The sequence below is a fragment of the Cupressus sempervirens genome, chromosome 6 (assembly GCF_028749045.1).
Source record: "Cupressus sempervirens isolate cs-2001-9-10 chromosome 6, ASM2874904v1, whole genome shotgun sequence".
NCBI lineage: Eukaryota > Viridiplantae > Streptophyta > Pinopsida > Cupressales > Cupressaceae > Cupressus > Cupressus sempervirens.
Window position 1 is genome coordinate 68,862,752 of NC_143123.1, and position 72,089 is coordinate 68,934,840.

Here is a 72,089-nt window from a genome sequence, read left to right on the forward strand (position 1 = left end):
TAAAAAGAAGAATCATAATATCATGACGATTGACATTGCATATGCTCTTAGTTATGTTGAATTTGATGAGGTAAAAGATTGCAAAATTGCTTTTGAAATGTGGAACAAACTAAAAGATATCTATGGAGTAGATGACAATGTAAGAAGAGCCAAAGCAGAAAGCCTTAGAGGACAATTTGATCAAATCAGAATGAGAGAAGATGAAAACATTGAAAAATATGTGGAAAGGATCAAGGCCAGTGTAAGTGCAATCAAAGCATTTGGAAGAGACATCAAGGAGGAAATCGTTGTAAGTAAAGTGCTCAAAACTCTTCTTCCTATTTATGCAATTAGAGTATCTTCTATTCAAGAAATGAGATGTGATCCAACTACTAAAATAGGCTTGGATGCTCTAGTTGGAAGATTAATAGCTTTTTAATTAGACAATTATGATAACTATGTTCCTGCTTCAAAGAATATTCAATCTGCATTTAAAGCTAAGCTTTCACTCAAAGAAAAAGGTAAAAAGTCAAAATCCATTCAATCAAGAAGTGAAGAAGATGGATCATCAGAAGAAAGTTCAGACAATGATCTTGAAGTTGTTGAAGCCCTACTTGTAAGGAATTACTCCAAAGGTAGAGGAAAGTACAAAGGTAAAGTTCCTCTGATTTGCTTTTCTTGTGAAGAAATTGGTCACATTGCTGCTAGGTGTCCAAACAAGGAAATAAAGGATGAGAAGAAAAGTAACAAGCATAAAGGCAAGAAGGACTCCAAGAACTACAAGAGCTTCAAGGAGAAAGGTAAGAAATCTTGTTTTATAGCTAAAGATTCTGATAACAGTGAAGATGAAATGGTATATATAGCTATGAAAGATGAATATGATGATGAAGGAGAAAAGATGGCACTTAACTCTCATGTTAGCAAAAATGATATATGGATTATTGACAGTGGTTGCTCACATCATATGACTGGTGACAAAACAAAATTTGAGCATATGGAGTATTATGATGGAGGTAGTTTAAGATTTGGGAATAATGAACCTTGTAATATAAAAGGAAAAGGATGTATATTGTTGACTAAAGAACTTGTATGTGACAATGCCTATTGGGTTGAAGGACTAAAGAATAATCTACTGAGTGTGACATAGCTCAATAACATTGGATTCAAGGTAGAATTCATGAATGGACAGGCCAAACTGCTGGATGGGAAAGAAAATTTGGTTGGATCTGTCAAGCAAACAAAAGGTAATCTATTTTATCTTGATCTCAGTGATTGTTCATGTTTTATTTCTCAAATAGAGAAAAGCTTGTTATGGCACAAAAGGCTATGTCATGTGAATTTTGATAATTTGGTTAAGATAAGCAAACATAGAAGAGTAAGAGGTATTCCTAGTTTGAAGAAGCTTGACATGGGTCTATGCAAGAATTGCCAAATTGGTAAGATGGGAAATACTAGCTTCAAGAGCAAAGACTATCAGTCAAAAGAAGTCTCGATGACAGAAAAAGCACTAGTGGTGGAGCATTCTTTCTTAGTAAAAGACTAGTATCTTGGACAAGCAAGAAGAAAAATTGTACATCTCAATTCATAGTAGAGGTAGAATATGTAGCAATAGCAGTCAATTGCTCTAACATTGTTTGGTTCAAACAACTATTGGAAGGAATGAAGGTAGAAATCAAAGATCTAGTTGTCATATATTGTGATAACACTAGTGCAATCAATATATCAAAGAATCTAGTAATGCACTTCAAAACAAAGAATATTGCTATTAAGTATCACTTCTTAAGAGAGTTAGTGCAAGATAATGAAGTCAGATTGGAATATGTGAATACAAAGGAACAAATTGCAGACATATTCACCAAGCCATTACCTAAGGGTGCATTTCTATATCCAAGAGGTAGGCTAGAGGTCATTCCCCCTATTTGGAATTCACTAAATAAATTTTAGTGAATGCATCAACTAGAACCTATTGAAGATCAATCAGTTGGTGCAGAATTGGCAAGGGCATATTGCAGAAGAATCATTACTTAAGGTACATTGGTATTTATAGAGTTATTGTCTTTGACATGTGTTGTTAAAGAGGGGGAAGTTTATTGTCATATCTTTGAGAAATTTTTCAAACCAAAATAAAGTTAGAAATCAGAGAGGGGGAAGTCTTCACAAGAAAAAGTATGTTGAAAGAGGGAGAATATTTTGAATGAACTTGGTAATAGCTATTGAAGATAGAATCCAGTGAAAGGAAGAGCTCATACTGATAGAGGGAGTTCTCAAGTCTAAAATCCAAAATTTCATTGTGCTATGACATGTTGTGTTGCCATCAATGCCAAAGAGGGAGATTGTTGGTTATAATTGATTAATCGTGTTTTGTCTTTGATGTTACACAGATGTCATATCATTATCAGTCAGTATATGTCGAGCTCACTCGAGTAGTGAAGACAATTCTTAGTGTCTACCAAGTTCACTCGGGCATCAAAGGCAAAGTTGCAGAAATCGAGTGTTAACTAAGCTCACTCGGGTTATGAAGGAAAGTTGGATGGATCTAGTGCTAACCGAGCTCACTCGATTACCAAAGGATTTTTTGTGAGTTTGTAGTGTTAACCGAGCTTTTGTTGGTTAACAAAGGAAATCATTTCAGAGTTAGTTTCTATTGAGCTGGGTTGGCTAACAAAGAATTTTCTTATTTTTTTGTATTAAGCTTAACTGATTTATCTATGGATTCCAGTCAACTAAGGTGATGAATATTGATTATGCTAAATTGTATTTGAGCTAACTTGAAAAAGTGAAAGATATAAGTATAAGGTCAAGTTGTGATTTCAAAGTGTGAGTAAAAGTGCAAGTAAGTGTGCAAATTATGATGATGTGATTAACGATCTATTGATGAGAAGAGGAAGTGAATTTGAAGGATAATCAGAATATCCTTATGGAGCAGTAAATCCATATTCGATCAGGAAGGATCAAGTACAAGCCAGAACTAAGATCTGAAATCAGAAATTCAGTTGCATTTAAATTAGGTCATCTCATTGTTACTCTCTAACTATTGTAGCAGTGATCTAAATCTCCTAACAAAGTTGGCTTAACAGCTATTTGCAAATCCTCTAACAAGGTGGCAATTCCATTGAATTATTCTCAAGACCTCTAACAAGGCCACTCCTAATAGGGTGATTAAATCATTTAACAAGTTCACACCTAACAGTGTGTTTTGTAACCTTTAATAGGGTTGGCTCCTAATAGGGCTCACTTTAGAAGAGTGAAAATCAGTAACTAGTTGCTATTGGTGGTTTTTCCTAAATTGGGTTTCCACATTAAATCTTGGTGTCAAATGTGTTCATGCTATTTTCTTTTATGTGTTTTCAACTAAGTTAAAGCAATGGTAATCATAGATAACATATAATGATCTATGTGTTAATCTTTTATTGAGCTAATCCAGTTATTATCGAGTTACAACATTCTATGTGTTTACCAAGCATCAACAATATTCAGTTATCTATTTGCATTTTGTACTGACATCTAAGGGATTTGGGAAATATTTTTGTAGTAACCAATTCACCCCTCCCCTCTTAGTTACTCCTCTTATATTTCCAACAGTAAAGTATATTGTATATACATGTATGGGGGAGTGACATCATATTATATACATGTATTGGTATTCAGAGAAACATCTTTTACAAAAGCAATTTTGAAAAATCTCAAAAATAGAGTATGCTACCGAGTTGAAGATACAATGTGAAGAATAAAAATTGTTTTGAACTTTTTGAGTATTCAGTTTTGACTGATAAGTGTTTTTGTCACTAATGCCAAAGGGGGAGATTGTTGACATTACAGTCAGGTTTTTTATTAGTGACACACACTTATTCAGATTGTATTTACTAAGCGTATACTTAACAGAGTTAACCAAGCATTTCAGACTCTACCGAGTTCTATAGTTTCTATCAAGTTCAAGGGACAATATTCAATTTGCACCGAGTAGTTTCTACCATGATGGTGATGAGCAATAGAAACTGAGCTACATAAGGTTTACCGAGTTCCTCAATGCAAACCAAGTTGTGTAGTGCTTATCGAGTTCACAATTATAGTGATGTGAATCTAGTGTTGATCGAGCCACTTAGTGTTAACCAAGTGATTCAGTTTATAGCAAGTTTGTTGCGATAGCATTGATTGAGCTATGTAGTGTGAATCAAGTGATTGGGTTTATATGCTAAGTTTCACAGTATTCACTAAGTCACCAGTATAGATCGAGTTCAAACTACTTAGAAATGATCAGTATGGACCAAGCTTATATGTCTACCAAATGCATGACGATGTCGAGCATTGACAGTAGATGTTGAGTATCAGAACCTCATCGAGCTAGTCTTTAGAACCCAAGTGCTCACAGTTGAGCCAACTTTATGCATTTTTGTGTAAACTTGTATTGTAGTTGACTTTGTTGATTTGTAAATTGGATTGGTACATATGTAATGCAATATATCACATCCAAGAAGAAATATGTATGAAATAAAACTAGTAGAGAAAAGCAGAAGTGTGAAATTCAAAGGCTACAGTAGTATAAGGAGCAACAAAGATTTATCTATCATAGGAAGGTGATCACTACACTAAAAGAACTCTCATTCAGCAAACCAAGTTGCAGATCAGAAATAAGCCACTATTTCATCCTAATAGGTGGATCAGTTAAATTCTTTCACAAGGTAGACTTAACAGTCTTTTGTAAATCTCTTTACTGAGTGCATACTTCACTATATGTTTGTAAATCCTTTTGCAAGGTGGATCTAGCAGTCCTTATTGCACCTAACAAGGTAGATCATTGTAAGCCTTAAAGGGCCAACTTTATATTGCAGTACTAAGGCTTGTGGGTATTATCCCCACCCTAGTTTTACTTTCTATTTGGAAGGTTTTTGGGTCACCATATTGTGCATCAAAGTTTTATGAATATTTTACTGCTTTCAATTTTTTATGCATGATCATAATTCACGAGAAGGATTAATTGGTAAATAAAGATTAAGTTTTATTAGTTACTGATTCACCCCTCCCCTCTCAGTAACTTAGCCTATCATACATATTTCCAACAAAAATAAGATGCAAAAGAAAGTCTCGTGGTTCAACGCATAGCTAAATTTATGTCTAGCCTTTTGGAAGTGATTTGGGGCAGACCAATTTGATGAGAGAGACCCAAAAGAGAGGAAGAGAAATAGATCCTTCTTTAATTGGTGGTATTTTGGTTTATGTAGTGGTTTATTTGTATTGGTTCTTGTGATCGTGTACATTCAAGAAAATGTTGAGTGGGGTTTGGGTTTTTCTCTCCTAGTTGCGGCCATGGCTATTGCTCTTACTCTATTCCTCTTCAAAACAAAGATGTACCAACATAAAATACCTTGTACCAGCCCAGTAACTTAGATTGTCCAAGTTTTTGTTGCAAAAATTTGCAAGTAGAATGCATATGGTCATTCTCAAGAAGGCTTTTTATATGGTATTCAAGGATTAAAGGATGAAAAGAGAAGACTTCTACCCTCTAATCAATTCAGGAAAATCTCATATATACATGTTCTTGCAATTTGGAAGAGTTCATTCATAATTTCATAAGTAGTTACATTTTTTTTTAGTTTTAGGTTTGATCAACTCTACTTATTTTTAAAATGCATTTCACAAGCTTAGGAAAATGATCCTAAGGACAAGTGGTGTTGTTTTGTAGATTTCTTGACAAAGCTACAATTGCAACAGTTTGGGATCATGAGAACAAGACAAATATTGATTGGAGGGTATGTACAACTGCACAAGTTGAAGAGGTCAAACTTGTTCTAAGATTGATGCCTATTTGGATGACTTGTTTGATATATGGTGTTATTTGTGCACAAACATCAACATTTTTAACAAAATAGGGGAGCACAATGGATAGAAGGATCATTGGAGACTTTAATATACTCGCAAAAAACTTGCAGATGATCAACCTGACTATTGTTGTGATTGTAGCTATGTATGATCAAATCTTTGTCCCACTGACTAGAAGCATAAGTTGAAATGAACGTGGTATAACTCTTCTATAGAGAATAGGGTTTGGTTTGTTTATTTATTCCATTTCTATGATTGTTGCAGTAATGACAGAAATGAAAAGGCTTCAAGCAACAAGAGAATATGGAATGACAATTCCACTAAGTATTTTGTGGTTGCTTCCTCAATACATCCTATTTGGTATTTTGGATGTGTTCACCTATTTAGGCTTGCAATAGTTCTTTTATGATCAGATGCCTGACTCAATGAGAAGCCTTGGGATGACCCTCTATTTGAGCATTTTTGGAGTTGGCAGCTTCCTCAGTAGCATTCTCATTTCTATTATTGAGGAACTTAGTAGTAGAATTATGGGACTAAACCGATTTACAGACAACTTAAACAGAGCTCATTTGAACTACTTCTACTAGCTTCTAGTTGTATTCAACGCACTCTTCTTGTGTATCTATATCTCTTTTGCCAGGAACTTCATTTACAAGCAAGAAGAAAGAAATGTTTGGAAAGATGAAGAGATATCCTGATCATTAAACATCACTCACAAAAATATTCTATGACGGTCTCTTCAACTTTGTCAGATATTGGTATATAAGTACATAAAGACTCCATACTTCAAGAAATGAAGAGGAAACTCTACCTTCATTTCAAATCCCCATTCTATGAATTTTTGTATAGAACATAAGTTTTCTAGCCCTTGTTCAGAACTATGTGTATAGAACATATATACACCATCCTTCAAGAAATGAAGAAGAAACTCTACTTTCATTTCGAAACCTCATTTTGAAAACTTTTGTATTGTATGCAACAACAAAAGAAAGCATAAAAGTTTAGACCTGTATATTATCAACTAGCTACATAGAAGATGGATGAATTAGGTCTGTAAATACCTATCATTCCCTGACTTTGAATTAGTTGACATTAAATTCAACTAATGTAGCACAAGATGACCAATTGTAATTATGATACAACTCAAATAAAACTAAGGACTTTTTGACAAAGTGTATCGAACACAATTTTTTGTTCCCATGAAAATGGGTGGGTCAGAATTCCTTAAGCATTATTGCAAGGAAGATCGGGATAGCTAAATGAGTATCATGGATTGATCTTTTTATGTTAAGAGCTTCTTAAGGCTAAGTAAATTAGTACATTGAAAATCCTTTGCCTTTACTTTCTATTCTCCTTACAAGAATCTTGTAACTAATATATTAATTTTTTTGTGGGCAGAATGAAACATGTTGTATGTAGAGAGTTCTGTTGGCATGGATTGGGATTCTCATATTCCAATACTACTGAAGGCAATAATTCTAATGATACACAATTAGGTATGGGTGATGTGCCACTTGCTATTATACTACCTTAAATTACAACCTTGTAACGCTCTATTTAAAAAGAAATTTAAAATTTAAAATCATAAACCTTACTTTTGGGCTCTTCTATATTGTTCTTGAATCTGATATACTCATTTGAGATTGTGCCCATTATTATAAAGATTCACTCTTTATTCTCATTCAAACATGTTCAGTAAGAAACTGAGAGTGGACATGGATGATTCATCCATGGCTTAGTAGCTGCCGCTTCATGACCATAGCAGAGAAATTATTTGTTGATTGCATAAGCTCCATTATCAAACTTTAAACTTGTATAAAAGCTCCTCTGAAGTCATATAAAAATTGCTTCAAATTTTGTTTCATGGTAGCTGACCCAAATCCTCAAAATCACTCCTTTGTAGATCACAATTTCTATGGCAGATAAGAAGGCCGAGATTTAATCAAAAATATGGAAATTGGGGTAATTTGGGAAAACCTTCAGTGTTTTGACAAAATTGTGAAAAGTGTGTTAAAATTGTCGATGGAGGATGAGAATAGCAAGAAAAGATCCCTAAAGGCGGTTGTAGAGGTGGAATTAAGCTATCAAAATCTCTTCCTTATTTCTTCCAAACCCTAATACATTTTAAATTTATTATACTATTTGATCAAAGCAATATTATTCATAATTTTAAATTTATAATTCTTGCCCTCCAACATTTTGACAAAATGACATCAACAAATAACTCATAGCACAAAACTCACCATCGCACAATAAATGCTTGACCAAAACTCAAATATGGCCACCACGATGTAAATAGAAAAGGAAAACCCTAAACCCTAAAGCCTTACCTTTAAATGCTAATGTAATTTAACCCTTACCTTTAAATGCTTATGTAATTTAACCCTTACGTTTAAACACCACTGTAAAACTCTTCCTCAAGCCTCCCTTGCTCTTGCGCACCCGCACTTTGCCACATAAACAAACAAAGTTTCACTTCTTTTTTATATCCCAACGATGTCAAAATTTTGATGCCAAACCTAACTTTCATCAAAATTTCAACGTTATCAGGATCATTTTTAAAAATAAATAAATTTGACAAGCCAAATTGGCTTGTCGTAAAAAATTTAGGTAAAAAATGACCCCCAAATGTACTAGTGATATTCTTGACCTCCTCTCCTTTTAGTATTGGAGATGGCATATTTATTAGAAGACTCATCCTTATATGAAGGCATATATCTTTAGATAAAGGTCTCTTCCTCCTCCTTTGATAGTTATATATCCTAGATTACGAATATTTTTTCTTGTATTTAGTATGTTCATTTTACAACCATATCTTCCTTAATAAAGATTTGTATCCTTTCTATGGATCTTCTTTCTACTTGGAATGCATTTTGTTGAGAGCGTCTTCTTGACGTTGAATGTGTTTGTCCTTGATGTGTATCTCTATCTTCTTGAATATATTAACATGATAATAAGTTGACATCTTAAATGGGAGGCATATGATGTTGGCTCATAGTTAGTAGTTATTCATTGTTGCATGGGCTCTCTAGTGATGGTGTTGTGTTACATAATTCCCATTAAATCCTATTTGACGATATATCTATGTAAAATTTCATGGCATTTAACCGTTTGATCATCTAGTGTAGCAGAGATTACTAGTATGGTCTTTCAAATTAAATGATGATATATAGATCTCCTAGCATAATACAACTTGCTAGACCTATTTGGAAACCATATATATTATCCTAATATTCAAGCATAACACAAATTTCTTTTTTGATCCCTTAGTGAAACATGATCACACTCACAAAGTGTTCATTAGCTAGTATAGAAAGGCTTGCTAATTTGATTATTGTTAAAACTTTTCACTCCCTGAGAATTGGTCATCTAATGGAGCATAGCTTGTTAGTATTATCATTATTATCTTAACAAAGCTTGATAATCAAGTTGTTTGTTTTACTACACAAATCACACAACATAATGCAACATGTTGGCCAACTGAACATTTACCTCTTCACATGGATCAACTAGCATAATACAACTTGCTAGCAAGTATGTTTAAATCTACATCTCTGACAAGAATCTCCCAATATAACACACCTTGTTAGAAATTTGAATTCATGATTGTTCCCATGGGCTCCTAACATAACATATCTTGCAATTTTTTGGACCATGGATTCTTGTCTCATCAATTGATGTGTTCTCTTATTCTTTTTTAGAAGTCCATTTCTGCTCTTCATTGAGAAATTTTGATAATCAAGATCTCTTCACCTGGTGGACTTGGAACCTTTATTTTTTTGTATGAATCCATTTGTTTGTATCTTTTTGTTTACCTTTTTTCCTTTTTTTTTCCATTTTCTTTCATTTTTTCTTATGTTTCACGAATCCTTATAATTATTTTGATGTAGTGTGAATTAATACCCTAACCTTGGGGGCTTGCTTCTCTTTAACTTAGTGACATCTTATCTCTTTTTGTTCTTGTGGATTTTTTATCTCTCTACTTTACAACGAGTATAAACATTAATTCATACTCTTTCTAAAGTGGAGGCTAAATTGTGTGTCATAAATTGTATCCCTTTTACAAATTTACACTACTTTTTGGGCCCTTTCTCAGTATGCTTTTTTGTAGCTCAATTTAACATTATTATGACCATAACACATCAAAATTGTTCTTGTATGTTAATGTTGTGATTTGACCCTATGATAGGGTACAAATACTCTTCAACTACCTTTATTTAATCTTTTTCTAAGTGAGATTATGCGCCTAACACCATTGTGCTAGTGGACTAGGACAATAATACCATAATCTTAGTGGAATGGTACACCTAGTGCCATAGTACCTCCAAAAGTGGCCTAAGTTTAAATGTGTGTCTCAATTCCTATCATTTGTGATCAAACCCCAATATTTTCACTTCACCTTTAGAAACCAACCTAAAGTAGGAAATACCGCATAAACTCTAGTATATAAAGAAATATTTTTCCATTTATAAACAATAGGTTATAGTAAACATCACACCCTTTATTATCAAGCAAGTACTTGTGGATTTACTAGCTTAACATTATGAAAAATCAAGATAGAATGACAACCTACATACAAGTACACATTCTCATGATTGACTTTGTAATGTCTTCTCATGTCAAGATATTCTATAGACACTTAACTTTAGGGCTTGCATAAAGAGAATATCACCACGACCATTATTGATTGGAAGACAATAATAATTAAAATTAGATTTAGCCTCTGCCATACCAAGGGTAAGCTCTCTTTTTAATCATCATTATTGTTGTGGAGGTGAGAACACTAACACATATGTTTGACTTATGCAAGGCCCTATATAACAAAACATATCTCCCCTTCTATGTGTGTATATTGCATATCCATATCCACCAATCAAAAGCTACAAATCATGTAGAGACACTTGTGACAAGCTTTCTTAGACTTTTAATAGGCATAAGCACTTGAACATTATATTTTAGCTCTAGTGCTCAACACTTTTTGTTGAATTTCAATAAGATGAATATGCATACCCTTCTGATCCAAAATATAGAACTTTTAGGTGATGAAGACACTTTTAGGACCTTACTCGGTGCAAGTTCAATTCAAGTGTCAAACACTTTTTGCCCCATATTTTAGTTACAAGTTCATTTATGTATCTTATTTATAAATAAGTTCTATTATGTTTCTTTCTTATGTTGTATCTTACTATTTATGTATAAAAAGAATCAGTTCCTATCACATTAACTAGATTTTTTTTGTTTCATATTGAATCAAGACAAATAAAACTTAACAACAATGTATAGTTTTCCTTGAGGATTGATATTAGACCTAATTAATTCTTCTTCCAATAACAAGTAGAAACAATGAATAAATGAGTTCTTAGTTTATATTCCTAGACTAGACTCACATTTCCAGTATTTCAATTTTTTCACATACTAGTGGGTGTCTTTATTTAAATTGGGCCAATACTAACTTGTGCCCAAGATATTTTTAGCTAAGGATGTATTGTTAGTATGAGCACCATGAAAACCAATGTGAACCTCTTTGATTATGAGGGAAACCTCTTTCAAGTTAAGAAATCTAAGTAGATAACCATCAAATATTATACGATATATGGTTTCATCTCGAATAGTGAAGCAAAAAGAGCATTAAATAAAATATTTATGTTGAGTGTAGGATATGTTGGATGTAAGGATGTTTTCATGATGGGATTGTTACAAGTGCAATTTTCATTGCACCAAAAGATCAACCTTTCAATGTTTGATACAACCACTAGACTTATAGTATCTAGATGAGGTGGTTAGTCCTTTGTCATGAATCTTGAGGGGATTACTAATTATTTTTCTAACAAGTATGTATGCATGTGATGGTACAAAGAGTCATTAGAACCAACAATTTTGTAAATGAATTTTTTATTAAGGACATCAACTGAGGGCCAATACATTTTCAACCAAGGATTTATAATGAGGACTATCTTGTGACATATTTGATAGATATTTGATATTGGTCATGAAATTAGTTTTTTTATGATTAATTTGGTACTGACTCAATTTAGATAAAGATGAAGTACTTGAAACTATAATTTACCATTCACATACATGTATATGATTATCTTCTTAGTTTTTGTCCGATAGTCATTACTTACTTAGATTATGGTTAGTTGAGAGTCTTTGTAAAATAAAAGGTGTATGAGTTTCCCTTAAACTATTTCATAAAACTACTATTTTGAGAGCAATGATGTAGGATTTGTTACAAGCTAGAGTTGTCATTACACCAAAATATTGACCTATCAATACCTGCTACAACCACTAGACATATAGAGCACATGAAGTGGTTAATCCATGTCACAAATCTTGTAGAAGAACATTGGTAGTTAGTCCAATAGTTCCCCCTCAACATTACCTGAGGAGATTCAAACTTGTGACCAAGATTTGATACCATATGTTACAAACTAGAGTTGTCGTTGCACCAGAAGATTCATGTATCGATGCCAGATACAACCACTTGACTTATAGAACATGGGAGGTGATTAAGACATGTCACAAATCCCAAAGCAGAATGTTGGCAGATCGTAGTTAGTCCAATGTGATTTATTTTTATACAATCATTAATGCAGGGGAAAGCTAATTAAAAAGACTTAGGAATAAAATCAGCTCGAGGAGTGACAAAAATTATCCCTTCCATGTGTATGAAATTCTTATTGTGTGCATGCACCATCAAAATAAAATTTCAAAGAGTTTATATCATCAATGTAAAATATAAATTCATAAAGAAAATCCATAAGAAGAGGATTTTGATCTATAAGAGGTACTTTTTCTAGTTGATTTTTTCATTGATCATCCTTTTATTTCTCTTATGTCAACAAATTCTATATCAAATTCAATAAGCAACATAATTCATTTCTCCTTGCATCTTGTTGGAGTTTGATATGAAAGAAGATACCTAAATGGGCTAGTTCCATAAATAAATTATATTATTTTTTAATGATGGTATGTTAGAGTTTAGATCAATTAATTTCAAGATCAATATTTATGCATTTGGATGTAATATGTGTGATGAATTTTTTTGGAATTATTGATAGAAACCAAAAGATTAAAATTTAATGTTGTTATAAAAACCAAAACAATTGATTCCCAAAAATATTTTAGAGTCACAAGCACATGTAAAAAAAATGAACATTAGACCTCATTAAGATCTGTATTAGGTTGAATATTACCATTTGTTTTCATCTTTGTTTTACTTATTCAATCCCTTGTGTTATTTTTTTAAGTTAATATCATATGAGATTGTAGTGTCTATTTAGGAGGATCTCTCTCTCTCTCTCTCTCTCTCTCACACACACACACACACACACACACACACACACACACACACACACACACACACACACAAACACACACACACACACACACACACTTGGGAGAGGGGGCAATAATACCACTTTCTCATGTCATATGTGGCCCTCCTCATTATAAAATAAGGAGTTGTTTATTATATATTTATATATTGTCTCTAACCAAAAAAAATACATTATTCACATATATACTTCATCATATGAGGAATTGAATTAGATACTACAATGATCCTTTCTATCTCCAATTTGAAAGGGAAACATAAAGTTTTTTTGGACTTTTCCATGTTGTGTAAAATGTCTCACTATTATAATAGTAGAGAACATGAAAAAACTTTGATTTTAGAGCATCCTTAAAGAAAGTAAAGCAATCTCGTAATACCAAAATTTACTTTGATTGTATAAATAATCAACCAATCAATTATATAATATGTCCTCTAGTGTTGTTAAATTGCACCCTATGTAATTTACTATTATATGATGCACCTATCTTAGCCAAAAAATGAAATTCTACACAAGCTCCTACATCCCTTTGTTTTCCTTGTTTAATTAATTATATATTGTTTACCACATGTCTTGGTTGACACAGGTTGCATGCATGTCATAGAGATGTCTATGTGGCACACATTCATCCCACAATTCTACAAACATGTAGTGAGTCATTTAGATGTTAAAACTACCAACCTTGTAATGTAATTTCACTGACCCCTACCTAGAAATGTCTAAAATTTATTCACTACCTTAAAACTCTATTCCTTGGCTTCATTTCATCTCCTTCTACACACTTTAGATCTCATCTAAAAATATTCAACTCTTTCTTAGCATTTTTTATAGCCTCTTCATGGTTTGAGTGTCTACTACTCACTCTCATAGTATCTACAATCATTGTAGCTTCATTATCTCATCCCTTTGTTTTCACTCCATTAATCTCTAAAATTGTGGCTTTGAAGGGGAGTATCTCACTTCATTCAATTTCATTTTTCTTAGAATATTAGAGTTTCTATATCATAGTCTTATAATATTATTACCTTTATTATATCATATTAAGTTTTTTTATCTCTCAACTATGCATGACAATATTTTTTCTATCTATGTCTATTTTGGAAATTAAAAACACCAAAACAAGGACTTAAGTGAGGCAAGTCTCCAAATTGCCTCAATGCTTTTCTCTTGTTTTTTGTATGTGTATTTTCAATAAGGAGTAAGAGGAGGAGCTCTTGATATTCTTCTATCTCCTTTTTTCACATGCCTTTTTTACCCCTTTTCACCTTTATTTCATTATTTTCATAGCTCATAATCATACTTCTTATTTCTTGTTATTAGTATAGTTCTATTTTCTACTATATAAGGTAGTGTTTTGTTTCTTTGTCTTTTCCTCTATGCTTTGTATGCATGGGACACCCATGCACTACATATTCATCTTGTATCTATAGTTCACCCTAGTTCATGGAGAAGGGAGTTCAAGACCCTTGAGATTGACAAAACCCTAAGGAGAAAATTGATCCTTGTACTACCTCACTTCTAGTAGTTCTTTGTAAGATATAGTGATCAAGAAAACTTAATTAAAATAAAGTGTATTTTAACAAAACCAAAATAATATCAGAAGAGGTATTTGTGGTTGGATAGCCACTACCGGCCCCTACTCATAGGTTGTAGCCTATGGGATCTATTAAGATGGTGATAATCACTCCTATATGGCCACCTAGTCAAATGACACTTAACATAGACATAATGTTAAATATTATCAATACCCCTTATGGTGAATCATGTTCTTGTTTATATATCCCAGTGTAGGTCAATGTGACCTCTATTAGAAGTGTGATGGTTTTCCCTATGTGTCAAGTAAATATCATCATGAAGGAGATACTATTTATCAATTAACTATATCATGCATAGTATGATGAGTTCTTGGATACCACTAGAATTCATGAAAAGCTATCACTTCCCCCTTTAGAGTGAACTACTTTCATGATCATAGTGAGACCTAAGGCTATTATCCCTGAGTTAAGCCTCTTTTAGGTCAAGCTACTCATCTCCTCGCTCATCTTCATGGGAGATGTCCCCTTAATAGTGCATAAGTGCCTTAAAATATCCAATTAGGTTATTATGTATATCATCTAGGTTTTTCGAGATTGACCCATGGTATCTTGTGAGGGCTCCATCATTGACCACTTCTGGCCTATTTTGTATGATACTTTCATCTCTAAAAAAAAATCTCATTTCATACTTGAATAAATATAAATCCAAGGAACTATCTTTCAAATATAGAGAATCTATAACCCATCTTACATTTATTCCTTCATTTTGGTCATCCCCTATAACTCTACATGCTTCTTCAATCTTCATCCTTATAAAGTACATAAAGAAAGTGTTTGTCTTAGGAGAAGTCTTCACACTCTCCAATGACTTCATAGTCTCTGGTGTCATATTTTACTCCTACATCTACACCTAAAATGGATAAAGGAAAAGAACCCATGTTGCACAAGTCTAAGGTCATCCTCCCTTAAGGATTTTGATTCTAGCAAATATCCCTCATCTTATTATTTGTGGTAAGGAAAAGAGGTCACTATAGACTTTCTTGTCTCATTTAGAACTGTTCTATCAACCTTTAAGGGTGCCCTTGATTTCCCCTACTGATGGAAAGGAAGCAAGAGGAAGTGATCATGATTGATCTTATCATTGTCTCATTCATGGCACCTTATATTACATCAATTAAGTCCCCTTTCTTATTGATCACAACATTAAAATTTTCTCTAACAAAGTAGGATTTCATTGAGCTTTCACATACCTCTCATCTTGTTTCAAATCATCATCACAACCATCTTGCATGTAATCATACACATTATCAATAGTATAGGGTCCTAGACTATGAGGTCATTCCAAATATAGACACTGAGTCACTTGTTACAATGTTCATTGCTCTTGTTTCATCTCCCATCTTAGTTTCTATATAATTCTCACTCATTAATCCCTTTTCTAGTTGCATCATCTATCTCACTTCTTTTTTCTCTAGAAGTGACTATTGAGATTCTCTCCAAGCTAGTCCAAGTCTCAATTCTCCTCCCAAGGACCTTCATTGATCACCTCTTTGCCTACTATTTTACCATTCACTAAACTTGCAAACATATTTCACACATTAAGTATGGATATATCTACTCGTCATGTAACTTTCTTTGGGTGCTTATTCCAAATATAGTGGATCAAAGGGTTTTCTCTCCATCCTTCAAAATAAATTTTGAGAAGGGCATCATGTTTGAGTTTTTCCATTGTAAGTTTTCTCAAGTGGACCCTCTTGTCATATTTGTGCTTGTAGTGAATAATGATCTAACTTATCTTGAGTTCATCACTACCCCTTTCACAAAGGTTGGAAATTTGTATTCCTCATGTTTTCCTCAAATTGGGTTGGTTATATTCTATGATGCATGTATATTTAACTTCCTTGAGGAGATTTAAAACAATATTCTGAAAAATCTATTGCATTCACCTCAATTGAGTTATTGGGTGAGGACATCAAAGTGACTTAATCTTTGGACTTGGTTGTAGGTGGATCACCTAGGAATTCCATAGTGGTTGTATCATTATACTCTTCACCTCCCTCTCCATATGATCAAGAGTAGGAGGATGATTAGGCAATAGTTGTTTTTGCATCTATTGATTAGAGTGTGCCTATGTCCATTGTGCTTGTATTTATATGTTTTCCACCTTTGTAAAACCCTTGTACTTTGTGATGCTTAAGATAGAGTGTTATATTTCATGAACTTCTATTTTTCATCATGTTCTTCTATTTATTGTCTCTTGACTTTAGACATTTGGTGACAATGAAAAGTGTTAGGGGTGTTTAGGCCATCCTTCCATGTTGACAATGATTTTATTTATTTATTTATCTTCATATGCTATTTTTCAAATTCAAACATGTGCACACTAATGAAAATTCCACATGCAATCACATATAATAAATATGGTCACTCTTATAGGTTGCAACACCAAATAATTGAGTCTATGTGTCTCTTCTTTTGTATAGATGTTTTGGATATCATGTGCCCATGTTGTAGGGTGTTATTCCATGGAAAAAAATTGTATATTGACGTGCCATAGCATATCTTTTTCTCTCCTTGGATTTTTTTTTAAAAATTCCCATTTGAGAAATATAATCCATTCTAGGGGGTTATTATGTCTTATTTATTTAATTATCTCTATATCACTAATTTTTCTATAAAATATTTATAAAAAAAAAATTATTTGTCTACCATTATGTGTCATATCTATTAGATCTTGTCTCCATGTCATGTAACCATATAGCTTTTCTACATATGATGACATATCTTTTCCCCTATCATATGGCTATCTATCGCTGCTACCCATACCAACATTGTCATAATTCCTTACTATAACATACAATTATCTAACCATTTCTCCTCATACTAGAATTATCAAAGTTACTGTATAATACAAATATCTGTCTTTTTTTTACTTGTTTCTATGCATGTCTCAAGTCGCCCTATCATAAGACTTATTATCTTATGCTACTCATATCGACGTACTCAAAATCACTCCATTATATGATTATCTAGTATAACATAACTTTATACCCACATCAATGCACTATTAATGGTCTATTTCATTTCTTATCATTATATTGCTTTCATATAGTATACGTGTCTACAACTTGCACGTTGGATGCAATCTCATGAAAATTCATGGCTTTCCCTTATGGGAAACCCATGTACACCAATGACCCTAAGGTAAGTTTTCTCTAATTTATCTATCATATTTGATTATGATATCCTTTCTAAATTTTGGAAAAATGTAGCATCGTAAAAAGGACCTTGTATATAATTTACCAATAGACGATGCTCCTATCTTATCCAAGAAATAAATTCCTCATAATCCTCTATGCACCTTAGTTTTCCTTTTTATCAATCCATATTCTTGACCATGCAACTTGCTCAACACATGGAACGTGTGCATTACAAAGATGTTACATGCAAATATAACCATATCTCAAGAATAAAGCACACATCAATGAATAGAAGACACAAATATTGAATGTGGTTAACCCAATCCCTAACCTATGTCCACCAAATAGAAAGTCCAATAACATTATCCAAAGATTCAACTTGATTACAATCTACAATCCCTTACAACTCAATGTTGTTGCAAGAAGCTACTAAATCATCATATCATACTAAAATACCGAAGTCATTTTATAAAGACTTATGTCACTTGAAAAATTAGGGCTAGAATATTCCAGCCAATAGAAAAATAATTCTTGACACCTTTTATAATAATAAAGTCATTTTTTGCCTCTGAGGTGCACTTAGGGCACTACCCTTGGACCCCACAAGGGGTGTTGCCCCTTGACCCCATCATTTGGGCACTGCCCCAAAAAACCCGTAGAAGAATTCATAGGGGAAATTGAGTTGAAGAAAGTGAGAAAAAATTAATGTCTAATTAGGCTCCACATAACAACAATCTCCCACTTCGAGACTAGTCAAACTCCACAATAATAACCTCCCACTTGGAGATTGGTCATAGAACTAGTAAACCTATAGCTCCCACTAGAATGTAAAGCCAAGTCTTAGGCTTTGTTGTTCTATTTTATTATTTTTAGTCTAGAAGACCAATCAAACATGAAGAGGACTTAAAATTATCCCTAGCACTACCTTTGTTAACATATCTACTAGATTTTAATTTGTATGTATCTTTTCTAGCTTTAACTGTCCATCATCCAAAACTAATCAAATGAAATGGTATCGCAATCATATGTGTTTCATATTTGAATACGAAGCACAATTCTTTGCAAGATGAATGGTACTATGGCTATCTATATACATATATATTTTTGTCTATGAGTGTCCTAACTCTTTTATGAAAAATTGAAACCATATCATCTCCTTAGTTTCCTCTGTAGCATCAACATACTCTACCTCTATAGTAGATAAAACATTCACCTTCTGTAACAACGAAATCCAACTCATTGTTGTCCCGCGAAAAATAAATACATATATTATAATACTCTACTTCACATCTAGATCCCCTACCAAATCTAAGTCAACATAGCCTTGTAAATTAGTAGGAAATCCTCTAAAATGTAAACATTTACTAGATGTATCTCTCAAGTATCTAAAAATATATTTGACTATATTTCAATGCTCAATTTCAGGATGACTCATATAAGTACTAACGAGTCCTACAACATGTGCAATATATAGCCTAGTGCATACCATGGCATATATTAAAATGCCTAATGTTGAAGGATAAGGTACCTTGGACATATTATTCTCCTCTTGTGACTTTGTACACATCCTTAGTCAATCTCAAATGACTAGGCAAAGGTGTGCTAACAACTTTGGCATTCTCCAAATGGAAATGTTGCAACACCTTCTCAATATAATTAACCTTAGATAATGTCAATTTTCTATTATTCCCTTCTCTATAAATTTGCATACCAATGATTTGTTTTGTTGCACCAAATCCTTTATAGAAAATGAATGTGCTAATTATTGTTTCAATCCCTTAATGTGATCCATATTAGACCCTGCTACAAGCATGTTGTCAACATATAAATATAAAATAATGTACTTGTCATCATCAAACACAATGGTCTAAATGACACTGAGTGCATGCACGCTCATTCATTAAACTATCAATTTCAATATTTACCATTGTTGAGGTGCTTGTTTCAAGCCATATCAACTTTTATTCAATCTGCACATAAAATTCTCCTTACCTTTGACCTCAAATCCCTGTGGTTGTTCCATATATATTTCTCCATCCAAATCACTATGAAGAAAATTTGTTTTAACATCAAGTTGTTCCAAATACAAATCTTCTATAGCCACAATACTTAAAGCAGTATGAGTAGAAGTCATTTTAACAACTAAAGAAAAAATTTCATCAAAATCAATAACATTTTTATGTGCAAATCCCTTGACTACTAACTCAAGTTTAAATTTTTTCTTACCTCCATTCTTTTCTTTTAGCCTATAAAACCATTTATTTTGTAAAGCTCTTTTACATGCAGGCAACTTACATCATTCCCAAGTCTAATTTTTCAGCAAAGAGACCATTTCTTCATTCATTTTCTACTCCGACTAAATCTTTGTATCCACCTATACAACTTCACCATATCCTTTTGGTTCACCAGCATTTGTTAATAAAATAGAGCATAAAGAGAGAAAGTCTTTCTAGAGGTCTACTTAGCATTGTTGACAACTAGAACATAATCTTTTGGAATGTTATCTAGTACTACATAATCATTGTCTTTCTTCTCATGTTGCTGCAAAAAAAAATTGTACAACACTTTCTCATTGAATATGACATTCCTACTTGCAATTTTATGATTTTCAAACTCCCAAAGTATATTGACAAATTCATCAATTCCATATCTAACAAATACAAATTTCTTAGATTTAGGTTTTAGCTTAGTTCTATTTTCAAAATTTATATGTGCAAATGTTTGACAACCGAAGGTTTTGAGAAAAGATAACTCACCTTCTTATTTCTTCATGCTTCCTCTGGAATATCACAACCCACAAGAATAGAGGGACATCTATTGACTAGATATACAATAGTATTAACGACCTCTTCCCACATATTTAAAGTTAACCCAGTATGAACCTCATAATCCTTGCATGCTCCATTATTGACATGTTCATGCATTCAACAAATTCATTTTCTTGTGGACTCTTTGGAATAGTCTTCTACCTATGAATACCATTAGAGGAACGATAATCTTCAAATACTTTGCTAGTTGCATCATCAATAAATGTAACATAATACAAAGAGACACCAAGGGACTATACATGAGCTAGTCCCCATTCATTTCTATGCACAAGCTCTAATTTCACATTTTTTGTTTCCATCCCACTCTTCACAAAACTAACTCTTTTATTTTCCATGCACACAACTTTCACAAAAATCTATATTGACACATTTTCCTAATAAAACTTTGTTTAGATGAAATAATTTCAAACCCTTTTCACTTATGTACCCAAGTTTGTTGTGTCATAGTATCATTTTAGAATCTACAACAATTAATGTGCAAATAAGTATTTATTATCCTTGAGTATTATATTTACTTGCTTATTGTAGTCTCTCTCTTATTTGTAATTCTATACATACTATAAGAGTTATTTGGCTTGATCTTTTCAAATTTTAGGGACCAAAAATATAGTTACTAATAACCATTAGCAATTCATTCCAACTTTTAGGAAAAAAGAACATAATTAATAGAGGCCTAATTCTTCGTCAAATTTGACATTCACAAAAGATAATTGACTAGTAACCATATTAAACTCATTTAAATGATTAGCCAAAAACCCACCTTCTACCATCTTCATACCAAATAAATGCTTCATGAGAAATAACTTATTTAAAGAAGGCCTTTCATATAGATTTGTTAGGGTTTCCATCAACTCTTCAATTGTCTTTGCTTTCATAATTTTAAATGCCTTTGATTATGCCAAGCATAAATGAATGCTTCCAAGTGCTTTTCTATCCAAAATATCTCTGTCCTCTATTACAAGCTAGAGCTGTTGTTGTACCAAAAGATTGACCTATCAATGCCCAATACAACCACTAGACTTATAAAACACAGAAGGTGGTTAAGTCATGTCGTGAATCTTGAAGGGGAACGTTGGCAGTCAATCCAACAATCCCCCCCTTAGCATTACCTGAGGAGATTCGAATCTGTGACCAAGCTCTGATATCACTTATTACAAGCTAGAAATGTTGTTGCACCAAAAGATCAACTTATCAATGCCTAATACAACCACTAGACTTATAGAACACATGAGGTGGTTAAGCCATGTCACAAATCTCGAAGGGAAACCTTGGCAGTTAGTCCAACATCCTCATATGTCATATTTAGCTCTTTTTGGATTTTTCTACCAATGACCACCATAAATCCTTTTGATTCTTTAGCTTACCCTCATCTACCATTACCCCCACTTAACTATGAGACCTTCCAACAAAGGATAATTGAAACAACCTAGAAACAAACTAGATTTGATACCACTTGTTAGGGTTAGTTAGGTAGAAAATAATAGTTACTTACAAATATAACCATATTTGTTATCCCTTGCAACTCAACACCATTGCAAGAAGCTACTAAATCGTCATATTATACTAAAATCCCTAATCTTAAGCTATTGTATTCAATACTTATGTTGGTTACAAAATTACGGCTAGGATATGTCAACCAATTAAAAAATCCTCCCAATGCCTTTTATAATAACAAAGTCATTTTTGGCTTGCTTTGCCCTATGAGCCTGCCTTGCGCACTGCACCTAAAGTCCATTATGGAGGCGCTGCCCCCAAACCCCCATAGAAAAAATCTAGGGGGGATCACATTGAAGGAAGTGGGGAAAAACTAACCTCTGATTCTAGTTAGGCTCCACATAACAAAATTGGTTCCCTTAATATACGAACATGAAGGTAAATCATACCATTTATTATCACTTATCTATTTTCTCTTGATTATCTACTTCCAATTTTGGTCTATCTCTCTAGCTATCATGGGATGGAAACACCAAAATAAGGACTTGACTAAGACAAGTCTTCAAATAATGCCAACACTTTTCTCTTCTTTCATATGTGCAGCTCTTGAGATTCTTATACCTCTTTTATTTCACCCTTTTCTCATTCTTGATTTCATCATTATCATAGTTTAATTTCACTTCTTAATTTTTTTATTACTATATTGACAATTAGATCTTTCATTCACCCTTTTCTCACTCTTGATTTCATCATTATCATAGTATAATTTCACTTCTTAATTTTATTATTATTATATTGACAATTAGATCTTTCATTTCAATAGTAATTTAATTCTTTTATTTTGCATAGTATTTCATTTACTTTTGAAAATTCCTTTTATCAATTAATTTGTCTTGATCACCCTCTATCAAGTATCAAATTTAATGTTTCTAGGAGAATTTATTTTAATGTCACCTTTAAAGTTACATAGATAAATTAGTGCAAAAATATCAATGAAATGATAATTACTAGAGATGGCCATAGGTGGGTTTCCAATAAATAGTACAATAAGTTATCTCAAATAATTGGTTAATTGAAAAATCTAATAAGATATCACATAGTTTGAGGCAAAGGGTCAAATGCATTAAAGAGTTTACCAAACAATTTCATAAATCAATCAATAATTAGAAAATCGAAAGGCATATAGGGATATATAGGGATGAATACCATGGTTGAATGGAAATATATAGAAAGTTCAAGAGGAGATCCTTTAGGGCAATATGTTTCAAATGTGGAGGAAACAAAGCATTTGAATACTTGCAAGATTAAGAAAGACAATCAAAAGAGAAGGGTTAGAAATAAATCTAGAGAAATAATTTGACTGATTGAATCATATAACAAACTTAACATGGGAATAACTAGTAATGATATGAACCTTCATTAATACAAAAGGAGAACTTGTCATACATAAAGGAAAATTACATCGTTTTACATCCTACAAAGTGCATATAACACAATCACAATTTAAAAGATCATAATTAAGCTCTTGAATAAATAGATCTATATAAGAAGCACGGGTCAACTACAAGAAGGGATGAAAATATGAGAAAAATAACACATTCATTTTAATTTTGATTTTTTGCACAATGAATGAAATGATAAAATATATCAACACAAGTAAATGAATAATGGCATTACACTTGTATGGTAAGGGAAAATTATAAGCTCAATATATGATTTTCCAATAAACATACGTCTAATTAAGCCAAGCTTTGAATCTTATTATTAACAAACGTATGTTAAAACTTCAGTAAAAGAATAGCCCTTCATTTAACCCACCTTAATCTAGGAATGTACTCGTGGCATGACCAAAAGTCAGTAAAATTCATAACTGCATCCAGAAAGCGAACTAGTGCTAAACCAGGCTATGCAAAGACAGGTCAAAGTTACCCTTGAACAATGACGCTTTTATCTGCAATCTCATAACACTACCAAGCTTCATCAGATTCTCTCGACCAAGAACAAAAGCAAGTCTGGAATGATCATACTCAACTAGACTCCTTGAAGCATCCAGATTGAGTAAAGGACCAAGAGCAACCAAAAATAAAGGCCTGATGTGATTACTTGGAATTTCATCCCCCTACAAACAAAACAACTTTTCAGAAATTGAAAAAACGAATTGTTCCTTTAATCAGATTTTGCTGTTTACCTGCTACCTGAAAGCGTATTTAAAAAAACAAGCTTGAGGGGTTTATGGACAAATTCATAATTTCAAGGTGTTTCAAAATATTGTTGCTGTAAGTGGGCAACACAAATCAGAAGAGCTAAATATGTGGTCGAAGAGAGCAAGCAGAAAACTGATCAAGGAAGGTGGAAGAAAAATGTACTCCAGATGAGATATAGAAACAAGATAGAAACATGTAAGGGATTTCAACTTCAAAGTTCAACAGACAAAAATAAATTTAAAAATGTCTTTTGCATTGCAGAAGAACCAGTGAAATGGTTTATAGAAACCTTCTTACATTGAGACAGGATAAGGAAAACTTTCAATACAAGTATATTTGTTTCTGTGAGCAACAAAAAAGGAAAGAAGAAATTAAGTATTATGAAGGTTAAAAAACAAACACGATCAGAAAAAGATAACAGAAGAGTGGCCCTAAAACAAATACAATGTCAGAATACTTTTAGTAACTAATCTATTCAATACTGTAGAAGCCTTCAACAAAGGCATTGTCTTGAAGCCAGTGTCAAAACATATGAAAAATTAATACATGTATCAATCTATCTAATATTATATTAAAGATTCTACTAAACTTCATTTATTAAGAGAGAGGTCATTTTAGTTGCCTTGTGAAAAGGAGTTAGGTAGTCCCATATCACTGTTACAACATGTCAACTCAAAAACTATGGCCACTGTCAGACTATAAAAAGTCATTTTTTTAAAGAGATGCTTCATGGTCAAATTGTAGTATAAGAGAAATATTCATAACATGAGAAAAACAAAATAAAAAATAAAAGAGAATTACCTGAATCCATCCAAAGATGAAGCAGAGGCCTCTGGTAATCCACAACTCACTGGAAAAGACTTGTACTATGTGCACCATTCACGAGATCTGCTCCTGGATAGAAAATAAATTAGAATGATATGGCCTGCTTTTGATTAGAGCAGAATCACAAGCATTCCCCCAGTATGGAGGGGAGACATGTAAAGATCTTCTTGATGGACTATCCTGTGCTCTATATATCGGAGAACTTTGGATAGGCATGAGCTTGGAGGAAAAGGAATCATGGAGCCTATCCCTGGGTGGAGGCGAGCCACAATACGCATTCCTAGATGGAAGAGAATCACAGGAATCGCTCCTTGGTGGAGAATAATCACAGCGCCTTTCTCTTGGTAGAGAGCAGTTGCATGAAATTCTTCTGGTTGGAGGTCTCTCATATGCTCTGCCCCTGGGGGTAAAGGAGTCAGAGAACCTATTTATAAATGGAGGAGAATAATGGGACCTGCTAATGGATGAATGGGAGTTGCATGATATGCTCGTGGATCTGTATGGAGGTGACTCTGAATGTGAGCATGCTGCCAAAATATAAACACATGAAAAAAATTAGTTCTCATTCAAGGGGAAGCTAGAAACATTTTCTCAAGAACTCTCTTTTGGCCTCAGAATTGACCATATTATCAGTATACTTACATCGGCTCCACCTTGGAGAGCGCGGAGGCGTATGCCAATGGTAACAACCTCCAGCATATCTACTTCAGGCATATAGTAGGACAAAATAAGAACGATCATTGCTTATTGAAAAAAGCATCTATCGAAGTAGGTTGACAGGCTTGAACAAGGTTTTTAACTCAAATGCGCACCTTTTTCTGGATTTTAAACGCATCTGATGGGGATTTTTCCTGCTCTCCTCGGCAAAGATAATATTTATCTCGCGACCATTAATTACTTGATAATTCATGTAATGTTTGGCTTCTGCAGCATCGTCAGGGTTTGCATATTGGACAAATCCAAACCCTCGTGGCTCTCTGCACACACAATAGATCACAGATCAAGGAGCACAACATTAGCTTACGTTGTCAACATGCATACCATAGAATCAAATGGAGGGCAATGTTTCACAGAGATGCTGTATAGTTTTGATTTCAGGGTGGCCAAAATCATTGTTTGCTTCAGATACATTGCTCTTTCTCGAACTCCTGTTTTTTGCTTCATAACAGATATTATAAAGTTCTTTAAGTGCTTCCATCTTCTCAGATTCTTGGCACCATTCATCCTAAGATTCTCCAATAATTAAACAAAGCTAAATTTTGTTCAGCGTAATCAGGCATTTCATGTGTTGGCCCTCTCGCGAGCTTGTCCTTGATTCCAAACTAATATAAGGTTTGTAGTGATAAAATTAGGACTAAAATTATCCCAACTTCAGGTCAGCTACAGTGCACTTGAGATACAAGATTGACATGTTAATGAGTTGGAATCGACCTTCATATAATAAATATTACTATGAAGTGAGATAACCTAATTTGTAGAAATGGAAAGACAAAGTCCAGTTGATTGATTGTCTTTTAAAAGATAATAAAAAAACTAATTAATGAATCTTTCCTAAACGTAATGTCTGCTACAAATACCAAAACTGCATCTTAAAAGTAGTACTGTCAAAATATAAATGCAATTTAGGAAAACGCACCCTGTATAATAATTTCTTGGAAGATAAACGTCTTTTACCATCCCAAATTGCTCAAATGGAATTCGAAGATCCTCTGGCCTAGAATAGACAAAAAGGTCATTTGAGTGTTAAAGGAAGAAATCAACCATTAATTCAAAGAAAATATTGAAAATAATGACTATAACATTTAAGCAGTAAAAATACTAACATAAAAGAGGGAATTAAATTTTGTTTGGTATTTTGATAAATTGGTAAGTAGGAGATAATTTCTACAGCAAGTCAAATTGTGATATTGCTATCAGGATTTAACTGTGTGATTTTTGAGTCAAACTCATTGACCCCATGTTTCATGAGTAGTGCATAAGAATAAATGGAACACTTAGTACTCATTGGATCTAGGTGATGCTCACACTGGGACTTCCCAGGAGGTCACCCATCCCAGTACTACTCCAGCCTGAGCGCGCTTAACTATGGAGTTTCCTCCATGGTTAAACTCAAAGCTTGCAACCCCATTTGCAAAACCTTCACCAAGTGTTGTGCCTTATGAACCATTCATTAGAAAGCCCCTTAAGCTCATCAATCGATAAGTAGGAGATAATTTCTACAGCAAATCAAATTATAATCCAAGAAAAAGAGTGCTTCAATAAAATATAATCTTGTCTTTTAAAGGATAAGGATATTTGATTTATTTTGGATTTCTAGCAATAACGGAACACTAATTGGTTTAGAAATCAGGCATATGTTAAGGGCACGAACCAAAGTAACTTGATTGTCCTTATTTCATGCCAAAATTCTAAAGATTAGTCCAAATGCACCTTCAAGAAAAGAGGGAAAGAGAGATACAGAACCAGTTACTTCAAATATGTTCTCAGTTCCCGAAGTCTTTTGATCCGATACCCTGGTAATGCACATTAAATAAAAGTGCTTTTATAATATAGTTTAAACAAATATCACTCTTTGAAGCCAAGACAAGAACAGAGGTCGTCTTACAAACTATGTTTTCCATTAACATTGCACGCTGCAAGCATAGAATGACAGAATCGATTAGGTTGGATTTGAAAGAAATTCAAAAGCCCCATAGTTACAGCCCTAAGGCATGCACAATTATCTACTCCTCAAAGAGTAGTACTCCGCAGGAACCTACAACTCATTGCCCCTCCGAGTAGGACCCCCGCCTAAATCTTAGAATCCTTGTTTCTCAATTTGCAGCGATTTAGTTAGCCTTTCCATTTCATTATTTCATAAACATACCATGATCATTATTGTATTCCTTCCATCTGCCCTTCTCACTTCATAGAGAGGATTGAGTACTTTCCTGACTGTTCATAAGTTCTTGTTTACTGAGAATACAAATTAAAGAAAAAAGACGAGTCATCATACGTCGTAATTCGTAACAAAAAACCTAAAAAGTCCAAATGCAAAATATTCAATTACATGAAATTTCATGATCCGTATTTCAGTTAAAGTGATCAAAACAAACATAAAAACTAATTCATTTAGTGTTTTATGCGCTCACACACTGAAAACGCAGCGCAAGAAAACATTTCATAGAATGAATTTCTATAATTTAACGTTTTATTCATGTGATCTAAATTACCCCGAAAATACGGAGCTTTTCAAAGACACAAATCCCCCAAAAAAGTTGCAATAACGCATGTGGTTGAATGAAATCGGCTATGGCTGTTTCTTATTTCTGCTATGAAATCAAAAGAATTCCCAAAAAAAAAAACTGACGCATTTTGCAATTTATTCTCTAAATCCCTAGAAGTATGATGCAGCAATACATTTGAAGTGAAGAAAAATGAGAAAAAACCTAGTTCCGCGAGCAATATTTCTCACAAGGAGAGTGGTGGACGAAGACAGGCGTCGATCTCTGAACCTGTCTCTGCTGCCATAGCTGCGTCTGTGACGAGGCGAGGGGCTTGGGCTCGGACTGTAACTGCTGCCCCTGCTTCTACTTCTACTTTGGCCTCTCCTCCCCATTTGTTATATGAAGTTAAAGCAGAAAGGAAGAATAGTAAAAGCCTTTGACCTTCCTCTTCTTCTAGTCTTTGTTTTGGGCAAGGACGTTGGAAGAGGAGGAAGACAGGCAAGAGCAATGGCTCGCTGTAGATGTGTGCAGGAATGAACAGAACATTATAAAGTTGCTTCATGCAATGTCTGGTATTTAGTTTGATTTGCAACGGCTTCTCTGTTTCGAACCAAGTGCCGCCAAAAGCTCAAATGGGAGAAACTGCCCAGACAGTATGAAACTGAAACTAATATTTTTCAGTATTAATAAAAATATTTGATCTAACTAACAACACCTTGGAGTGCAATGGGTCTATTCATAAAGAATCGATGACTGCAAATCTCTATGTAATTCTCACTTTTAATTGTAGCGATATAAAATTTTAAAAATTATAATTTTATAAATCTGTCTGTTATGTCTTGGGTATATATATTTTTTAGAGTTTTTTACTTTGTTTTATATTTCTTGATTTTGTTTTCTCTTGCTTTGATCCTTGTGTTCCTTTTTTCTTCAACCTTCTAACTTTATATCTTTGTATGAAATCTATCATTTTTTCCATCAACTCTCATCTTAATAAGCATTTTCAAGGTTGATTCTTAAATATAGGTTTGACCAAAACAAACCTTCTTTCACAGTCATTTCTCTATTTTTTGTATGTAGTATAGATGGCAGAACTATAAAAAATTTTTTATTAAGATTGAGATCTGCAAAACCATCAATCAAAGTGTCAGAGAGAATGCTCTAAGTTTGTTCTTGTTGTCAAGAACAAATGCTCAATGTGTTTTGATCATGTTAGAACACCTTCAAACTCGATTGGTAGGTCACTTCAACTTTTGGGATTCCATTATAGGTCACTATAGAGCTTACTATCTATTTTTCATTAGTCTATCTTTTTTGAAACTCTTTAGATTTACTTATTTAGTCATTTATCTTACATCGTTAGATCACTTCCTTAAATTTATTTAAATTTTAATCACTACAATGAAGGATCTCTGCACACACTTTACACTTAAGTCCTACTCGAGCCTATTGGGTCATCTTGCTTCCAATTACACATTAGGAAAAAGAGGACATGTCCCTTCTATATCTCGTTCCCCCTTTTCTTACTATACAATTACCAACCATTAACACCCATGAATTTTGTCATATCAATCATTCAACTTGATTTGGTATCACATGTGGATAAGGAGGAAGACAAATAGGTAAAATTTATTAATAGAATTCATCACCTACAACACTAGGTTCATGAAATCTTGGAGCTCACCAACAAGAAATAAAAGGAGAGAGGCGATGAACTTAAACTCCTCATCATTTTCAATTTGCACATGCAAAAGGTGAGATTGCAGGGTCCCAATGGGAAGCTTTGTCATCTTCATTATGGTCTATATAAAATCATCAAACAATTTGGTGAAAATGCATTTGAATTCAACTTGACCCCACTCTTGGGTATTCATCGAGTCTTTAAGATAGAATGTTGAGGCCTTATTTCCCTCCATTATTTTATTTTAATTAGGGTAAGTGGTTAACTCAAGAATAGATTCAACTTCATTTCCCTTATCTTCTATGGATTGTGGATACAATGGGGTCATTTGCTTCTCAAGGGGGAGGGATGATTAGATTACGACACTAGTTCTAGAAGTCAGTTGAGATTCTAACACTAGTTATAGATGTCAATTCAGATTCTAACACTAGTTCAACAATTGGAAGCATACTCTGACATCAAGAAAGGAACATTGTCATGATTTATGTTTTTTTCTAGAATTTGCTTCATATTTTTACAGTAGACCCAAAATTGGAGATGGAGTTCAATATCAAGAACAAAACGCTTTTGATATTTATGTTGTGTTCTACAAGTTCTCGCTAGTTCCAAAACCTTGGTCGAAACTTGATACTTGAAATAAAACTAAAGATTTTATTTTTATATTAATATTATGATTATTTACGCAAAAAATTATATTAGATACTTTTATATCCAAATAGATTACACTCCAGAGTTTATAGTATGAGTACTATCAAAACTATATATCATTATTCGAAACAAATTTAAATCTAATACAAAAAATATTGAATATCAACTAAATAATTACAAGCATCTTGTACCAACAAACTAAAACAACACTAGAACCAATCAACTCCAAGTCTATCATCACGTCGCCTCTTAATCCAAACTATCCAACCTGCATGGACCTTTGTCCACTTGAGAACATTGTCTTTTCTAATCCTCAACTCATATGGATGTACTACCCTCATGCAATCAGTATAAGAGGAGTGCTAATTGTTGCAACAAGAATAGGAGGTGTACTACAGTCAAGAAAACCATTTGTGGAACAATAGAAATGAATGGAACAATAATACGAGAGGTAAATATTGCATGTGGAGGTAAGTCATTGTTTCTCTTAAGCCATTGTTGTTGATTCCACATTTTTGCAAGGACGTTTTGGAGAGCTACCTTAAGTTGGGTCCTAGTCATAGTAGCTCTAGACCACGTGTATCTACTTGAGATCTCTTCCTGATATATGTTAATTGTCTCTTTCTATAGTATCCCCTAAAACTTACTTTGAGCAAGCCTAAAGGTGATGCTGACTTAGAAAATAATATCACTGTATATGAGTCTCCTTAAAGGCTTGATAAGGGATCTAGGTACACCGTGAATAAATTGTTATTCCTAATCTTCCAAATGGACTATATTGTATATGTACTAATAAAACATAAAGAAAAGTATTGAAATATTTTTTAAGTCCAAAAATATTGCCAAATATTATATCATACACAAAAAGGTTTTTATGATCAGATAATCCAAAATATTTTGAATCTCCTTACCAAGCAAATAGTCAAAGAAATGATGCATGAAGGTTTTAGGAAAACTGCAAACTATCCAAGTGTTAAAATCCTCATTAGAATGCTTTACAGGGAGCTTTTATAGCATGATTATTTTGTTAAAAAAAACTCTTATTTTCAAAAGCAATTAAACTACTCCATAGTTTATCCAAACATGTTTTCCATTGTGTGCAAGGGAGGTCAAGGGATGAGTAATGATTAAGATGGACAAAATTGTCAAATTTATCAACAAGGAGAGAGAAAAAATATTTATCCTTAATGAATGGAAGAAGGGAATCAGTAGGCCAATGGAGGGAGAGGAATCTCAATCCAATAGAGTCACAAGGAACGGGGAATGGGAGGAAAAGGAAAGAAAATATGATAATGAATTAGCTCATGAACTATTCACCAAGTATATCAAATTTGATCCTTAAGGTCTTCCAATCTACTAACTATCCATCAAAAATGATATCAGACACCATCTTAATGCCTTTTTTTCACCCAAATCCTAATGGAACAACTTTATAGAAGAGCCAAGGGTTTGTCTTTGTGCATTAGGTTCCACCATATGGATTTTTCACCACATATATAGCTATTGATAGTGATCCCAACACCATTGATTATGAGGGATAAATTATTGGTTCTCATTCAGGTTCCATGTGGACTTAAACACATTTGAGCTTGATACCTTAACTAAAAATCTTCTTGTGACTCGATCCCTGAGTTGGAGTCCTTCCGTGAGGGACCTTTGAGAGGAGTACCTATGATGATGGTGTTTCCAATAAGTATTTACAAGGGTGTGTTATGTGCATGCCTTTCTAAATTCATTTGGCAAAGAGGGCTAATGCTTGATTCCTGAAATCCTTAATGATAAGATTAGAAGATAGAAATATAATGGTTACATGCAAATATAACCAACAATGCACATGAATAAAGCACACAGAAATAGAATAGTGGACATAAATATTTAACATAGTTTACCCAATCTTGGTCTACATCCACCAAATAGAGAATATAATATTATTATCTAGTGACTCAACCTAATTATAATCTATAATGCCTTGCAACTCAATACCACTACAAGAAGCTACTAAATCATCATATGCAAATCCCTAACCTTGAGATATTTTAAACAAGACTTATTTTGGTTACAAAATCAAGGTTAGAATATTTCATCCAACAGAAATATAACTCCTTGTACCTTTTACAATAATAAAGTCATTTTTGGCCTTGTAGGGGCTTAAGACCCTACGTGGAATGTTGCCTCAAACCCCCATAGAAAAATTTATGGGGAAATTGTGTTAATTAAAGTAGAGAAAAATCAACCATTAAGTCTAAATATTATTTGGACATAACACCGCTTAAGTCCAAAACCTCCAATACCCATGCTCATAGCACACTAGTTTCACTTTAATGCATGCCTTTTCTTCCCCAATTTTTCCATCAAACCATAGGAAATTACTCATTTATTTCTAGATGTAGTTAAATTGGTATTGTTTAAAAATCCAAGTTGAAGGGTAGTAAATCCCATATGAAGAAATAATATTTTGACAAACTTGACATCCTTCACCCAAGGTTAAAAAGTATTTGCTCAATATATTCAACTTCTTATCAAGTTTTATTCTTACCCATCCACACATCTCCTTTAGATCAGGACATACAGAAAAGAGTATCCCCAAATATATGATTTGTTTTTGGGACCACCCCATGAAAATCTAGATTTAGTTACCCATTTGAAGGGGGGGAATCTTCCCATCATAAGAGGATATAATTGGCTATGGATATATTGTTGCCAGATGCTTGACAAAAAAATATTTAACTTGTCCATAACATTCTTAATGTTATTATTCTCTACGATGAACATGATGATTGTATCATTCACAAATTATACTTCCTCATTCAAAATCCTTATAACTTGAATTTTAAGAGAGATGAAATCATCCCTAAGGAGGTAGAAAAGAGAGTATGCAAAAATGAAAAACAAGGGAAGAGCTAATGGACAAACCTGCCTAATGGATCTAGAAAGAATGATATAAACAATTTGATCCCATGGATGTCCACCCTGACATTAGTATCCTTTAAAAGAGTCTTGATCATGTGTTGGATACCTAGTTCAAAGACTCTCAACACATGATCAAATTTCTAGGATGTATCTCTTTTGACAAACCCTATTTGTATGTAGTTGATCATTGAAAAAAGAACATTCTCTATCATCTTGCCTAAAATCTTGGCTAAAATCTTAGCGTGGATTTATAAGAGACATTTAACAAAGTGATAGATATCCAATTTTAATGAGAGTTTTATCTCCTTATTTGGGGATTAATTTGATGATTCTAGCATTAACATCATTTCCAAATGAGCCTTGGGAGAAAGATTATTTATACACCTTGATTAACTCTTCACCAATCTATCTTATAATGTGTTTATAAAATTCACTTGTTAGCCCATTAGGCTTGGGTACCTTTTCATTAACTAAAGATTGATAGCATTATTTATCTCCTAAATTGAGATTTCCTTGTTTGCGATTTTTTTATCCTCAATACAAACTTTTGTATAATTTTCTTTATTGTATTTCTATCTTTAGACATAACCACATGTGTATCTTCAGAAGTAAAAAGCTTGATGTAAAATTGGAAGAAGGCAATAAGATGTCTTGTTGATTAGTGAACTTGACTCCTTCATCTTAGATATCTCCAATTCTTTTGTTAGCCTCCTTTCTCTTCAATAACTAAAACAAATATCTAGTCCCCTTATCACCATGATCAATCCAATTGAGTCTGGACCACACCTTTGCACCTTGAATCATATAATTCTCGATGCTCCTTAGTGAATTCCTAGCATGGGATAGTTCAAGTGTGGTATCCAAATTGGAGGGGTTACTGTAAATCCACTCTTCTACCATCATTAATTTCTCTTGTAGGGACGTCTCTTTCAATCTTGAATGTTTGGCCAACTTTCTACCAACCACTTGAAAGAGTTTCTTCCAAGAAATATTATTATTTTGATTTTGAATATTAGTAGCATATTGATCAATATATGTTTGAGAGTTGAATTGTTGATACAATACAAGGGAAATATATCCCCAAAGGAGATGACCAAGACCCCAAAAAATAACAAAACAATAGAAGTAAATAAGATGCAATTGAAAATAAACTCCTTTTATTGATAAGAAGTCTTGAATTACATCAAATGAACCACATACATGTTGAGTTGTAAGGCCTTCTCGGTTATGACCAATATATTCCTGATTGCAAACAAAAATATTAATCCTCAAGCTATCCTCTTGCTCTACCATCCACGATACTTTACAAGACTCAATTGTATTACATATATAGTCATCAGGACACACAGGTTAGCTTTGAGTTCACAAGCTCCAATAATGCAAAACTTTCAATGAATTAATGACTAAATACATAATACATTATAACACTTTACACAACCTTAGATATAGGTCCACACATTATCCACTTGTCTAGATCCAAGAGTGTATAAGATAACTCTTAAATATAAATATACAGCCTCACCAAAACAAATACCACACATCATATAAAGAACAACACAGGAAATCATTTTGGCTTGAGAAAACTTCCCGCTCTACAACTTACCATGTATGGCTTTCTTCCCACTTCCATGTCCTCTTGATCTTGGGAGGGATGGATCCCCCCTCCACCTTTACCCCCCCACTAGAACTGGCCCTCGTTTGTTTGGATTTGGAGTTGGTCGCTAAATCCTAGAATGGTCATGTTCTACATCAGGAGGACATTCCTGTCCTAATGGATCCTTGTGTCATTCCTGATGACTATGCCTATTTGGGCCCCAAACCCTTGGGTGGTCCCATGATGGAAGTTGCAATAATGGCGAATCCAAAGTCAAACTAGCATGGGGCTATTGTAGGATTCAAGACTCCTATGGACTCTGGTGAGAAGCCCACATTTTCCTTAGGACCCATTGGATCTCTAATCTCACTACTCGATTCTATGGTGGATTCAATTTCCTCAGGGATTACCATGTGCCTTGTTGGAAATTTTGTCTTATTCTCTCCTACATTGGATATGGTTAGAAAATGGTGCTTGACAAAGTAGAAACTAATAGGTTTGGTATCCATCTCCACGATAGTTGGCTCCCTCTTCCTATTTAGTTTCATGGCTAAAAAAGACCAGATTTGATCATGGTGGGATCATGGAACTTTGGCAAACACTAGTTGTTGTTGGCAAAATGGAAACCATGATTTAACCTAGAGAGTGATCTTTACAGATATGCTCCGGTTTGGATATGATTGTCTGGGCTCCCCTTGGAATTTTGGGATGAGTGTATGTTTAGATGGATTAGTAACTCCTTTGGATAGTTCATTAAAATTGATTCAATGACTGGCTCAAAGACTAAACTACGCTTCACCAAGAGTTGTGTGAATGTGGGTATGAACAAACTCTTACCAACCATGATGGATCTAAAATCTAAATGGGGTGCTTGGTCACAACCATTAATCCATGAGAATGTTACTCCCTTTTGCCAAAAATGCAATAGTTTTGGTCATTTGTTTGTGGATTGCTTGAAGGGTGAGAAACTCAAGAACAAAGTCTCCTCACCAGGTGTGGAGGTGGTTGAAAGCTTAAAAATAGCTGAAATGGTTGCTGCATCTAAAACCCACGAGAATATAGAACCAGTAAGTTTGATTGAAACTTGGATGGATAATATTTAAAATCTAAAAGGAACCCCTAGTAAAAATGGTGAGAAAGTTAGAAACCCTATGAATGATGATGGGTATGGTGAGGAGATCATAAGTAATCAAACTACTAAAAAGGACACTATTGTACATGAAGAGGGGGAGATTGCTGACACGTAGATCCTGCAACCACCTCATCTGGGTGGAGAACTGTTGAGCAAAGAAATGGTGGTTGATGGAGTTGTTAACTCTTGTAGCCCACCCTTAACTTGGGGATTGTGTAAGGAAACTCAGGTGCGGAAACAGCTCCCTACGCTAATCTCATAAGGAAAGTATGATGCAAATCCTATTAAAATCTTCTTCACTTATAAATTCAATATCATGTAAACAACAATATTGCAGCCAACCATGCATACAGAAAGTAGACAGAGAAAGGAACACATAACACAAGGATTTGTCGGTGGGGAAAAACCTTTCGGTAAAACGACCCCACCCCTTCAAAACCTGCACAATGTATTATCTTCAACACGAGGTTACAATACACTTGCAATGCAAGTTCAACATCGACAACAGAAGACTCCAGTAGCTACTCGCAGTACCAACAATACACCTTTTTTGCATCACATCTCTTCGCAACCCTAAAAATGCTTATAACATACGCTTCACTTTAGTTTTACTCCCAAAAGGTAAACCGTATTAGGGTTTTACCATTCTCTGAGAAAATAGGAACCCCCCGAACCCCACTATTGGGTAGAGTGTACAGTACTCAAATATCTTAGGTGCCACATGTCTTCACCTGTCATTGAATCTTCCTAACATAGCTCTTACGTGTCATAGGAATCCGTCATAACCATTTTAGTCATGATCTCCTTACACACAATTCAAGATGTCGACACATCAACATTATTTGCAAGAAATACATTTTACAAAACAAATAATAAGAATAGGAATTATACAAGGTTGAGACACCTTATTCCTAACAGATTGGCTCACCACTCACAAATTTAACCCTGGTGGTCTCTCTACCAGGTATTGTTGAAGTTTTCTCCCCCACCTCTGAGGGCCCAAGTTTTGAATTTCTTTGCAATGATGTTGAATGGACGGTCCCAAAGAGAAAACCTAGGGGAGGAAATAGGGTTGATGTTGGATCAACCACGAGGATTGGGAGAACAATTAGGAATATCTGTCAAAAGGAAACAAAAAAGGATATAGAACAGGAGAAACAAAAAATCCTAAAGGAAACCCAGAACCATAAGAGATGAAGATCATATCCTAGAATGTGAGAGGGCCGAATAACCCCAGGAAGCAATATGAAATCATAAAAAAGATCATTGAACTTAATATTGATATGATTCTTTTGCAGGAAGTGAAAATGTCTGAGCAGGTTTTCTCTAAAGTGGCCAATTACATTTGGCTAGGTGCTAAATTTGCTTATAGTGATGCTAATGGAACTTCTGGTGGCATTGCTATGATGTGGAATCTAGACAAGGTAATGAGTGTGGTTATCTTCATCAATACCCATTTTTTTGTCATGAGTTTCACCTCCCAAACAGGTAGTTGGAACTTGTTTAACTGTTATGCCTCCAACACTCATAATGGTAGACTTGTTGTCTAGGATGAGGCTACTAGAGTGGTTGATTCCATGAGATAGGAAAATATTTTATGCATGGGAGATTTTAATACCCCGCTCTACCCTTTGGAGAAAATGGGGGGTTTGGAGGACTTTTCTGATAGCATGCAAGACTTGGAGGTTTTCTTGAGAAGGAATAATTTGATTGATATTGATCTTCAGGGCTCTGCCTTCACTTGGTCTAACAATAGATTGGGGAATATATGATTCAGGTTAGGCTTGACATGACCCTCATCTCTTCTAGATGGGACATTCTCCAACACACTTCCTTAAAGGAAGATCCAAGGACCATATCATATCACTCTATGCTGCTTCTCTCTTGGACGCAAAGTCTAACCAGATGAAGGTCCTTCAAGTATGAGATCATGTGACACTTGCACAAAGAATTCAAAGATTATATTGCACTATGGTGGAAGGATCTGGTGAAAGGTACGATCATGTTTTGTATTGCTAGAAAACTTGATAGAATCCAAAAAGAGGTGAGAGAATGAGCAAATCCTTGTTTGGGAACATTTTCAAAGAATAGAAGTCTACTGAAAAGAATTTGGAATCACTCCAAAAGAAACTTGTGCAAGGCAATGTAATGTTGAGCAACAATAGGAGGAGAGGGAGTATCAGGACAAATGGAAGACCCTCCTAAATCAAGAGAAAGTCTTCTGGAAATAGAGATCTAGGGTACAATGGTTGGAGGAGGGTGACCGAAACACGACTTTCTTCCATAGATTAGCCTCGAGAAAAAAAAAGAGAAACATCATTAACTTGTTGCTGGTGTTGGAAATATAGATGAAGTAACTGAGAGGGGAGGGGTGAATCAGTTACCACAAAATAATTCCAAAAATCCCTTAGATGTCTATAATATTTACTTACTGCTGATACTCGATAAATAGTGCAGGAATATTGTAACTCGGTAGGTTAACTAATTACTGATCATCTAGCATTCATAGTTATTATTATGCTTGCAAAGGTTAAAATAAATGAACACAAGAGACACCAAATTTAACGTGGAAACCCAATATGGGAAAAACCACCAAGTAACTAGTCACTAATTTTCACTCTTCTGAAGTGAGCCCTATTAGGAGCCAACCCTGTTAAAGGTTACAATGCACACTGTTAGGTGTGACCTTGTTAGAGGATTTAATCACCCTGTTAGGAGTGGCCTGGTTAGAGGTCTTTAGAAAAATTCAACTGAACTATCACCTTGTTAGAGGATTTACAAAATGGCTGTTAAACCAACTCTGTTAAGAGATTCTAGATTCACTGTTACAATGATTAGAAAGCAACAATTAGGTGACCTGAATGATATGCAACTTATCTTTTTCTGATTACAGATCTTTGTTCTACTTTACTGGATCGTTACTGATCAAATACAACTTTGCAGCTCCTCCAGGATATCTAATCCTTCATCAGAATTCGCTCAATATTCGCTTATTCCATCCTCATCCATATACTCACACACACACTTTAATTCACAACTTGAACATCTAAATATATACCTTTCAAATTATCAAGTCGGCTCAAATATAAGTTACAACAACAATAAAAACATTACATCAGTCGGCTGCATGAAACAATTGAACTTAATATCAAAACAATAAAATCCTTCGCTGGCCGACCCAGCTCGATGATCATTGCTCCAGAATGGTTTTCTAGTGTTAACCAAGTGAGGCTCGGTAAACACTACAAACCCTGCAAAAATCCTTTGGAGACCGAGTGAACTTGGTTAGCACTGACCTTCCTTTGCTGATCTTGTGAGCTCAGTAGAAGCTAACTCTCTGCCACATTTCCTTTGATAACCGAGTGAGTTCAGTAAACATTAACTTTTCTTCGTTAACCTTGGAAGCTCGTTAACACTAACTTTCTGCTACAAAATCCTTTGATGCCCGAGTAAGCTCGGTAAACATTAACTTTTCTTCGTTAACCTTGGGAGCTCAGTTAACACTAACTTTTTGCTAAAAACATCCTCTGATGCCTGAGTGAGCTCGGCAAACATTAACTTTTCTTCATTAACCTTGGGAGCTCGGTTAACACTAACTTTCTGCTACAAAATCCTTTGATGCCCGATTGAGCTCGGTAAACATTAACTTTTCTTCATTAACCTTGGGAGCTCGATTAACACTAACTTTCTGCTACAAAATCCTTTGATGCCCGAGTGAGCTCGGTAAACATTAATTTTTCTTTGTTAACCTTGGGAGCTCGGTTAACACTGTAAATTACTTTGTTGATCACCTGAGCTCGGTAGACTCTTTCTGATGACTGGTATGACATTTGTGTAACATCAAAGACAATACAAAATTAACAATTGTATCCAACAGCTAGATGATAGTGGTCAAGAGGTAAACAAAGTGAAAGAGATAGAAGGTAAAGCCAATTCCTATTTCTAGGAAATGTATAAACCCTTGATTGCTAGGTCAATAGTATCTCACAAAGTGATATCTTAAGACCATTTCAACCAATAGTCAATGACTAGATGAATGAGGACATGACTAGTAAGGTTAAGGAGGAGGAAGTTAGAAAGGCCATTTTCAATATGAATCAGTACAAAGCCCTTGGTCCTCATGGTTTTCCTCTAGCTTTCTTTTAGGAATTCTTGGACATTGTCAAGTACGATGTGATCCATGTTGCTAGAGACTTTGTCAAAATGAGAAAACTATTAAAGGAACTCAATCAAACTTTCATTATTCTTATCCTTAAGATGAGGGACCCTAGACAGTTGGAAGATTTCAAATCCATTAGCCTTTGCAACACAATTTATAAAGTTCTTGCCTAGGTCATGGTAAATTGTATCAAGCCCCATCTTGATAAGTTCATAGGCCAATACCAAAATGGTTTTGTGCCAGGGAGGCAGATTCTTGACGTGGTAATAACCACTTTGAGGTAATTCATTTTATGGAAAGGAGCGAGAACCCATGTATGGCCCTTAAACTAGATATTTCCAAAGCTTATGATAAAGTTTGGAGGGCATTTCTTTTTGCTATTATTTCTAAGCTTGTCTTTAATGAGAATGTTACCAGAATTATCAAAAATGTGCTGACCTCTGTTACATTTTTGGTGCTTATTAATGGGGCTACTAGAAAATTCTTCTCTTCTTCCCAAGGTCTATGTCAAGGTGACCCCCTATCTCCTTACATGTTCATCATTGTGGCAGAGGTTCTAAGTAGAAGTTTAGTTTCTTTGACTAACTATGGTAGGATTAAAGGTATTAAACATGCTTCCATGTGCCCCCCTCAAACTATCGAGTAGTTTGTGGATGATACCTTCTTATTTGGTATCTCCTCTATCTATGAAGCTAGAGAGTGGAAAGACACCCTGAATCAGTATGCGTTAGTCTCTGGATAATGCATAAATTACCAGAAAAGAAAAGTGTATTTCTTTGACACTATTGTCTGTTTGATGAAAAGGTGATCATAACTCTTGGTTGTTAGGAGGCATCTCTCCCGAACAATTATCCTGGTCTCCTGCTCACAATTAAAGAAGTCCCTAATCAGTATTGGAATGGCCTGGTTGAACACTTCCAAAGAAAGCTGGCATGCTGGAAAGGTAAAATTATAAGTAACAAGGGGAAACTCCAACTTCTCTCAGCATCCTTGCAGGGCATCCTAGTGTATTTTCTCTCCATCTTTAAAATCCATAGTAGATTTAGAGACATTCTTGAGAAAATCCAACATAATTTTTTATGGTCTGGCACTAAAGAGAAGTCTAGGATGAGATTGGTGAGCTGGGAGAAAGTTTTTCGCCCTAAGGCCCTTAGAGGCTTGAATATAAGAAGAATAGGACATACAAATAAGGCCCTCATAACCAAAATCAACTAGAAATTGGTGAATTCTCAGAGTAATTGGTGCAACATTGTGATGGCTACATTCCTTGGAGGGTTTTCTTTCCATCACTTCCTTTGGGCACATGCTCTCCCGCAGGGTTCCAAAATTTGGAACAATGTGGTAAACACCCAAAAAATCTTGAAGATGGGTTGTCATTGGATCATGGTGAATGAAAAATCAATTGATTTCTGGGAAGATCAATGGCTCCAAGATAACCCCCTCATGCACACTAAGTTCCTACCTTTGTGTGAGATTTACAACTAGATTGTATGGCTCTCTAACTCAAAGCTTTATCACCTCGGATTGACAATGGATTGAACTCTAGAACTAGGAGCCTACGGAGACAGACCTTACAGTGAAATTGTAAGACCTTCTTTAGAATTATAGGACCCCCTTCACCCTGGTGGAGGACTCTTTTGTTTGGATACTTACCCCCTTGGGTGATTTCATAGTGAAGTCGGCTTATCTCTATTGTCTTGGGGGAGAGGTGTCCCAGGGAGACTGGAAAAAGGTCTGGCACCCTTGGATCCCACCAAAGATAGATTTCTTTTGGTGGATTACTTTACATGTGTCTATCCTCATTGTGGATAACCTCCAAAGGAGAGGGTGCCATCTATCTAACTGCTACATTTTATGTCTCCAGGATATTGAATCTATTTGTCACCTTCTTATCCACCGCCCTTTTGCCTTAGAGGTGTGGAGGGAGGTCCTTGCCTTATGTGGGTCTATTAGTGTGTTGATGGAGAGCTACAACAATTTATTCATTGGGATGGTTTGTCTGCCCACCCTTACCTTAAAAACTTATGGTATACACTTCCCCCGTGTGTCTCATGGAAAATATGGAAGGAGCAGAACAATAGAATTTTCAGGGAACAAGCCACTAGCGGTTCAAGGGTGGCCCAGTAGGTTATAAGACTTCTAAGAGAATGCAGTAGGATTTGGTGGTGGAAGCTCCCCCCCCCCCTCCCCTCCTCCCCCCCAAACCCCCTGGGTAGATTTGACATGAAATGGGCTTCTTCCTAGGACATAGGCCCAATCGTGGCACAATTCAACAATTCCATAGCTATGGCTAGAAAGAAGATAGTTTGGCACCCTCCCCTTGAGTCTTGGGTTAAACTCAAGTTCGATAGTTTGGCCATGATGGGCAGTACTATGGCGAGAGGTGTCTTTCATAATAGTATGGGAAATCTGGTGGTTTCCTATATTGGAAATTGTAGAGGGGGCTCAAACAATGAAGCAAAAGCATTGGCGCTTTTGTGGGGTTTGAGAATTGCAAGAAAATATGGAATTGATAAGCTTGCCATTAAGGGGGACTCAATGTTAATTATTAAAGTTGTTAAGGGAGAGAGCCAAAGAAGTTGGTCGATCAAAGTGATAATTGATGAAATCTACAAGTTGATGGAAGAGTGTCAAGAGAACCACATGGATAACATATATCGCGAAGGGAATGGCATGGCGAGTGAGCTGGAAAAAATTGGTCATAGTGTCACGTGGTTAATTGAATGGGAGAACATCAAACAATTTCCATCATCAACTCAAGTTATGATGGAAAGGGAGAGTATTTACCATAAAGCCACATGAATCATCACAATAGGTGGCAGGCCTTCAATTATCAGCGTGGGTGGGAAGGCAAGGCTCTTTGTAAAGGGATTATTTCGCAAGATTACATGAGGATTATCCTTAATGATTTTATTTCCTTGACCTTAATTATTTCTGGAAAAGGATGAAGGGAGTGGATTTGCTGAGATGTAAAAGACTAAAAAAAAAATGATAATAAAGACATTTGTTAAAATCTTGCTCCAACTATAGTTGGCGTCAGGCATTTATGGATGGAAAGGGACTATTAACATGCGCCACTCAGAAAGGTTTTTCAATTTTTGGGAAACCTTGTAGACTTCTAATGGTTTTTCATTGCCTTTTCTTTTTAATCTTGGGAGCAATTTATTTAACCTACAGTAACTGTCAAACCTGCAACAAGCCTATGTCAAAAAATTCTAAGGATTTGGTAGTCGAATTGGGTGAGGACATGGGCACTGGTGATCATATTGAACCTATGGGAGTGGAGGCTTGCATTTGTAAGAGAAAAGTTGCGATGGTTTATCTATTGGAGGTTGGCTTATTATCGTTTATGGAAGGGATGATGAAACATGATGAGAGCATCTCAATGCGGTTCTTCAATTCATGGAATGAAAAGAAAGTGACAATCAATGGGATGTATTTTGAAATGTAGAAGATTTCATTGTGAAGGTTGGAGGGCTTGTCCTTGAATAGGGTAAAATATGGTTGACAAATAGGGTTTTATAATAATGCACATGAAAGAGAGCCTAAGCCCATAATTTACATATACATACAAATTGTTATGATATGGAAAGTAAATCTAGATGAATAATATTGAAATGAAGAAATAAAATGTACTTACATCCGAAAAAGAATTGGTTGAAAACCCTGTCAAACGATCTAAAAAATTGTCAATTTCTATACTCTTGCAAAGAAACTGCGAGATCTACAAAACCCAAAAATCATTTTCTTTTCTGAGGATAGGTCGACCTTGACCCATATAGTGGGGCACAATTGTACCCCAGGACACAATTGTGCCCCAAAAATTTGACCTTGACCTGCACTAATCTGACAAAATTTTTGTTTGTGGATGTTGCAAGTTCGATGAAAAGGATATGCACATATGCACTTTAGTTCGTTGTTCCACACCTATACCTACAAGAAAATGGTTTTGTTTTTTGGATGGGGGGTTTTCCTTGGTCAAACCCTAGTTTGGAATTAACCTTGAAATTGAATTGAAATTGTAATATGAATAAACAAAGCAAATGGAACTATTCACCTTGCTTATGTAGAAATCCTTGTGGAGGATTTGAATCCTTGAATTCACAAGTATGGATGCTCCAAATGAATGTAGAATAGGATGTAGGATGTCTCACATCAATTGTCTTAGATCTTCAACACCAATCTTGAATGGATCTTGAATTAGAAAGAAACTTGAATGGAAATGGATGAATCTTCAAAAAGAGGGATCCATAGAGCTTGAATCCTTCAATGGCTATTAAAGGATCTCCTTGATGAATTGAATGCTTGAAGATGGATACTTTCTTTAATGATTTAATGCTTGATCATGAAATATTATAACTTCATCTCATCTCCTTATGCCTTGTTTTGTCTTCTTGAGTGTTAGAGAAAATGAGAGGAGGAGGCTTCCTTATATAGACATAGAGGGCACAAACTTCTAGAGAAGGCTGACATGGGAGCATGAAATCCCAATTAACCTTAACCCCTAGAAATGGACCTAGATTAAATGCAATTTAAGATTTTACCATTTAAGAGGCTGACCCAGAAGAGGGAAAACAATTCTTTCCAAAACCCAACATCCAGAAATCATGGAACCTTGGGCAAGGTCGATGTCTACTTTGACCTAGGTCAAGGTCGAGGTTGACCTCGACCTTAAAGGTCTTCCTTGACCCCTAGGTCATCCTTGACCTAAAAGTCAAGAATCTTAGGATTTCAGTCCAGAATGCCAGAAAGGTGTAGAAAGAAAGTGGAAAAGGGGGCAGAACATGGGAAAAAGATAGATCCATGTCAAAGGCCCATTCAAGGTGCTAGACATGACCCCAAACCACTTAATCGGAGGGCTAAACACTCTTAACATGAAAGTGCTTCCATTTTACGACGATGCATTTAGCCTCCACTTTAGCAAGAGTATGGACTCAATGCAAACTCTTGGTGAAGTAGATCATAATGAAAATATAATCTTATTAAAATCAAAGGGAAAAAGAAATCCTCAAGCTCCCAAGGACTCAAGTCTTTGTCAACTCCAAGATCACAATAAGAGAGACATTTCTAGTTAAAAGAGAAAAGAAGGAGAGAGGAGTGGCTAGCTCATCCAGTAAGATGTGTGTATCTCACTATGAACCACAAAATTAATAGGATGACCCACCAAGAAAGAACTTGATAGTCACCCCATAAAGTTATGTGCCTTATAGCAGCTTTATGCATGCATGTAGTGTGTCTTATGATGACTTTTATAAAGTACTCATGGATCCATATTCTCATATCACCATATAATACATTTTTAAAATGGGTATCTCTTCAAGACTTAGCAACTTATGTGTGTTACCTTCCGAGGATTTAGCATATTGAAATTTGAAAATGTGTGTCTCTTCAGGATTTAGCAACTTATGTGCATTACCTTCTGAGATTTAGCATGCTGCAAAACAAAAGGTTAGAACAAAAATGCATAATATAGAATGAGGGAGGTCATATATATTCCCCCCCTCCCCCCTTAAAATGACAAAAATATATACTATATTGACATGTTAAGGAAAGAAAAGAACAAGGATAAAGCCTTCTTCAACATCAAGACAATATCCATAGACAAAACCTAGTTCAAGCCAAGAAGGTCACAGCTCCTACGAGGCCTTGGAAGGGATGAATACAAAGATATATCATGCAAGAAGAGATAAAGTAACCCTTGTGGGGGATAGCACACAATTCAGTTTCCAAGGTGAGAGATTTATCAACCATGGAAACCCAATGTCAAACAACGAAATAGGTTATGATTAAGGACATAGATCCTCAATGCAAACCAAAATTTTCATGTATGACTGGATATCACATAATAGATAGATATTGCTTAACCAAGGAAAAGTGGATCCTAGAAAGACAAAAAAGAAGGAGATGGCATCCTTGCCCCCAAGCATAGGAACAAGATTGAAAGGGGATTATTATATCACTCATAATAGAATACAAGACAACAAGCCCCCAAAGATTAGGCTAACATTATTTACATAATGTAGTATAGGAATATAAATATTATTTAAAGAAAACAAGATTGAAATACAACTCTTTGCCACATAATATATAACTAACCTTACTATCAATGAGTTGACCAATCTAATAATGTAAAGCTTGATATTCATTAGTAGAGTGATCATGAAATTTATGATATAAACAAAAAGGAAAAGTCTTCAAGTGTGGACTACGTTTATTTTTATGTTTAGGTCTAGTAATCATCTTGGAACGAAGGAGTTTAGGAAAAAGAACTTCTTGGTCAAAATCCTTCATATTTTCATCATGTTTTGAAGTGTTATTTGAGATGTTGTTAACATTGATTTGTTGTTGAGGATTAAATCCCAATCTATAAGAATTCTTATGCCCCCCATTCTATAAGGGCATTTGAATTCCCTGTTTATTCTTACCACATGCTTGACCATTGAATCCTTGTTTAACTAGGAAATGATAACCAAGACCATAATGGAAAGCCATAGCATAAGGAGTCAATGGAACTTCATTAGTCACTATGTCATCATTAGTAGTTTTGACAATTTCATTTTGGATAGAAGCAATGACAAAGTTGTTACAAAGAGCTTTAGAAGTAAAAACTCATTGTTCAAACTCTCTTTGTGGCTTCATAAAATCAAGATAAAAAACCTTATACTCTCCAATAAAGGTAGGAGTAAAATCCAAGGTTTCGCCAATCCTCACAAAGAAGAGAATTAGAGGAAGAAGAATGACTATTAGAAATAGGAGAAGTGTGGGTTTGAATATTCAAATAAAGATTTAGTGCATCATCCACATGAAGTGTATACATCATGTTTTTATGTATAAACTTGACTTTATGGTGAAGGGTGGAGGGGATAGCATGCATCTCATGCAACCAAGGTCTACTCAAAAGAAGGTTATAATTGAGAAGTCCAAGCATAACATGAATAGGTGTATTCAAGATGACCAAACCTACTTTTATAGGTAAGGTAATGATTCCCAAAGTTCTCTTAGAAATGTTATCAAATCCATGTATAGGAACATTGTCATGTTGAATAGTTGAAAGATCGGCATTAATTGCTTTGAGCATGTCCATGCTACAAATATTAAGTCCAGATCCATTATCAATCAAGGTCCTACAAATGCTACTTTTATTGATAGTAACAAACACCATAAGAGCATCATATTGATTTTGAACTTCTTTAGAAGGTAAATCCTTTTGAGTAAATACGATGTTAGGAACACTTGAGGTAGTATGCATGCATTGTAAGAAGTTATTGATGTTCTCTTGATTACAAGATGGAGTGAGAATATTTGATAGAGTGTTTTACAAGGCTTCATAGTAGGTAGGTGAAGTTTGAAGAAGCTCCCATAAACAAATCTTGGCAGGGGTATTTTGCAATTGGTTTATCAAATCATACTCCTTGCTAGGAAGACGGGGTGGAGGAGGAAGAATGGTTTGAGAAGGTGGCAATGAATTAGAAACCACCGGATTAGGTTGAAGGCTATTCCTTGTACGATATGTGTGATCTATAGAATCTTGGTCATGAAAAGACTCTAAAGACTCCATAGATTTACCATTAATAGTAATGCGAGGACAACCATTGACAGTCAACAAAGGTTATGGATAAACCATGTTAGTCATCTCAACACTACAAACAAATTCATAAGAAGGAAGTAAAGAAGACATCCTAGGAGAAGATGAAGTAGAATCTTTATTCTTCATAAGATCATTACTAAGAGGGAGAGAAATAAGGAAAGTCATATCATTTTTCGCTAATGCCTCATTACCAGAAGGAATCTCAAATAAAGGTAAAGCATCTATAATATCATCTTCTTTCCCTAAAATATCTACATAAGGAGAGTGTGTTTTAGAAAAAGAGTTATAATTATGTATGAATATGTCATCCAATAATAAATCACCCTCTTGTATGAAAGCTTCTTCACAAGGAGGGGATAAATCAATGTCTTTATCCACAGGATCATCCATAATGGTTTCATGAGGAAGAGAGTAATCAATATCCAAATCCAAAGGTTCATCCCAAATAGGAGGATTATCATCCCTATCAATAAAGAAAATTGTAGGATTATATCCTAAAGTAAGCTCATGGAAAGGAAACATATTTGGAGAAGAATTAACATCAATCCTCAACTCATGTCCATAAAGAGAAATATGATGGAGAGATAGGCTAAAGTCATCTTTTTACTCTAAGATATCCTTACAAGGTAGTTGAAAAGAAGACAATTCAACATTACACACACTAGGAAATATCATTTTAGGTTTATCAATATTGCAAATAGTTGAACATGAAGGAAACCATGCACACACTCTAAGGTAAAAGTCAATTGGAGAGGTTGTAAAGGAAGATGAAATGGGAATAGGATCAATGGAAATCTCATTCAAACAATTTTCATCCTCACTTCCATGTACCTCATTAGGGAATCTATCCTCTTTTGCAATAAAATCCTCATCAAAGTATTCAAAACAAAAATCATGCATGTTGAAATACTAGAAAAGCATGAAAATGTAAATGTTTTTGTATTTTTAAAGAAATGTTGCAATTTTTTTTTGTATTTTTGAAATTTAAATGCAAGAAATCTAATTAGCATGCAAGATTTAACATAAAAGACAAATATAACACCAACAAGATAATATAAAAGGAAATCTAACACCAAAAACACAATAGAGCATCTAATTCCACAAAAGAGAGGAGGTAAGCTTGTCGAGTTCACCAAAATGAATAGGGTAAAATATGGTTGATGAATAGGGTTTTAGAATAGTGCACAAGAAAGAGACCTTAAGCCCATATTTTACACATACATATGAATTGTTATGGTATGGAAAATAAATCTAGATGACTAATATTGAAATGAAGAAATAAAAGGTACTTACCTCTGAAAAAGAATTGACTGATAATCATGTCAAACGATCTCAAAAATTGTCGATTTTCGCATTTCCAAACTAAAATTGTAGATCTACAAAACCTAGAAATTATTTTCTTTACTGAGGGAAGGTCGACCTTGACCTAGATAGCGAGGCACAATTGTGCGCCAAGAATTAAACCTTGGCCTACACTACTCCGACAAAATTTTTGTTCATGGATCTCGTAAGTTTGACGTAAAGGGTATCCAAATCTACACTTTAATTCGTTGTTCCACACCTGTACCTACAAGAAAATTGATTTTTTTTGTTGGAAGGGGGGTTTGCCTTGGTCAAACCCTAGTTTGGAATTAACCTTGAAATTGAATTGAATTTGTAATATGAATAAACAAAGCAAATGGAACTATTCACCTTGTTTATGTAGAAATCCTTGTAGAGGATTCGAATCCTTGAATCCATAAGTATGGATGCTCCAAATGAATGTAGAATAGGATGTAGGATGTCTCACATCAATTTTCTTAAATCATCAACACCAATCTTGAATGGATCTTGAATTAGGAAGAGGCTTGAATGAAAATGGATGAATCTTCAACAAGAGGGCTCCATAGAGTTTGAATCCTTCAATGGCTACTAATGGATTTCCTTGATGAATTGAATGCTTGAAGATGGATTCTTGCTTGAATGCTTTAATTCTTGAATGCCTGATCATGAAGGAGTATAACTTCATGTAATCTCCTTATGCTTTGTTTTGTCTTCTTGAGCATTAGAGAAAATGAAAGGAGGAGGCTTCCTTATATAGAGATCTAGGACACAGACTTCTAGAGAGGGTCGACATGGGAGCATTAAATCCCAATTAACCTTAACCCATAGAAATGGACCTAGATTAAATGCAATTTAAGAGTTTACCATTTTGGAGACCAAAATAGTTGATCCGAAAGTAGGAAAACAATTCTTTCCAAAACCTGACATTCAGAAATCATGGAACCTTGAAATGTGAACCTTGGGTTAGGGTTGAAGTCGACTCTGACCTAGGTCAGGGTTGAGGTTGTCCTTGACCTAGGTCAAGGTCGAGGTTGTCCTTGAACTAGGTTAGGGTCGATATCAACCTTGACCTAAATACACATATCAACACATAACACAGGGATTTGCGTGGAAACCCAATTTGGGAAAAACCACTAGTAACATGCTACTCAATTCTCACTCTTCTGAAGTGATGCCCTATGAAAGGCCTACCATGTTAAAGGCTACAACACACTGTTAAATGTGACTTGGTTAAAGGATTTAACCAGCCTGTTAGAAGTGGGCTTGGGTAGAGGACTTTAGAACATTCACTTGGAATGTCACCCTATTAAAGGATTTACAAATGGCTATTAAACCAACCTTAGTCCATAGGATTTTTACGCTAATTGATACAATTGCTAGAGAGTAACAATGAGGGGTTTTGACTTGATTACAATTCACAACTTATCTTGTAAATTTTAGATCACTCTTCAGCTCATAACAGTGTCTAGCTTGAACAGTCTTTGCAACTCTGACAGGTTGTCCTCCTTTCAACCTTTGTCTCCTTAAGTCTCCATGCTCAATGTACTAGTGCAATCCTCTCTTTTTTACCACTTATCGAAGTAGAGTCTCTGTGCTCTATTCTTCCTTCTTCTCTTGATGTCTTCTTCTTGACACCCTTCAACTACTTTGCAATTTGGCACCCCAACAACTCTTGCTTCTTGGCCTGTGACTCCTTAAATAGAAGTTTGAAATTGCTTTTCCTGTTGGATTCTTCCCTCCTTTAATTTTAGTTTGAATAGATTAGGTAGGATTCTTTGAATCTAACCCACATCTTTTTCCTTCTAGAAACATCTTGAATAATCCTCTTGAATTCACTCAAAAATAGTTTACATAAATTTTTGTGCCACTAGTTCATCATCCTTATCCTCCAACTAGTTCACAAAAATCAAAGGTAACAACTTTATTGACTTAGATTTGTCGAATCTTTGACTATTCAAATAATGCAACAGCTTGACACTATTGAAATTTTAGTGCTCAGCACATACTGTGTTACTCGGCATCAACTACGTTTTACTGATGCTTGACACCTACTGTGGATTCACTCAACATCCACTAAATTTTACTGACACTCGACACCTGTTACTTTGCTCAGCACCTAAACACACTCGACTTCTTCTACATCACTCGACACCCACTAGATTTTTCATTTTCTCGGCTCCAACTGAAAATTTTCTCAACTTGAACTATCTTGCTCGACACTCACTTAAGAACTTAGTTAAGCTTTGTAGTTAACCTTGTTTCAACTTATTCCTCCAGTGTTTCTAAGTGTGGCCAACCTCTGTATCTTCAAGTATATTATCAATACATCATTTTACCATTGTCTTAACTGATCCTTGCACTTCATTACAAAACCATAACTCAACCTTTCCCTTAGGTGCTCTTATTACATCTTGTTGATTAAATCCTCTTCATCAATCAACTAAGTGATAGTGCTTGGATCTTATAAGAAATTGTCATTTTAGCAAATAGCAGGTTTGACATCAATGACAAAATAATGATTGAAAACATTCTTTATCAACCATCTTCCTTCTTTGCAACAATCTCCCTCTTTGATAGTATTCTTTTTCAATCAGATTTCCAACAATTTATTCCTAGTTGTTGAGGGCAACTACTTTGGTGAGCCAATGAATGGGTTCATTTGAGAACATTTCTATTATGAGATGATCTATGTTATGATATTTTCCTTTTTAAATAAGTGTGAGTGTAGAAAGTTTGTCTTGTTTAATTTTTTTGTTTTAGTTTGTCATATCATCTTTGTCATCTTTTTGTTTCTTTGATTGCTTGACTCTATAACAACAATAGATGATAAGAAGTTGAAGTTTTAGATTTTACCACCTTGATCATTTCCATAATTGAAGGCAACTCCCCAGTAAGAGCTAGCTATTGTCCTTGAATTTATTTTACAAGAATAGGGAATAACCCAAAAAAAATTTGCCATTATAAGAATTTAGCACACATTTTGAGGTGCAATTTAGTCCTTATCCTCAATCAATTTTAGTCATTATAACATTCCTCATCAAAGGGAATAATTTTTCATTTTCATTTTTATAAGTTTTTTGAAATTGTTTTTTAAAGGATTCTTAAAATTTTGGGATTTGTACCCTCCATTGGAAGTTTGGATTGTTGTTTGCAATACAAGCCTAAAGTTATAAATCACAAAGTGTGGGAATATAAGCATCTTGTCAAAAAAATTTCCCTGACTACATGCTGTCACAACTTGTTTCCCTAACTGCATGAAGTTGGACTTTTTTCCTCAACTGCATGAAGCCAAAAGAATTTCTCCAACTGCATGTAGTTTGTGTGTGCACTCTAAAAGGAGTTTAAATGTAAGTCAAATTACAGTTAATAAGGAGGCAAGGTGAATTCAAATTTTTTTAAAAAACAAATTGTCATGTGAAAACATTATTTAGAGTTGGTTGTAAGTGTTTTCTTGTCTAAGGAGGATTTAAACTCAATTTTTTAGACTTTGAGTTGCTTATTGTGTTTATAGTTATAGTTTGGTTTTCAACCTTGATTGTAGAATTTGAGATGCTTATAATATTTGATACTAGTGTAGTACATTCGAGCAAGGAAATAACTTGTAGACTTTTTGCTACTTTTATTATCTACATTTGTGTATTTAAGGTGAAGTATATGTTGGAGACTTTGAGCTGCATGAATGTGTCTTTTTTGTTTATGAATTCATATAAGGAATCATGATATGACTTTGAGCTTTCACAAACGTCTTGTTATTAATTTTTTAAAATTATATTTAAACACAAAGAAAAGTCATGGATTCTGAAACAAGAGAATACAATGAAGGAATAATGCCCAATCTGAAAGAGATGAATGTAATATATTGTGAATTGTATTAGTGAATATAATCTTAGGTCTTATTTGTGTATAGGTCATTTTCAATAGCAATAAAATAGAGGAAGCCCTTCACTTATAATCAAGAGAGGTTGTTGTCTCATAGACTATGACTATAATCTTTTTTTTGGCATTTGATATCAAAACTCTCAGTTGTAAAATATCCACCCAACAAATGATTATACATTTAAGGTTAAAATATCAAGTTGTCCATGGGCACACCTCATTAAATTAGACACAAGAGAAGAAGATTGTGACTACAAATTAAAATATTATCAAAGAGTCTTAAAACCAAATAGCTAGTTGTAATACTTGGCGCTTTTTATATGATTTTCTCTAGCTTGTTGATTTAGAGTCCAAAAGTACATAAGAGAGAGTGAAAAACTTTTCTTGATACATATGGTATTGTTAAATTCTTATAATTTGTAGTCATTCATCATACTTTTCCAACAATGAATTGATAGAGTATTATCACTAATAAAACCCATAGAGTTGGAAAACTCAATGCCTTAAGCTTATCCACAAACAAGTGCCATGGGATTGTGTCAAATGCCTTGTGAAAATGAGTAACAAAGCAATGTTCTACACTTGTTTACTTTCAACTCTTTAATAATAATTGTTAAGGTGAAGATGCCATCTACAGTATAATGAATCCTAAATCCTACTTTTCCTTTTGTCCTAATCATTTTTATCTTTGGCCACATGGAGATATGAATAGCTAAATTTACAACATAAATCTTTTCTAAGGTATGGCCAACCATTTATTTATTTGTTTACTAATATTTTTTGGTCTATGTGAGGATGATTTGGAATATTCAAGGTAGAAAGTTGTGAGTTTCCGTATAGTTAAATAAGTCAACATTGAGTTTGAAGACTTTGGGGTGTGTTTAAAATTAATCTTTGAGGTTGTGAACTTTTTGGAGTTTATTAGACTAAAAAAGGTATTATTAGATGATAGAAGAAGAGATGACAACATATAGATTTTGAATTGACTCAAATTCTTGCAAGTTATTTTATAAAATTAAATAAGATGAAGGCTTAATTGAACCAAGTATATAGATTAAATAATGTAGATGTTAATTTTTTAGGAAGACTCCCTATAATCTAGGGGAGTTGATTGAGTATCATTTCATTCTTGTTTGGTAGATGCGTCTTTTTTTTCCCTCTTTAAAAAATCTTATGATTTTTTAAGATTTGCTTGAAGATTGGTGCATTGTAATTTATTTGGTTAGCTTATAGATAAGTTTTTTTAATAGAAATAGAATTTTGATTGCATTAATAATGACATATATATCCTTATAAAACAAATTAAAACATTGTTGTCAGGATAAACGAGAAAGAAATAATAGTTACATGCAAATATAACCAATATAAAAAATAACAAATCACATAGATGAGAACACAAGACACAAAGATTTAATGTGATTCACCCAATCCATGTGTTACGTCCACTAAAAAATGAGTCCAATATTCTTATTATCTAGTGATTACAACGTGGTTACAATATGTAATCCCTTATAGCTCAATACTGTTGCAAGAAGCTACAATCTCATCATACATAATGAAATCCCTAACCCTAAGCCATTTTATACAAGCTTTTTGCCACTTACAAAATTAGGGCTAGAATAAGCCGACCAATAGAAAAATATAATTCTAGACGACTTTTACAATAGTAAATTCATATTTGGCTTCGAGGGCATTTCTCCTCAACCCTACCTTATATTACAATAGAGAACATGCTTGGGGTTGCTAACCCTAGGACTCTACAGTGGATGCTACCCTAGGATCTGGCAAGGGGTGTTGCCCCTTGACTCCTAAAACATAACCCCCATAGTAAAAATAAAGGGGAAACCACGTCAAGTAAAGTGGGGAAAAATTAACCTCTGAGTTTGATTAGGCTCCACATCACAACAATTATGAACAAGCATACATCTAAAACAGAAATTGACCTTTAACTAAACTGTCATGGAAAGGAAAATCTAGTTCATCACACTTCCCAAAGATCCAACCTAACCCTATTGCATCTTTAAGAAATTTTCTTGGTTCTTTTAAAAAAAATTATAGAGGATTTTATATGAACTTTTTGATGTGTTGTAGTTAATGCATATGTGAGCACAAACTAAAGGCTTAACCTCTTTAGCTAAGAGCTAAGGACTAAAGGGTATCCATTTCATCAAATTTTCTCAAGGCACAATCTCACTCTCATCCATTTTCTTAATGTAACATCTTGTGTTCAGTAAGATTTGATACTTGATGAACTCATTAAAAACCTTTCAACTTTAGTGATAACCCAAAAGACCACTGACTTTTACTAATTAATAATAAAATAAATATATTACAAACTAAACTAATTGAATTGCAACCCTATCTACATCATGTTTGAGGTCCATATCATCCCATGAAAAGGTGTGTAGTGATGGACAACCAAATTCTATTGGATGTATGGGATAGATTGTGTTAATACGTGGTGTATACACTCTTCATCAAAATAATTTGACAAAGTGGACCCTACATTGCCTTGGCATTAGAATTAATGGGGGAAAATTTTGAGAGCATTTTGAAAAAATATTGCTAGTGAATGAGACAACTTAGTAGAAGACAATGGTGTTTTGAAAAGTTACCCCCAAAGAAAACACGTTAAATTCAAACTTTCTATTTGTGGAAATGATCAGATGTATGGCAGATTCTTGCATTCTTTCATTGAGAAAAACTCAGTGCAAATGTTAAATGCAACAAGAATTCATTGGGATTAAATAATTACAACATTTGTCAATGGGATGGCAAGCAAGCACATTAATTTTGATCAGTCAAGACCCCATCATCTTCTCAATCTTGATTGGTAAATTCTCTATTTCAAACCTATCTCATGTCTCAATCTTGAAATCCTAAAAAATTCTTGTTAAATTCATTCCCCCATTTCAATCCATCCTTATAAACTCTCTGTTTGAAGTAATCCCATGTTTCAATACCGAAATCCTTACAAATTTTGATGCAGGAGCATCTTGGGTTGACATGTTATCCTACTCATTTGTGTTAATTCTACCAATTTTTGTTGAGTTACAGTCATTGTTTAGTTGCTGCAATTGTCAAGTGCCAATAATTTTGTAGTATAAGCCGAGTTGAAGTTATCCTACATCATGTTAACACTCGGGTTAGCATGTTAACCCATCTCACTCTGTAGTGTGTACTAAGTTCCACAGTGTGTGTTGAGCTATGCTTCATGTGTCGAGTGATCCTTCATGTGCTGGGTGATCCTTCATGTGCTGAGTGTTCTTGTTGATCTTGAGTGTCAACATTTTGGATGAGTTTTCTGAATTTTTGATGCAAGCCAACTTGCAAGATTAATTTTGATTGTGACATTTATGATAAGATCTTATTTTAGGATGTGTGCATACCATATTTGGGTCAGCCTTTCTATTCTATAATGTTCTAGAATGTTTTGTAAGCCATTTTGGCAAGTATAAATAGGGTGTTTAGGCTTAGAGTTAGGGTAGAACTAGAAGGTTTGGAAAGTTTGCTACATATATGTGTGGAAGTGTGAATTTGAAGTTGGATCTTAGATCTAGAATGTACTTTGTATCTGGTTGTAACCCAGAAGGCCTTGTAACTGGGAATGTGTGCTAATCATTTGATGAATCGATAAAAGACAATTTTTCTCTCTCTCTCTCTCTCTCTTGGTGTTGTTCTCTTTGTGTGTTTGCTTCTGTTGTGTTAACTTTGCAAGGTTGGTTTGGATTGTTGAGTGTGCCTTTGGACCTAGTTATTCTCAATCTCCTTGTGTCAAGTTGTATCAGAGATTGAGGTTCATCCTTTTGGAGATTGGATCATGTAGAACCCTATTTTAGGTTTGGTTATAGGGTTGCAGATATGTAGATTTGACCTATAACTTGCAGAGGGTTATGATCTTGCAGGAACCTGATTTATAAAGATGGTTTGAGGTAGAAAAAATGCAGATAATGTCGTGTTAGATGCATTGAGACAAATTTTAGCCAGATTAGATGTTGTGGAGACAGCCTAGAGGAGAGGAGCTCATCTTGATGATGTGAATGATGATGAAGTAGTAGCACCAAATCCTAATCCAGAAGCAGAAGAAGGTCAAGATGAGGAAAAATTGTTGAGAGTATTGTCTAGGGCACATTCAAAGCCTACTGTAGAAGTTGTTCCTTATGATGGAAAGTTGGACGCCAATGCTGTGCTGGATTAGATCTCGGATATGGAGAAGTTCTTTGAGTATGAAAACAATCCTAATAATAGGAAGATGAAACTTTTAGTTACTAGGTTGAAAGATCATGCTTCACTATGGTGGGAGCATTTGCAAACTGATAGAAAAAGGAGAGGAAAGGAAAAGATCAAGACTTGACTGAAGATGGTGAACAAGGTAAAGAAAAAATTCCTTCCTGATGATTACCAAGTTAGCTTGTTGAGAAACATGCAAAATTTTAGACAAAGAGATATGATTGTACAAGAGTATACTAAGGAATTCTATAGATTGGACATCAGATCTGGACATGTGGATGATGATGTTGAGGAAATTGCAAGATATCTAAATGGATTGAGATCTAGAATTCAAGATGAAATAAGTTTTGTGAAATTGGAAAGTGTAGAAGAAGCATATCAATATGCATTGAAAGCTGAGGAGATTTTGAAAAAGAAGCATGAACAAAGACAAAGTGGTAGAGGTGGTCGATTCTAGAGAGGTAGAGGAAGATCTTATGGTGAAGGTGGCAGATTTGACAATTTTGTGCAAGATAAAGGCAAATCTGAATGGAAGACTAATGACAAAGATAAGACCGAGTGGAAAGGTGGTAGTTCATACTGAGGAGGTATTGGTTCTTATCGAGGAAGAGGTAATTTTTATTCTAGAGTTGGTCTCCATGGTAATTGTTTCAAATGTGGTAAAGAAGGGCATGGATCTTTTGAATGTAGATCCTCTAAAAGTGGGCAAGGTAATAGAAATGTTTTGATTCAAGGAGACATTGAGAGTTCGCTGAGTGGACCTAAGGCTAGAGAAAATTTGATGATGAGAAGAACCTTTTGTAATAAGGGAAGTGATGGGGAACTTGTCCTTAGAGGAAGTCTTTTCAAGACCAGATGTAAGATGGCTGGAAAATGCTGCAAGGTGATCATTGATAGTGGAAGTTATAAAAATTTGGCATCAGAAGAGCTGGTTACAAAGTTGTAGTTGCAGAGGATCCTAAACCCTATCATGTTTCATGGATCAAAGATGAGCATAAGATATTGGTAAGTGAGCAGTGCATTGTGAAGTTCAAGATTCGACATTACTTTGATGAAGTGTTGTATGATATTATGCCTATGGATTGTTGTCACATTTTGTTGAGTAGACCTTGGCAATATGATATATATGTTGTACATAATGGAAGATTGAATCAATATACTCTTTGGGTGAATGGGAAGAAGCAAATATTGTTGCCTTTGATTGAATGTCTAGATGAGGTTAAGTGTACTACTGTGAGAATTGAAAAAGAGGTAAAGAAGAATCAAGTTTATTTTGCTATAGGTCCTAGGGGACCGAGTGTTGGTAGTAATGACCAAGCAACAAAAGTTGGTAATGGTCAAGTGACAACAGAAACTAGTGATATTGACCGAGTAGTAGTAGAAATTACAGAATTGTTGAGCAAGTATAAGGAGATTGTTGTAGAGGATATTCCTGATGGTTTACCACCAGTGAGAAGCATAAGTCATTGTATGGATATGATTCCTAATGTAACACCCTACCAAGGGATCCAAAAGAATTAACCTAAAGTTTTACTGAGTTTTCCAAACCAATTTTTTTTTTTAAAACAAGAAAGATTTTAGATCGCATGATGCGTGCATGAGTTTAAAATAGAAGAAATTAATTAAAAAGATAAAACATGTGGACTTAATAAAGATATTTTAATTCCATAAAGTGTGCATGATATTAAAGTAATAAATTAATTAAAAATAGAAGTCGAGTGAAAATTAAATAAAGTAATTTAATAATTCACTTAACGTGCATGAAAAGATAAAGAAAGATTAATTTGGAGTTTGAGTCTTGTGAGCAAGGAGTCCTCTCGGGGTGAACGCACAATTAGTGCCCCAATTTAAGGAAAGAACTTCTTATTATCACTTGAGGATTCATTTTTGAGGGAGGAATTTTGAAGAGATGAATTTTAGGGACACAAATTTTGGGATAGAAATTTTGGAGATGAAATTTGGAAGTGAATTTCAAAAGGAGAATTCTAGGAAAAAATTTCAGAGAAAGGTTCTTGAAGAGGAACGAATTCTCTCACAATTTTTGGGGATTGCGTATTAGCATCAAGCTCAGGTAGGGTCTTGTGTTTTGATCGCTGATTAATTACGCAATTATCCTTTCCTGTCTTCTTCGTGTCCGTGGATTGTAAATCTGAATTCTCTGTGATGAAATCTTAAACATTTCAATATTGTGAATTATTAAATGCTTGTCATCAAAAACCCTCATTTTCTAGATTAAAGAAAATAGGATTTAATCGGGAAGGGGTTGAATTTAAAGATGTAATTCTAAATTAAAAATTTGGATGGTTGATAATATTTCTTCTATCAAAGTAATGTGGAAATCAAATTAAAAAATATATATATTTAAAAAAAGGAGTTTAACAAAAAATAATTTTATATAATTATAAATTTTGTAACATAAATAAATCTATTTATAAAAAATATAAAACATTTATAAAATATTTAAAATATTTAAAATAATAATAATAATAATAAAAGTGATTTGGGGAGGGGCAGTTAAACCACCCCCTACCCCTTATTTAATAATAATAGTAGGCAACTATTGTACATAGTCGTACTTGCTAATGTAGGATGCCTGTGACAGCAACCCCTCTACTGCAATAATAGAAGATGCAGGCAGCGATTAATAAAATTGCTTGGTGTATTTTTATTAAACCTTGATTTATATGATGCCCTTTTAAAATAGTTAGAATTTTGATTTTGGATCCCTTGGCGGGGTGTTACATCTGTAACGCCCTGCTAAGGGATCCAAAAGAATTAACCTAAAGTTTTACTAAGTTTGCCAAACATTTTATTTTTTAAGTAAGAAAGTATAACATGCACATCAAACACATAGTAGTGGAAGCAATAACATACAATCAACTATAAACATACATACCAAGTTACATTTCTTAAGGATCCCATGATGTTGAATTACATTTAAATCTAATCTAATTCTAAGTCTAACAACTACCACATCCACATGAAAGAATAATCAGAAAGTCCAATGTCCATATTATACATTTGTTCCAAATGCCTTTTGGAAAATTAATTCAGAATGCCCAATCATCCATTGTACATGTCACAGGGTATGAAAGGTTTAAAAGAATATACATATGAAGAAATATAAATACAACATCCTCCTCGGAACCATGATACAAGTACAATAAAATAAATGAAACCGATAACATACACGATACATCCATCCATCATAAAAGACATAAACATCTAACATGAAATATAACTATCCATCATAAAACACAACTAACTAAGTGTGCAGTTCCTCCCAACCGTTAATAGCATCATTAGACCATCATGGGCCCTAGCCACCCCCCACGCGTAACATCCCAAGCCACTGAAGAGATCATCGATACTATTGTAATAGGGACGTCACTCCTAAAACATGCTATAACATATGCATAAAGAAATCTAACATGCTACAATAAAGCATAAGTAAACAACATCATCTAAACATGTTAAACAAGTATACCAAGAAGCTCCATCCATGGTGACTACAGATGGATCTCAATGGTAAGAGTGAAAAAGCACTAACACCCGACTGCGTGGAACCTAAATGGCCCACTCCCACCGTGTTGAGGAGATAGTCTCAAGTCCCAAACAAGATATCAAATCACATAACACAAATACTCTCTAAGTCTAAGAAATCCTAAAAGTATACTAACTCAAGGGTTCCAACACATAGATCGACATTTGGACCCAAAGGAACACAATGACACGTAGGAAACCTACTATGTAAGCAGGAAAGTGTCATCCCACGAATCACGTTGGAAGTTACCTGAGCAATCCCCTAGGAATCTTGGGTCCCCAGTGATCCTTGCGGCCACTAGTATCCTCTCATACTGATGAGGCATACTATGGAATGCAAGGTCATAATCAAGCATTCTCTTAGCTCCCATCCTAGTTTGTACTAGCACTTGAGGCATGGGTGAGAACATACAATTAATCTTATTAGGTTCATTTAAGTCAGTATTTAGTGTAATGTTATCACTTATTAAACAAACAACTTACAATGAGTTATCCCCAGAGCCTCTTAGGGCCCTTGTCCCCCATTGCAAGTCACTTCCTGACACTACACATAGATAACCTACCCTAGGCTCATGAAAACACAAATCACAAAATCACCTCAACCCTATACAAGCGACTAGGAAGCATCGAAAGATAAGCCACAATAATCACATCAGTTCTCCATGAGCAACTGAAAAGCATCAAATGATAATCATAATGATCACAACAGTTCTCTATCAGCAACTGAAGGCATCCATGATAAATCACAATATCCATTGGTTCTTAACAAGCAACCGGAAAAATATCCCAAAATAAATCACAATATTGATTGAAGACTCCAAAATGGTCAAGTCAAAACATATCACAACATGACATCATCAAGAACAAATCACTTAAAACAACTCAGTCATCTCAAAGTGATTGGAAAGCAAATCAAATATAACTGATCGATGACTCAAAAATGGTTAAGTCAGGTATCTCATAAACATACACCTCAGCTTCACACAAGGAAACCAAAAAGCAATAACAACCAATAAATACATCCATCATAGAGCCTATCAACACATCACCATGGTTGGGTTTAGAAAGATCAAGAACAAATCATCATAATATCACAATCACACAACCCCCGAGCCTTTGGTAAAAGTCCTATAACTGGTCAACAATCTAGTCAACCCCCAAAACCCCAAAATAGAGATAGCATAAACAAAACAGTACGGTTTCATAGTTTGGGTTTGATTTCAAAATACACAATAGGGTTAAAAGTAAAGTTTCAGTTTGCGTATCAATATACGTTTCAAGTGTATATGATTCTCAGTATTACCCTTATAATTTAACCCAATCATTTATCCAACCCATAAATATAAAGTTACCCTCATGTTAAAAGTCAAATTTCCTAACAGAATAATCTGAGGATAATCTTTTATTTTATTAAGTTATAAAAATAACCATTAATGATTTTAAATAAAATTATTACGATTTTATTAAAATCAATAATTTTTTTAAACATCAATAATTAAATCCTCATTAATAACTTACATTATTAATACATCTTATTCAATTAAGTTAATTAATAATTATTTAACTATATTCATTTTTATCGTATCAAATTATAAAATATTAATATAATTTAATAATAGAACTATTAATAAATGATAACATAAATTAAATTAAATTAAAATTTATTAAAAACAAAATGCAAATTTATAATGTTAAAAACTTATAACAAATAATATTTTAACTATTAAAAAAAAACACATAACATTATTTTCAAAACATGTTACAAGCGATTTAATAATCGCTGGCTACGAACAAATGCAGTGCAGGGGCTATTGTTGCAGTCGTCCTGCGTCAACAGGTGTGACTATGTACAGCAGTTGCCTGCTGTATATAGTTAAGAGGGGTAGGGGGTGGTCAAGCCGCCCCTCCTCATTCCATTTTTAAAATATATTTTTTATAATAAAACTTTGTTATTAATAAATAAAAAATTATAATAAAAACAATTCAAAAAATATATATATATAAAAGAAATTGTTTAAATATTTGTTAATTTTATAAAATAAATAAATTGTATTTTAAAAGAAAATGTTTATTAATAACAAAGTTTTATTATTTAAAAAAAATATTTAAAAAAATGGAATGGGGAGGGGCATCTTAACGACCCCCTACCCCTCTTAACTATATACAGCAGGCGACTGCTGTATGTAGTTGTACCTGTTGATGTAGGACGACTGTGATAGCAGCCCCTGCGCTGCATTTATTCGCAGCCAGCAATTATTAAATCACTTATACCATGTTTTGAAAATAATGTTATGTGTTTTTTTTAATAGTTAAAATATGATTTGTTATAAGTTTTTAACATTAAAAATTTGCATTTGGTTTTTAATAAATTTTAATTAAATTAAATTTATGTTATCATTTATTAATACTTCTATTATTAAATTATATTAATATTTTATAATTTGATACGATAAAAATGAATGTAATTAAATAATTATTAATTAACTTATTTGAATAAGATGTATTAATAATGTAAGTTATTAATGAGGATTTAATTATTGATGTTTAAAAAAATTATTGATTTTAATAAAATCGTAATAATTTTATTTAAAATCATTAATGGTTATTTTTATAGCTTAATAAAATAAAAGATTATCCTCAGATTATTCTGTTACAAAATTTGACTTTTAACATGAGGGTAACTTTATATTTATGGGTTGGATAAATAATCGGATTAAATTATAAGGGTAATACTGAGAATCTTATACACTTGAAACTTACATTGCTATGCAAACTAAAACTTTACTTTTAACCCTATTGTGTATTTTGAAATTAAACCCAAACTATGAAACTATACTATTTTGTTTATGCTATCTATGTTTTGGGGTTGACTAGATTGTTGACTAGTTATAGGATGTTTACTGGAGGCTGGGGGGTTGTGTGATTGTGATATTATGATGATTTGTTCTCAATCTTTCTAAACCCAACCATGGTGATGTGTTGATATGCTCTATGATGGATGTATTTACTAGTTGTTATTGCTATCCATTTTCCTTGTTTGAAGCTGAGGTGTATGTTTATGAGGTACCTGTCTTAACCACTTTTGAGTCATTGATCAGTTATATTTGATTTGCTTTCCAGTCACTTTGAGAGAACTGAGGTGTTTTAAGTGATTTGTTCTTGATGATGTCATGTTGTGACATGTTTTGACTTGACCATTTTGGAGTCTTCAATTAGTATTGTGATTTATTTTGGGATATTTTTGTAGTTGCTTGTTAAGAACCGATGGATATTGTGATTTATCATGGATGCCTTTAGTTGCAGATAGAGAATTGTTGTGATCATTATGATTATCATTTGATGCTTTTCAGTTTCTCGTGGGGAACTAATGTGATTATTGTGGCTTATCTTTTGATGCTTCCTAGTCGCTTGTATAGGGCTGAGGTGATTTTGTGATTTATGATTTCATGAGCCTAGGGTAGGTTATCTATGTGTAGTGTCGAGAAGTGGCTTGCAATGGGGGACGGGGGCCCTAAGAGGCTCTGGGGATGACTCATTGTAAGTTGTTTTTAATAAGTGATAACATTACACTAAAGACTAACTTAAATGAACCTAATAAGATTAATTGTATGTTCTCACCCATGCCTCGAGTGCTAGGACAGACTAGGATGGGAGTTGAGAGAATGCTTGGTTACGACCTTGCATTCCATAGTATGCCTCATTAGTACGAGAGGATACTGGTGGCCACAAGATCACTCAGGACCCGAGATTCCGAAGGGATTGCTCGGGTAACTTCCAACATGATTTGTGGGATGACAATTTCTCACTTGTATAGTAGATTCCTACGTGTCTTGTGTGCCTTTGGGAATTAGATGTCGGTCTATCTTAGAACCTATGGGTTAGTATACTTTTAGGATTTCTTGGACTTAGAGAGTACTTGTCTTATGTGACTTGATATCATGTTTGGGACTTGAGACTATCTCGTCAGCGTGGTGGGAGTGGGCCATTTAGGTTCCACACAGTTGGGTGGTAGTTCTTTTTCACTCTTACAATTGAGATCCGTCCATAGTCACCATGGCTGGAGCTTCTTGGGTATGCTTGTTTATCATGTTTAGATGATGTTGTTTACTTATGCTTTATTGTAGCATGTTAGATTTCTTTATGCATATGCTGTAGCATGTTTTAGGAGTGACGTCCCTATTATAATAGTACCGATGATTTCTTTGGTGGCTTGGGATGTTACGCATGGGGGATGGCTAGGGCCCACAATGGTCTTATGATGCTATTGACGGTTGGGAGGAACCATACACTTAGTTAGTTGTATTTTATGATGGATAGTTGTATGGATGTATCATGTATGTTATTAGTTTCATTTACTTTATTGTACTTTGTATCATGGATTCGAGGATGATGGTGTATCATTATTTCTTCATATGTATATTCTTTTAAGCCTTTCATACCCTGTGACATGTACAGTGGATGATTGGGCATTCCGAATTAATTTGCCAAGAGGCATTCAGAACAAATGTATAATATGGACATTGGACTTTCTTATTATTCTTTCAGGTGGATGTGGTAGTTGTTAGACTTAGAATTAGATTAGATTTAAATGTAATTCAATGTCATGGGATCCTTAAGAAATGTAACCTGTTATGTATGTTTACAGTTGATTGTATGTTATTGCTTTTGCTACTATGTGTTTGATTTGCATGTTATACTTTCTTACTTTAAAAATAAAATAAAAATGTTTGGCAAACTTAGTAAAACTTTAGGTTAATTCTTTTGGATCCCTTGGCAAGGCATTACACTTGGAGCTAGTTTGTTGAACAAAGCACCATACAGATTGACACCTCCAGAGAATGAAAAAATTAACAAAAAAGTGCATGAATTGTTGTAGAAAGGTTTAATCAGAGAAAATTTGAGTCCATATGTTGTACCTATTGTATTAGCACCTAAGAAGAATGGAGAATGGAGAATGTGTACTGCTTCCAAAGCTATTAACAATATCACTGTGAAATATAGGTTTCCTATGCTGAGGATGGATGACATTATGGATTGTTTGAGTGGAGAAAAGTATTTTTACTAAAATTGATTTGAAGAGTGGCTATCATCATATCAGAATCAGAGAAGGTGATGAATAGAAGACTGCTTTCAAGACAAAAGATGGTCTGTATGAATGGTTGGTTATGCCTTTTGGTTTGACTAATGCACCTAGTACTTTTGTTAGGTTGAAAAATGAAGTTCTAAAAATATTTTTGGGTAAGTTTGTGATTGTTTATTTGGATGATATTCAGATATTCAGTAAGACTAAGGAAGAACATATTGAGCATGTTAGACAAGTATTGCAAAGATTGAAAGAGGAGAAGTTGATAATTAATTTGAAAACATATTCTTTTATGCAAGAGGAGATCGTGTATTTGGCATTTGTTATTTCAATTGATGGTTTGAGAATGCATCCTGAGAAGGTTAAAGCAATTTTGGAATGACCTACACCTGAGAATGTGGGTGAGGTAAGATCATTTCATGGTTTGGCTAGTTTTTATAGAAAGTTATAAAGAATTTCAATGTTGTTTGTAATGCTATGATTGAGACAACAAGAGGAGATAAAAAGAAATTCAAGTGGACACATGGAGCTAATAATATTTTTAAGACTTTGAAACAAAAGGTTGCTAAGTTACCCATATTGGCTTTGCTTGATTTCAATAAGGTATTTCAAGTTGAATGTGATGCAAGTGGTAGTGCAATAAGAGCTGTATTAAGTCAAGAAGGTAAATTTGTTGCTTTCTTTACTGAGAAGTTGAATAATGCTAAAAAGAAGTATTCTATGTATAATTAAGAGTTTTATGCTATTGTTCAAGTTTTGAAGAAGTGAAGACATTATTTGATTCCTAAGGAGTTTGTGTTGTATATTGATCATAAAGCTTTACAGTACTTGGGAAGTCAACATAAATTGAACCAAAGACATATGAAGTGGGTTGAGTAAATTTCTAGAGTTTTACATTTGTTATTAAGCATAAGAGTGGAGTTACTAATAAAGTTGTTGATGCATTGAGCGTAAGACGTTCTTTGTTGACTAAGATGAAGGTTAAAGTTCTTGGTTTTGATGAGATGAAAGAGTTGTATGATACTAATCTTGATTTTTCTAAGGCATAAAAAGAGTGTAGAGCACTCAATCTATTAGATCACACCAGTAAGTATGATGAATATTTCATTCAAGAAGGTATGTTGTTCAAAGGTATCTAGTTGTGTATCCCTAAAAGTTCTACGAGGTTAAATTTGATTAAGGAAAAATATAGTGGTGGATTGGTTGGACATTTTGGAATTGATAAGACATTGAGTTTGCTGAAGGAGAAGTATTATTGGCCACATATCTATAAGGATGTTCAAAAATGTGTGAAGAGTTGTGGAGTTTGTCAAGTTGCAAAAGGAGTAAGTTAGAATACTAGATTGTATACACCTATTTTTATTCTTGAGAAACCCCGGAGTGACATTAGTATGGATTTTGTTCTTGGATTGCCTAAAACAACAAAGGGGTATGATTCTATATTTGTTGTTGTGGACAAATTTTCTAAAATAGCTCATTTTATACCACGTAAGAAGACATCAGATGCTGAGCATGCTGCTGAACTTTTCTTCAAAGAGATTGTTAGATTGTATGGATTACCAAGAAGTATTATTTTTGACAAAGACAGTAAGTTTGTTGGTTATTTTTGGAGAACTTAGTGGAAGAAGATGGGTACTAAGCTGAAGTTTAGTTCTACATTCCATTCATAGACAAATGGATAGACATAGGTTGTAAATAAAAGCTTAGGTAATTTGTTGAGATGCTTAGTTGGAGATGAAACACATAATTGAGAGATGGTATTGACACAAGTTGAGTTTGCATATAATAATTTTGTGAGTAGAAGTACAAGGAGACACCTTTTGAGATTATTACTAAAATGAAGCCTAGAGGAGTATTAGATTTAAGGAATGTTGCTGGTGAAGAGAAGAGAAGTGCTGCAGGAGAAGAATTTGCCAATTTTATGGAGTCTTTGCATAAGGAAGTGAAGCTAAAGTTGGAAGAAAGTAATTAGAAGTACAAGGAAAATGTTGATAAGTGTAGAAGACATCATGTTTTTGAAGTTGGTGATGAGGTGATGGTTCATTTGAAGAAATGAAGATTTCTAGTTGGAACATATAGTAAGTTGAAGATGAAGAAATTTGGAGCTTGTAAGATCTCGAAGAAGTTTGACAGTGGAAATGCTTATGAAGTTGAATTACTTGATGACATGGATATATCTCCTATATTCAATGTTGCTTATCTGTATAAGTATCATGAGTTAGATGATGAATTTTTTGTACCTAATGATTATCCTAAGAAGCAAATTGAAGACATTGAATAGATATTGGATCAAATATTTGGTAAAAGCACAAGAGGAAAATGATACTATGAAATTTGGTAAAGTGGAAGAATAGACTAGTTGAAGATGCTACATGGATTCTTCAATCTGAGTTAGATTCAACTCCAATTGTGACATGTCAATGATTTAGGAGAATCATTTCTTTCTACCATGGTTGTCTAATGTAGGAGTGTCATGGGTTGACATGTTATCCTGCTCATTTGTGTTCATTCTACCAGTTGTTGCTGAGTTACAATCATTGTCGAGTTGCTACAATTGCCAAGTGCCAGTAATTTTGTAGTATAAGTTGAGTTGAAGTTATCCCACATCATGTTAACACTCAGGTTAGCGTGTTAACCCATCTCACTTTGCAGTGTGTGCCAAGTTTCAATAGTGTGTGTCAAGCTATCCTTCATGTGCCATGTGATCATTCATGTGCCAAGTGTCAGCATTTTGGACAAGTTTTTTGTGTTTTTAATGCGAGCTGACTTGCGAGATTAATTTTGATCATGACATTTATGATAAGATCTTGTCTTGGGATATGTGCAGACCATCTTTGGGTCAGCCTTTCTATTTTTTAATGTTCTAGAATATTCTGTAAGCCATTTTGGCATGTATAAATAAGGTGTTTAGGCTTAGAATTAGGGTAGAACTAGAAGGTTTGGAAAGTTTGTTGCATATGTGTTTGGAAGTGTGAATTTGAAGCTAGATCTTAGATCTGGAATGTATTTTGTATCTAGCCATAACCCAAAAGGCCTTACAATTAGGCATGTATGCTGATCATTTGATGAATCAATAGAAGACTATTGTTCTCTCTCTCTTGGTGTTGTTCTCTTTGTGTGTTTGCTTCAGCTGTGTTAACTCTGCAAGGTTGGTTTGGATTTTTGGGTGTGCCTTTGGCCCAGTTATTCTTTCCCTCCTTGCATCAAATTCTTTGTTTAAAACAATCCCTTATTTTAATCCTGAAATCCTTATAAATTATTTGTTTCAAGCAATCTCCCATTTCAATCTTGAAAACCCTAAAAATTCTCTATTTAAAACCATTTGCTGAAATCCTTTGTTAAAACAAATCCTCTATTTCAATCCTGAGATCCTTTCAATTACAACCTACAAAAGAACAATTTAATATTATTGTTTTATTTCGTAGGAATGATCCATCACATAGAAGAATCATAGCGGGAACTTTGGTGTAGGCAGTTTATGTTATGGAAAGAGATCACCAAGGGAAATGACAAAATTCATTGAATGCGCTAGCTCTAGCCTGGTGGACTTTCTTCCATTACCATCCCATACAAATTATGATCGACAAGGCCAATGGTTCAATCTTTGGGGCTGTCTTTGAGTAACTATTTGATAATGTGATCTCTCGTTTGATGCAAAACTATTTGATCATATGCTTCGAATATTTTCAGAGGAAACACCTACTGAGAAAAAGCACCCACACATCCCAAACTATTAAAAAAAAGAGATATGAAGAATAATGAAATGGGAGGGATTCTGCATCCATGACAGTATATCTATTACACTAATAGATAAGCTCTTCGTGGTTCAACAAATAGCTTAGTTTCTTCTAATGATTTTTCTATGAGAGGTCTCTTTAATGTAAGCTTTCACTTCTTTAATATGAATTTCAAAGATCACTTCTACACAACCGTTTGGCTACCTGCTATTGTAGGAACTATATACATTTTCACCTCTATTTTAAAATGAATGCACTTCAAAATTAAAAAGACAATGACGAACAATCTAATTTCTTTGACAAGATCACCAAAATGAACCACTAGTAACAAATGATAGGCAAACAATGATAGTTTTATTCTGTCTCTACTCTTCATTGGAAAACATTATCTTCTCATGTACACAATAAAACAAAAATCCAATTGAAAAATGTTTCATGCACTGCAAAAGAACCAAATGAATATTTAATATTACCCTCTCCTTAAAGCATTGATCAAGCTTTTCAAAATCTACTCACCTCTGAGTGATCATAATTTGTAAATACAACCATATGGTATTGTGATAGTTCTTAAATAGAATGAGATAACTAAAACAAAAATTATCAAATTGTGATTGTGCTCCGTCTTCTATAGTCATTCCTACAAGATAACTATACATATTTTTTTAATTAAAGATTCAAAAATGTTGTTTGCTATCCCAATGCTTCTAATGCATGATTGTTACATATTACCATCTTCTACTATGATGTGCATGCATCTCTACTTTTGGTTTCTCACCATCATGCATTTGTAACTGCCACTTTCTCTTTATTTTATGTTAAATATTTTTAATCATTGGTTAGTTCTTCAATTATCAAGCTAACTCAATACAAGATGATTGATTTGCTTGCACCTCATAACAACCTTATTTTTAACAATGCCAATGAGGAGGGTTTCCCCATAAATTGGACGACCAGTGCGGTGTTTTTGATCTACAAAAGCAAAGACACAAACAACCCCTCTAACTATTAGACCATCATGATCAACCCCCTTCTCGGCAAGCTATTTGGAAGCATGATAGAACAAAAAATTGGTAAATAGGCTGAAACATAGGAGAAAAGAGAAAAGGGACAAGCGAGCTTTAGACCAAAGCACTCCACTATTGATCACATGATGACTCTTCAATACTTAGTTGAGAAAATATGGGACACTCCAGGGGATGAGGTGAAATGTCCCTTTTCTGATTTTACATGATATTTCAAGCCTCTAATTAGATCTTCAAGATCAAACATCTAATATCACAAAGATCCACCAAATTTCTCAAGAAACCCCAAATCGGGTATGCTGAAAATAGTGCCAAAAGCTTCACAACTTCACAAATTATTAATAAATCTAAAAATGGACATTTTTACAGAAATTTCAGCAGCATAAAAGCCTATAAAATGACATTTCCAGATCTATATAGCCTTTACACAACCGCTCACAAATGTAGGACAAAAACTATGCTCATCGGGCTCCCGAAATTAACACAAAAATGCCCGAAAACACCACAAAAACACTAATAATCTATCTCAGAAGTTTAATCACATCCCAATACATATATTCAGCTCTATTTTAACATATTAAAGTCTGAAATATAGCAGCAACCCAAACTGATATGAAATACTCAACTGAAAACACCAAACTCATACAAAAAACACACTCGAAAACCCACCAATCTGCACTGTTCAGCACAAAGGCAAACTCTGTATGAGCATGCACATGCAATGGCTTCAAAATCCCTTCCTTAGCCTTCTTAGAAACCTGAAAACTCCCGTTCTTGGATCTCCTTCTCCACAGGTTTGGCAGCCTCTGAAGAATAACAAAGAATGAGCAAAAATCAAGTTCTGGAATCAGCCCAAAATACCTCCAAACCCCTTAAAAGAGGGCATAACCGTAACTCACATCCAAGAGAGGTTAATGAAACATATTTTAATAATAATTTTCATTTATTAGTCCAACGGTTTCCAAAGATTAACCCCCTTTTTCTGAAACTTCACTTTCTTGGGCTTGCCTGCCTTAGCAAAGATTATTATTTTTTAATTATTTGAAAAGGGGACATGACAAGTCCTCCCCTCCCAAACATTGCTTGTCCTCAAGCAATGGTTGAACAATAAACCAATCAATCCACCTGGATCCCAAATGTAGTCATGAACTATACTACTACCAATTAACACAGGCTCCTACAATATCCTCTGCAATATGAC

The 72,089-nt window shown here is 34.2% G+C and overlaps 1 protein-coding gene and 1 pseudogene across 1 annotated transcript; one reads left to right on the top strand and one right to left on the bottom strand.

Annotated features, from left to right (window-relative positions):
• Positions 1-5,109: 5,109 nt before the first annotated feature.
• LOC149551170 (protein NRT1/ PTR FAMILY 5.4 pseudogene) lies at positions 5,110-6,494 on the top strand (annotated as a pseudogene).
• Positions 6,495-23,712: 17,218 nt separating this feature from the next.
• On the bottom strand, positions 23,713-29,072 carry LOC149551171 (serine/arginine-rich SC35-like splicing factor SCL30A). The gene is made up of 6 exons (XM_089789639.1): positions 28,585-29,072; positions 26,793-26,870; positions 25,969-26,133; positions 25,799-25,857; positions 25,133-25,683; positions 23,713-24,246 (listed from the first exon to the last, which is right to left on the bottom strand). Exons 1-5 carry the CDS (start codon positions 28,752-28,754, stop codon positions 25,211-25,213), a joined length of 945 nt encoding a protein of 314 aa, XP_089645765.1. The 5' UTR covers positions 28,755-29,072; the 3' UTR covers positions 23,713-24,246; positions 25,133-25,210.
• Between the last annotated feature and the right edge of the window lie 43,017 nt (positions 29,073-72,089).

Bases quoted from the DNA above. Each gene is read 5' to 3' on its own strand.
- LOC149551171 (XM_089789639.1), bottom strand. From the start codon at position 28,754: ATGGGGAGGAGAGGCCAAAGTAGAAGTAGAAGCAGGGGCAGCAGTTAC. The intron at 26,134-26,792 runs GTGCGTTTTCCT...TTGTGTGTGCAG, and splicing joins CCAAGAAATTATTATACAGG to AGAGCCACGAGGGTTTGGAT. The intron at 25,858-25,968 runs GTGCGCATTTGA...TGCCTGAAGTAG, and splicing joins CGTTTAAAATCCAGAAAAAG to ATATGCTGGAGGTTGTTACC.